The sequence below is a fragment of the Mauremys reevesii genome, linkage group 14 (assembly GCF_016161935.1).
Source record: "Mauremys reevesii isolate NIE-2019 linkage group 14, ASM1616193v1, whole genome shotgun sequence".
Lineage (NCBI taxonomy): Eukaryota > Metazoa > Chordata > Testudines > Geoemydidae > Mauremys > Mauremys reevesii.
Genome location: NC_052636.1, coordinates 24,608,432 through 24,676,333, shown reverse-complemented (window position 1 = coordinate 24,676,333; position 67,902 = coordinate 24,608,432). Strand labels below are relative to the sequence as shown.

Below are 67,902 nucleotides of genomic sequence, written 5' to 3'. Positions count from 1 at the left end.
CTAGCAGGGGTCGTATCCTCAGGGTAAATATAGTTCATGGATTCCTATAGATCCTAGCAGACACCAGGCAGTGGCTTCCTCCCTTCCCCCTGCGTATTTGGATGGGATGTGAAGGCTGAATTCATCCCCCCTCCTCTCTCCTACTTGGGAGAAGAGTTTGGGGGAGTTCAGCTCCTGATTTTTATTTGACCTGTCTTCAGCACTTGTTTTTGTTTGGTCTTCCCCTTTCCATCCCTGTTTGAGGTTTCTGTCTCTGTCACAGCAGGTGATGCAATGGCATGTGAGAAAGAGGAGCAGAATTTTCAGCCTGAAAATGTTGAGCCAGTGGGTAAAAACAGAACATTATCTCAAAGATCGAAAAGGAATGTGTCCAGGAGTCATGAGCAGGGAAAATCTTGGGAGATTCAGCACAGACCACAAACAGATCAAGGAAACCAGCCAGGGAAGAAAGTGGATAAATTTATTTCCTGTTGGGGAACTCGGAAGGTCCTCATGGAAACCACAACACAGCAGGATATTCTCAGGCGAAAAAGAAAAAATACATGCACTGAGTGTGGGAAAACCTTCTCTCACAACTCAGCCCTTTCTGTACATCAGAGAATCCACACAGGGGACAGGCCCTATGAATGCAGTGAGTGTGGGAAAACCTTCAATCGCAGTTCGCACCTTATTAGGCATCAAACAATCCACAGAGGAGAGAGGCCCTATGAATGCCGTGAGTGTGGGAAATGCTTCACTAGCAGCTCACAACTTTCTAAACATCAGAGAATCCACACAGGGGACAGGCCCTATGAATGCCGTGAGTGTAGGAAAACCTTCTCTCACAGCTCATCCCTTTCTGTACATCAGAGAATCCACACAGGGGACAGGCCCTATGAATGCAGTGAGTGTGGGAAAAGCTTCACTAGCAGCTCACACCTTTCTAAACAGAGAATCCACACAGGGGAAAGGCCCTATGAATGCCGTGAGTGTAGGAAAACCTTCTCTCACAGCTCAGCCCTTTCTTTACATCAGAGAATCCACACAGGGGACAGGCCCTATGAATGCACTAAGTGTGGGAAAACCTTCAATCGCAGTTCGCACCTTATTAGGCATCAAACAATCCACAGAGGAGAGAGGCTCTATGAATGCCGTGAGTGTGGGAAATGCTTCACTAGCAGCTCACAAGTTTCTCAACATCAGAGAATCCACACAGGGGACAGGCCCTATAAATGCTGTGAGTGTGGGAAAACCTTCAATCGCAGCTCAACCCATGTTAGCCATCAGAGAATCTGCAAAGGAGATAAACATTGTAAAAATCTCTAGGGCTATCAAGACTTTCTTTTCTTTAATACTTTTCCTGATTCCCACATAGTAACTTTTAAAACTCTTTGAACTGTGTGCAGAACCATTATCCCTCAGCTTGTCCAGATGACTGGCCCATTTTTGCCTTTTGCAGTTCACCCTCTTTTGAGATGGATCTATTTGTCCTTTCTATTGTCCCACAAGGAATTGGAGTGTGTCCTCCCTATGAGGAACCAGGGAGCATCACGTTTATACCATTCCTCCTATTGCAAAGTTATTGTTAGAGTCACCAGTGATCCAGATTGTATCCTTGCCAGTTGTTCTCACGTTGCTCTGGGTTGTGCTGAAGAGCAGATATATTGGGAATTTTTCAAATTATATGTAAATGAAGAGGAGCAGGGGCAGGAAAAAAGTATAATTACAGCTTCTGTGACACTGGAAGGAGATGGGGTGAGTCAGAGATTCCTTCCTTCCCCATCACTGCAGAACTGTTACCTTTTGCCTGAGCCAGGCAGAGTTTATCTTCATCACATTCTATCCATCCACTTCTCAAAGTGTCATGTGATGAAGCATTCTCCATTGTCTGTGCTTGCAGATGATGTTTTGACTTCTTTAATCCTATATCAGAGTCGCTATGACTGGAGATGAAAGTGTCAAAGACCTGGGAGGGGAATTCAAATGGATCCCAAATACAGTGTGATCATTTAGAGTTTAAATTCCAGGTTCCATCTATTGTAAAGCCACTTTGGCGAGGTGGCTGTTTTTCCCTCATTATGGGGATGCTAGGATACTAAAAATGTTGTAAATAACATAACTGACTATTGAGACAGGGATGAGGGAAGCAGTTTTGAATGGATCAGAGGAGAATGTGATGGGAGAATCTCTTGTCCCGATACTGAATAATCAGATGTAACCTGCTCTTGAATTTCACTTGACACTTTCTTTGTCATGTATTCTCTATCTGTGATGTGGGTTTCTATCTTTCCTGAAGGCTGTTTGGTCACCCAATTGGATATTAGTTCAGTTTGATAGGATGTAGCTCAGATTTATTGAAGAATTTAAGACAATGACCCTTTGCTAAAGTCCTCATTTATGATTTCTGCTTTGCTTTTTCCCCATCCCTCCATGATGACATGGAGAAAGTTGAAGTGCAGTTCTATCAACAGGAGAGACCTCTCTAATTTACTGGACAGGCTAACAAAGAAATAGCAGTGATTTAAAATCTCCACTCAGAAATGGTGAACAACAGCAGAACCCCAACTAACTGAAGGAAGTGCATCTGATCACAGTGTATTTCAGTTGTTTAAGGCAATATTGTCTCCGATGATCTGGGAAGAGAATTCCACGGTAAGTGGTTTTGAACTAGGCAAAATGCCCATGTGTTTGGTTCTCAAAGCATTTGTAACCCAGGCCCTACAGAAGATCTCTCCTAGCTAATCCTATGCTATGGGAAATGCAGCCCCTCATGACACAGATGTTGAGGAAATAGAAGTGGAGTTTTTGGTGGAATTTATCCTTTGTAGGTGCTAAAGATGTGTATAAAATGAAACCAGTGTTGAAAATGTAATATCGTCAGAAAAATAGCCATTTTTTAATAGAATCTCCAGCTCTGGTAACTAACCAAGATTCTGATCCAGGCCTGTATCCAGTCCCTTCCCTGGACCTGTGCCACCGAATTAAAGAAAAGCTGGGCATGTTTCAGGAAGCCATTCCTCATTCACACTGCTGAGATTTTAAGTGGTTTTGTAAAGTATTCTACTTCAGAGAACTGTAACTTTACCCTATCCAAGACCAAGGATTTGGAAAGAGCTGAGGTTGAAAGAGTCCACACCCAGTTCTTGGTTTCTACCCCAGTAAAGGAAGCTATGGTGACCCAAGGAAAATCGTTTGTACAGCTCCACTTCCAAGTTCAGTGTCACTGATTACACTTCCAAAGTATGCCAGGGTTAGATTGAGAACAGTCATCCTTCAGTGTTTGGATGCAAAGAGAGAGTGCTTCATAGGACAGTCCTTCCCTGTGGATCCCAAACTGGCTGCCTGGATGGGTAACAAGGACTTTCAGGCTGTAGAAATTATGGTAACCAATAAGGCAAAGAATGTGTCAGCCTACAATTTCAGATTTTCAGATACACGCATGTTGAGTCCTGAGACTATGGTTTTGTGTCTGACGCTGTGGCTACACAATTAAGCTGATGTTGGCACAGCTCCACCAATGTAGCTGTGCTGCTGTAGCACTGCAATAACAGATGCTGTAAGCCAATGGGAGAGATTTCTCCCATCAGACTTGATTAGTCCAGCCCCTGCAAGCGGCGGTGGCTATGTTGAGAGGAGAAGCTCTCCTGCTCATGTAGCACTATCTACACAGGGGGTTAGGGCTGTGTAACTACATTGTTCAGCTGTGTGGATTTTTCACTCCCCTAAATAATATAGTTATCCCAATAAATGTCTTTAGTGTAGACCAGAGAGGTTTCTCTTGTGTTTTATGCATTTACCTTACTTCTCTACCTCCTCCTACTTTGAAAGATTAAAAAGTGTGAAAAGAGAGGTATTTTTCTCCATGATGCAAACATTCCGACATAGAAGACCCCTTCTACCAACACACATGGCAGAAGATCCTGAGATACGTGAACTCACAGAAGTAGTTGGGACCTATGTTGGGACAAACCACAACAAGAACCAGGGTTCAGTTGTTGGCAATGGGGATTAAAAGAAAATTAACATATGACAAGAATGTGTGATCTTTGAATATGTTATTGTTACCAATTAAGAGGAAATTATACGTGAATTTATTGGTTAAAGAGTAAGAGACTGTGTGATAATCTGAATTATTTTGGAAAACTTAAAGTTGTCTTGTTTTTGTGTTCTGTTAGTTGTACAGGAAATGATGGCTAATCTTGAAAAGTTAATTAGATTTAACTTACCCTGGTTCCTCAACTGTTGCTACAGCTCTAGTACCCATCAATCCAAAGACTGAGAGAAATGGAGAGTTCCAATCATTGTCCTTTTAGTATCTTATTGTTCTTCTCTCTGTTTTTTGTGCTGGCCTTTCTATACTATCACTTTCTGCATTTGTTTAGTGGTAACAGTTGGTTTCCATCACTCATGTACATTTGTTTAAATCTCTATCCATGGTTAAATAAATGTTTTGCTTTTTCGATAACTGTACTCACGTGCTGTGTGAGATACAGTAGCAATGGTCCACAGTAAAACTAGTAACCTTGGGATACTTGGGGAAGAGAGGATCTGGGATTTCACTGAGTATCTGGTGATCCAAGCTGGACCCCAGAGGGGGACACATTGAAGGAACTCAGGGTTAGGGTGGCTGCTGTAGCTCAGAGGAGGGTGCTTGAGTTCCAGCAGGCTGGTGAGTTTGGTCACTAACATCCAAATGGAAAACTCCCTCTTCCTTGTGGCAGGTGGCAACAAGGAGACTCATAGCCCTCAGCACCCTGAGAAGGGTCATAATGTGTCTCTATGTTGATCCACCTGTCAAATTCACACAGGGAAAGCTCTCTATAGCATAAAACTCTGCCCTAGGAAATCATGGAACATGTGCTTTTCGCTCTGTGGGTACGTCTAGACTACCCGCCGTATCGGCGGGTAACGATCGATTTCTCGGGGATCGATATATCGCATCTCATCTAGATGTGATATATCGATCCCCGAAAGTGCTCCCGTTGACACCGGAACTCCACCACTGCGATCAGCAGTAGCGGAGTTGACAGAGGGAGCCACAGATGTCAATCCCACGCCGTGAGAGCGAGAGGTAAATCGATCTAAGATACTTCGACTTCAGCTACGCTATTCACATAGCTGAAGTTGTGTATCTTAGATTGACCCCCCCAGTGTAGACCAGCCTTGTGAAAGCATGTAAAGAATCCCAAGCGCTGGAGGACAGGCTTTGGGTCCAGAGCGACCTAGACAAATTGGAGGATTGGGCCCAAAGAAATCTGAGGAGGTTCAACAAGGAGAAGTGCAGAGTCCTGCACTTAGGATGGAAGAATCCCATGCACTGCAACAGACTGGTGACTGACTGAGTGAGGGGGGTTTGATAGCAGCCTTCAACTACCTGAAAGAGCAGCAGTGTGGGCTTTCTCCTGGCCACTTTTGCTGGGCTGGGCAGGCATCCTGGAGGCCTTTCTAGAAGAGCATTGGGAACTGAGTTAGAAAAACCAATGTGAAAACCAGAACCTCAGGTTTAGACTCATTTATTTATAATATTAAATCTTCAATTCTAGTGTAACAATCAATACAATTGCTTCAGCCTGATAAGTCTTCCCTTTGGGAAACTTAACTTCTCTCCAAGGGGAGTGGAGAGAAAACACTTTTCACAGTCCAAGAGAGACAAGGCGGGTGAGGGTAAGAGCTTGCAGAGGACCAACCTCTGTTGGTGAAAGAGACAAGCTGTGGAGATAACCCCACACACTTCTTCAGTTCTGGGTAGCCTCCATAACCAGCAGTTAGAACATAAGAACAGCCACACTGAGTCAGACCAGTTCATCTAGCCCACTCTCCCGAAAGTGGCCAATGCCCGGTGCCCCAGAGGACCCCTGGGACCATCATGGATACACCACCACCACAAACAAGGTTAAAAGTCAATGCACAGGGGAGAAGAATCTTGTGTTTCATTCCTTATGTTCTAGTCCCACCGTGTGGCCATTTCCTTTTCTTCCTTTCTGTTAAAAGCTTTGGTGTTTTGCACAGAAACATTATTTCCCCAGGAGAGACCCAGGAGTGGGGGCTGCATTCCTGTGCCAAACAGTCACTGGAAGGGGGCAGACAAAGGCCTTTAGGATGAGGCATCCGTCACTGTCAAAAGATCATCTCCCTCCTGCAGGTCACTGGCAGCCTGAATTTGTTCCTTATCCTCCCAGAGTCTGGGGGCTGGAATCAGCACTACCCAGCCCCTCCGTATGTAGCAGGAACAAACACAAACCTGGTCTTTAAAACAAGCTGTCCCCTTCCTTCTCAGGGAAGATTTTTCTGTGATTGAAGTTGAGCTTCAGTTCCCCTCTCCTAGGGGTGGGGCCAGCTCCCAGTGAGATCTGTTTTCACCTTTGCTCCCTTTCAGTCACTCTGGGATGGTAACTCTGCTCCCAGCTGTCAGGCAGCTTCCAGCCCATCCACCCTGCTCACTAACTCTGTGGTCATGTGTCACCCCCTTTGCCAGCACACAGAGCCTGCAGGAAAGCGACTCCTGCCAGATGCATTGGTGGTATAGTGGTGTGTGTAGGTTCCTTCCACGCAGTTGATCTGGGTTTTATTCCCAGTCAATGCAATAATGGCTTTTCTCTTCTGTTGTTTCCTCATCTGGAAGTGGTTTAATTTCAGTCCCATTGTGTTACAATCACATTATCTATAGAATGAGACAATAAATGTGTCGAAGTCCAGCAGGTCATATAGGATGGAGGCACACAAGGGGCGGGAATGTGTCATCTGAGAAAGACAGAACCCTTGGAAACCTGCATCTCCCATCCCCTGGCCTTGCATGTTATGATTCCAGCTGTGTGAGCTGTTTGTAGGATGTTCCAGCACGATGGGGAAATGAAGTTTTGAGTCAGTTTTTCCTCCTGCAGATTCCTTTGCTGTTATAATTATAATGACATGAACAACAGGGAGGCAAAATAAACATAAACCCCAAATTGCAATACAGGTGGGGAAAGAGACGATCACGGTTAAGCCAAACACATCAAAATAAAAATTAATACTAAAAAAGGGGAGAGGGAAGAGATCAGGTATGTGGAGATCCCCTTGATATTTCAATGCACATTGTTAGAATCAAAGTTCATACTTGACACTGGAAAACCCACAACTACCTGTCTCTCTGAACACCTATGATGAGCAAGATGGAGTTGGGACACCTGTTCTGCTTCAATCATTTACTGTCTCTCTGTTCTCTCCTTCTTCTCCCCCCAATTCCTCATCTCCAATGTCTCTGCCTTTCTCCTCTTGCTCCCTCTCCCCTGCCCTTTCCCAGGAACTCACACTCTACAGCATTTAGGACAAGCCAGAGCTCCCATGTTCTGCACATGAGCCTGTGTCAGAGGACGTGTGACCCCGGTCAGAACCAGTCACCAGATCAATATGACCCTTTATGGGCGACTTCTCTGCCTGCTCTGCAATTTACATCTCCCCTCTCCCCCCCCCCCCCGCACACAGGGTGGGGTACAGCTCTGACAGAGGCCTAACAGGAGAAATTTCAGCCAAAAGACAAAATTGTGTGAAATGTTGAGAAATGAAGAGCCTCCCAAATCCCCAGAACTCTAGTGTCACCCCCATGGCACCAGCACAGGGAACCCAGTGAGATGGGGTTACAGAATACAAGGGGGGAGGCAGCAGGGAGAGAGTTGACAGGGAATCTCTCTTTTTCCTTCTCTCTTCACTTTCTGTTCTTCTCTTTCCTTCCAGGAATTGTAGTCACAGCAGGGAGGGGTTTGTCTCCGTGTCTGTCACGGAGGTGGTGGAAGTGATGGATTCTGTGACTTCCTGCAACCTCCGTGACTTCTGCAGTGGGCACAGTGGCTGACTCCAGGGCCACTCAATCAACTGGCTCCAGGGGCCGCCCAAGCAGCGGCCAATGCGGCTGGCCTGGGGACCACTTGTCCAGTGGTCCCGAGGGCAGCAGGAGCAGCCACAGCCTGGTGGCCTCTGGCAGCACTTCTGGGGTGGCCAGAGCAGCAGCTGGCCCCCTGGGGCTCCCCCCTGCCCTAGCAGCAGCTGGAGTGGCAGCGACTCTTAGGGCTTCTCCCCTGGTAGCTGGTGCTCATTATCCATCAAATAAATCAAAACACTTCCCCCTGCAAGTGGATTTAGCCCGGGACCCTCAGAGTCAGCAGCTGTTACGCCCCCACTGAGCTCTCTGGTCAGGTGTCCTAGTGCCGGGAGCCTCCGATGTAGATCTTAAAATAGCGTTTTTGCACCAGGGGCGGATGAAATTTTGGACCAGACATTGTAGCTCCACTGTTATTTTACTGAATTGCTTCAAAACAGCAAGTGTAGAAAGTCTCCTAAGTGCCAGGCTCTCTGCCATGGAAACAGCTGCCCCTGCTCTCCAGGAGTCTGTGCATTGCACCCAGCAACGTACAAACCTGCTCCGCACTGAAGGGGGGTCAGACAGTGAGGGTAACGCAAATCTTCAGACTATTAACCCAGGTCCCTTTCTTTAACCCAGGATGTGCCAGTCACCTGTTAGCCATGGCGTTATCTTCATCTTCAAATACCTCTCAGGACATTTAACAGAGGGAGTGAACCCCCCCAAATGGCTCCCTGTTGAGGCGTTGTACCGTACCTGCCCCTGGAGACTGTCTGGTTTTATACTTTTAGAGCTTTTTCTCTTCAAACCGCTTATTCCAATCTCTGGGCCAACCTCTGCATTTCAGAGTTTAGAATTTATTCTCATCACCGTCCTATGGCACTTTCCATGTGACTGAGACAAAGCAAGTGGGGGAAGCTCCGTGGCTAATGAAAACCAACGCTCTGGGTGAGGCCTGAACTCACACCCACAGCTGTATTTCCCCCTGCATGAGCCACTATAGGTGCTTCTTAGACAGACTTGGGCTGTAGGTGGTTATATGTGTCTGTGGTTCACCACTTTGGCTGCTCTGTGAAAAGCTGATGGTTCAAACAGAAGCTGGTGGGTTTTTGTTTTGTTTTAAGCAATTAGAGTCTAGTACATTTTAACAGGCAGAAAATGTCCTATTCTGGTCTAGCCCCATTTGACTCCTTCTGTCCATCTTCTTCCTTCGCCCTCAGTGTCTTTCCTTCCCCATTGGGGACATACAGAGATGAACCCCAGTCAGTCTGTGTCACAGAGAGTCTGTATCTCCTAAGGAATGTGGGTGAAGGATTCCAGCTGAATTAACGCCGCTCACCTGGGTTAGAAACATGTGTTTCTTTCGAGCAGATAGTGGGAAATGGGACATTAATTCAGACCCAGGAGGCAAGGCAGAGGCTTCATGACCTTGATCTCCATGAAGGGAGAGAGGATCCCCAGGAAGGAACAGAGCTTCCTTTAGATTCAAGCTGGGTCTCCTGGAAGTTGGAAAAGACCCTTGGTCACTGAGGATCTCATGGGATCGTGCTGCTCCAGAGGCTCGAGAGTCCTGGGTGCAGGGAGGGTGTCACTGCACAGTCTGAAATGGAAGGGAGGACCCTGGAAGGGACAGGGAGGAACAGAAAATGGAGAGGAATGAAACAGAATAAACGCCTCTTCTCTCTCCCATCCCCAACCCAGCAAGAACTGTTATCAGTGGGGAAACTCCCCACCATGAATGGCAGAGACCACAGAGACATTTGCCTCATGCTGAGAAGTAAGGTGACCAGACACCAAGTGTGAAAAATCAGAGACTTTCACCAGATGCCTTGGTGGTATAGTGGTGAGCATAGCTGCCTTCCAAGCAGTTGACCTGGGTTCGATTCCCAGCTGATGTGATGATTCCTCTACTGGGAATTGGTTTAATTTCAGTCATGTTGTATCAGTTTATCAATGGAATGAGAGAATTAGTGTCCCAAGTCCCAACAGGTCATTAAACACCCAGTGGAGGAAGAAAGGGGTGGGACTATATAATGAGCAGTTGGAGTCATCCTGGTATTACAATGCTTGGTTTATTTATTTTTTTTTAAATTTCCTTTACTTCCCTCTCCCTTTTAGACTCAGAGCCTTTAAGGTCAGAAGGGACCAGTGTGATCATCTAGTCCGACCTGCTGCACCTTGCAGGCCAAAAGACCCCACCCACCCACTCCTGTAATAGACCCTGGAGGGGAGGCAGCTCTGTGCACTGCCCCTACCCCAGGCAGCACATGGAGGCCCTCTGCTCCCCTCCCCAATGCATGTGCAGAGATGTGCCAGCAGCACTAAGGTGGCTCCCTGCCCACATTGCCTCCATCCCTCCGTGCCGCTCCCAGAAGTGGCTGGCATGTCCCAGCATCCCCTGGGGTGGGGGGAGTGTCTCCACGTGCTGCCCCTGCCCCGAACACCAACTCTGCAGCTCCCATTGGCCAGGAACTGTAGCCAATGGGAGCTCTGGGGGCAGCACCTGCAGAGAGCAGCACATGGAGATCCCCTGGCCCCACTCATCTAGGAGCTGCTGCCAGAGGGTTGTGTGTACCAGTCACATTGGGAGCTGCACCACCCCTCCTGCACCCCACCCCCACCCCCAGCGCAGACCCCACACCCAAATTTCCTCCCAGTGCTTTGCTTGTCTTCCTTTCACCAGAACCATCCTTCTTCTCCTGGGCTGCAAATAGCCACCCCTGGGAAGCCAAGAGGCAGGCACAGGATTCTGCAAGGTAAGTGTCCCACAGCGCCGTGATGGACGGTGCGATGAAGGTAAGTCTTCCCGAGGTACGATGGAATGTAATGCAGCGAACCACTGGCCAGGCGGTCGGGACGAAGGGCATTCACTGGAGGTACAAGCTTGTGAGTGACTCCTGTGCACAGGGCCCCTTCCCCTTTTAAGGACCTGCTCCTCATGGCCTGCGACTGGAGATGACTTGGCTGCATCTGGTGGGTCACACTCCACCTTGGGCAGTGTCCATGCTCTGGGTGTGTGATCACTGCCTAATGAGAGTCCCAGACACCTTGTCTATCTAGCAGCTCTTCTGATCTTCCAGCTGTTCAACCAGCCCCTTCATCCCACAAGCATTCCAGGAGGGAGCGGGACGGGGAGGGGGAAAGCCACTTCACAGGCATTCAGAGAGGAAGAGGAGACAAAAATGGGAATGGGGAAAGTATAACAGACCTATTGAGCATAGAAATCACTGCTGCTCCTACAACAGCAGGGACAGGCCACTAGGAGCTGGGAAAAATTAAGCCCTCATGTTTCTGCCTGGTTTTGAACCAGGGACCTTTTGCATATTAGGCAAACATGATAACCACTACACTACAGAAACTCTATTGCAGGGCTCTGCCCCTCTCTTCATAAGAACAGAACAATGGCCAGACTGGGTCAGACCAAAGGTCCATCCAACCTCATATCCTATCTGCCAACAGTGGCCAATGCCAGGTGCCCCAGAGGGAGTGAACCTAACAGGTAATGATCAAGTGATCTCTCTCCTGCCATCCATCTCCACCCTCTGACAAACAGAGGCTAGGGACACCATTCCTTACCCAGGCTGCCTAATAGCCATTAATGGACTTAACCTCCATTAATTTATCTGCAAAAATAGTGAGGAGTACTTGTGGCACCTTAGAGACTAACAAACTTATTTGAGCATAAGCTTTCGTGGGCTAAAATCCACTTCATCAGATGCATACAGTGGAAAATACAGCAGGAAGATATATATATATACAGAGAACATGAAAAAATGGGTGTTGCCATCCACACTATAATGAGAGTGAGCAGTTAAGGTGAGCTATTATCAGCAGGAGAAAAAAACTTGTAGTGATAATCAGGATGGCCCATTTCCAACAGTTGACAAGAAGGTGTGAGTAACAGTAGGGGGACAAATAAACATGGGGAAATAGTTTTACTTTGTGTAATGACCCACTCACTCCCAGTCTTTATTCAAGCCTAATTTAATGGTGTCCAGTTTGCAAATTAATTCCAATTCAGCATCTCTCGTGGGAGTCTGTTGTTGAAGGTTTTTTGTTGTAATATTGCGACGTTTAGGTCTGTAATCGAGTGACCAGGGAGATTGAAGTGTTCTCTGGCTGTGTTTGAATGTTATAATTCTTGATGTCTGATTTGTGTCCATTTATTCTTTTATGTACAGACTCTGGTTTGGCCAATGTACATGGCAGAGAGGCATTGCTGGCACATGATGGCACATATCACATTGGTAGATGTGCAGGTGAATGAGCCCCTGATGGCATGGCTGATGTGATTAGATCCTATGATGGTGTCCCCTGAATAGATATGTGGACAGAGTTGGCAATGGGCTTTGTTGCAAGGATAGGTTCCTGGGTTAGTGTTTTTGTTGTGTGGTTGCTGGTAAATATTTGCTTCAGGTTGGGTGGCTGTCAGTAAGCAAGGACTGACCTGGCTCCCAAGATCAGTGAGAGTGAGGGATTGTCCTTCAGCATGGGTTGTAGATCCTTGATGATGCACTGGAGAGGTTTTAGTTGGGGGCTGAAGGTGATGGCTAGTGGGGTTCTGTTACTTCCTTTGTTGGGCCTGTCCTGTAGTAGGTGACTTCTGGGTACTCTTCTGGCTCTGTCAATCTGCTTCTTCACTTCAGCAGGTGGGTACTGTAGTTGTAAGAACGCTTGATAGAGATCTTGTAGGTGTTTGTCTCTGTCTGAGGGGTTAGAGCAAATGCGGTTGTATCTTAGAGCTTGGCTGTAGACAATGGATTGTGTGATGTGGTCTGGGTGAAAGCTGGAGACATGTAGGTAAGTATAGCGTTCAGTATTTTTCCGGTATAGGGTGGTGTTTATGTGACCATCGCTTATTAGCACAGTAGTGTCCAGGAAGTGGATCCCTTGTGTGGACTCGTCCAGGCAGAGGTTGTAGGTGGGATGGAAATTGTTGAAATCATGGTGGAATTCCTCAAGGGTTTTCTTTTCCATGGGACCAGATGATGAAGATGTCATCAGTGTAGCACAAGTAGAGTAGGGGCATTAGGGGACGAGAGCTGAGGAAGCGTTGTTCTAAGTCAGCCATAAAAACGTTGGCACACCGTGGGGCCATGTGAGTACCCATAGCAGTGCCGCTGACTTGAAGGTAAACATTGTCCCCAAATGTGAAATAGTTATGGGTGAGGACAAAGTCACAAAGTTCAGCCTCCAGGTTTGCTGTGACATTATCGGGGATACTGTTCCTGACGGCTTGTAGTCCATCTTTGTGTGGAATGATGATGGAGCATCTACATAGCCAGACAATCCTGCTGTCAGGGTGCCAATGTATGAGATGATGGGGCGTCCAGGATTTCCAGGTTTATGGATCTTGGGTAGCAGATACAATAACCCTGGTTGGGGTTCTAGACTGTCTTGTTGCCAAGGGACAGAGAAACTCAGCCAGCCGCAGGGGGTGCAGAACACCGTCCTAGTGTGGGGGTGACAGCGCCTCCAAGATCCTGACACCCCTATTGGTTCCACTGCTGGTTGTTTTCCTTTTCCGGTGGGACTTTGGGCAAGTTGCTCCCCCCTCTAGGGCTCCGTCCCCAGCAGGCAAATGGGGATACCGTACCTTCCCACTATTGGAAAGTGCTGGGAGAATCCCCCAGCCAAAGCTGCTCTGACAGAGCTAAGCAGCATCTGACCATTCAAGGTCGGAGTGCGCTGCCCAGGAGGAGGAGTGTGTGGCTCTGGGGTTTCACTTCAGCCCAGTCTAGAAAGAGGGGCCCAGCCATGGGGTTTGGCTCAAGAAGACCAAGTCTCCAATTTGTTACGGGTGTTTTGAATTCCAATCCTGAGCTCCAAAGTGCTTGGTGTCATTTGCACATTTTAGAAGCATGCTCTCCACTTCATTTTCCAAATCATTCATGAAACTATTGAATAGTACCGGACCCCGGACTGATCCCTGCCGGACCCACTAGCTGCCCCCTCTCCGTTGGGCAGCCAAACCTGGAGAGGGGCCCTTGGAGTCTGGGCTTTCAACCAGCTCTGCACCCACATGACAGTGATTGCATCTAGACCGCATTTCCCTCGTTTGCTTGTGAGAATGTCCTGCGGGACTGTGTCAAAAGTCTTAGTAACCCCAAGATAGATCCCATTTACTGTTTACCCACCACCACTAGGCCCGGAACCCTGCCAAAGAAGGAAAGAGGATGGGTTTGGGATGATTTGTTCTTGACAAATCCATGCTCACTTGTCCTAAGAATCAAATTATCCTGTAGGTGCTGCTGACAAACTGAGTGTTTAAGAATGTATTCCAGTATCTCTCCAGCTATGGAAGTCAGGCTAGGTAGTCTGCAAATCCAAGGGGTCTCTTTGTTCCCCTTTGAAAGATAGGTCCTGTCTTGTTCATGGATGGGAAGATGTTCTTTTTCAGGGATCTCAGACGAGAACTGGGGCACAACACCTGGTTTGTTAAGGCCACAAAAATGGAGGCAGGAACTTCTTCTCTCCTGCTGGCAAAGAACCCCAGGTACCGAAAAGACAGAGACTCACATCCCTGAATGGGCTTTAGAAAAAGCAGTGGTTAAAAAGTTTGGCCCCGACCATTTCTTATTTCCGCAGACTAGACATTTTAGCAAACTTTAGAATTCCTTGGGGCTAAACACCGTGAAACTCCCCTTTCTCCTTCATAGAGGGCTTTAACACCCCTTATCTCACTCAGGCTCACGACTGCCCAGAGCTCGAGAACTGTTCCTGTTCCCACTGGACAGATGGGGAGGAGCCTGAGGTCCAGAGAAGGGAAATGACCTACCCAAGGGCCTACACCGCAAGGCAGTGGCAGAGCCAGAAAGAGAAGCCACCAGTTCCGACTCCTGACAGACAAAAAAACTCCAGAGGCAGGTATAGATCCCAGGAATCGAGATGGTGGGGAAATTTCATTCAAACCGTTTCTGTCAGAAAATCCCATTCAGACTAAACCAGTTTGTTTCTCGAAATCATAACAAGTGGGATGAAAGTTCTTTGCAAAAAGATTTTGTTGCAAAACAAAAGCATCTCCTGTTTGTCACAGTGTGTTAGATTGTCTCGTCACACACAAAGAGGAGACACTTAGATCTCAAAAATTAGATAAAATGCTTCAATCTGAGCTAAGTCGTTGCTGCTCTTAACAATTTAAAAATAAAAAAATACAAATAAAATAGACTGTTTCAGCTATTCTATTATGTCATAATCTGCTCTGAGTAAACGTGATAGGACACCTCATATTATGCACTACTCCTAGTGACACTCTCCAATGGATCCCCATCCTCCACCTACCGTGAGGTAGGTAGAAGAGGATCATTATTATCCCTCCTTGAAAGAGGGAGAAGCTAAGGCTGAGAAAGGAGAATTGACTTGTTTGAGGTCACACAGCCAGTCAGTGGCAGAGTTGGGAACAGGACCCAAGAGCCCTGATTTTCAAACTAACCATCGGATCTTGAATTTCAGACATTGAATGACCTGAATAAAGTGCTCTGATGAGCTCCAGAGCAACAGCAGTGCACAGGAATTATCCAGCAAGTATTTGAGGAGAACTGCAATGTTAGAAGACTAACAAATTTATTTTAGCATGAGCTTTCGTGAGCTGCAGCTCACTTCTTCGGATGCATCTCACGAAAGCTCATGCTAAAATAAATTTGTTAGTCTTTAAGGTGCCACAAGTACTCCTGTTCTTTTTGCGGATACAGACTAACACGGCTGCTACTCTGAAACCTGCAATGTTAGAGAGAATCATGAACTGCTCAGAGACCATTAATGTAGAGAAGCAGCAAAATTCGTCAAACATAGAACTGGTTCTGACTTATTTCCTTGGTCTTGAAAGAGAACAACAAGGACCTGAGTCTCCTCCCTGTCAATAACCCCTGCTCAGCCAATCAGGGTAGAGACTGAGGACGGGAGGCTGAGGGTTCTCACCAGAGAGCCCAAAGGATGGCCCAGGTCACTGGTGGGGATCAAATAAAATTCAGAATAAAATTCGGCCTCCTTAAGCTCGTGTTTTCCATGCCTAGAATTCAACTCTCACCAGATGGATCAGACTGAACAGGTTTCAAACCTCCAGGAGGCTCTTACCTTCTAAACAGGGACGTCTGTTTTCTAGTAAAATCACTACAAGGGAAGGAGAAAACTCAAAAGAGGTTCCTCCTAGCGCTCACGTCTGTGAACCCGAATACTCTCTCAGTCCTCAGAGAGAGACCTGGAGAAGGAGACTTGCTGAAGCAAAGCCACAGGGGTCTCTGAGGTTTCCCTGGCCCCTCGCCCCTGTCCTGCCTGGCTGATGTCAGCATCTCTCTGTGAGGTCACCACCTCCCCACCACCTTTGACCAATAGGCTGAGGTCCTGCAAAAGGCCTTTGTGATGTCACTGCCGCACCCCTCCCTTGCTGTGCCAATGTCCTGCCCCTGCCCAGGCCCTTTGGAGGTTTGAGCTACTCCAGGTGGATCACCCCACTAAAGGAGCGTTCGTTCTAGGCAGAACTGACACCAACTTGTCTGGCTGGGGTGTTCCCTGGAGGCAGAGCACAAGTTTGAAATACGGGCAGCATAGAGCCTATAATCATAACGTCAACTACAAAAATGATACACATCTAGAGATAGCATCATTATAATCAGCCAATCAGAACCTCTCCATAGACCCCTTACACGACAACCTTTCTACAATATTGGCTGCAAATATAGAACCGTGGTCGCAGCAGTGATCTATACAGTTACAGATTATGTCAATAACATTACAAGAGGTGACACGGCATCAGTGAGACTGATACTGGAATACTGCCTCCAGTTTTGGTGTCCTCATGTGAAAAAGATGTTATGAAATTGGAGCTGGGGCAGCAAAGAGCCACCAAATGTTCTGAGGGCCGGAGAAAAATGCCTTATAGTGAGCTATTGAACGAGCTCAACCTGTTTAGCTGATCAAAAGAAGATTGAAAGGTGACTTCACTGAAGTGTTGAAGTGCCTTAATGGAGAGAAAAGATTGGGTATTAAAGGGCTCTTTAATTGAGCAGAAAAAGGCCTAACAAGACCCAATGGCTGGAAGATGAAAAGAGACAAATTCATATTACAACTAAGGCACAAATATTCAACAACGAGGATGATTCACCACAGGAACAAGCTACCAAGGAAAGTGGTGGATTCGCCATCTCCTGATGTCATTTCCTGAAGACTAGATGCCTTTCTGGAATGTGTTTGCCCCAAAAGTAGCTCTTGTGTCCTACAGGAGGCCTGTGATACGCAGGGGGTCAGATTAGATGCTCTAATGGTCTCTTCTGGCCATAAAGTCGACTAATTTCTGAAAAACCGAATGTAGCATTGGGAGCAGCGTCTGATGTTTTCCTGTCTAACCGGTTTGCTGCCTAGACCGAACGCTCCTTGAGTGGGGTGATCCCCAGGGAGTAGCTCAAACCTCCAAAGTGCCTGGCCAGGGGCAGGACATTGTACAGCAAGGGAGGGGTGTGGCAGTGACATCACAAAGGCCTTTTGCAGGACCTCAGCCTATTGGTCAAAGGTGGTGGGGAGGTGGTGACCTCACAGAGAGATGCTGACATCAGCCAGGCAGGACAGGGGCAAGGGGCCAGGGAAACCTCAGAGACCCCTGTGGCTTTGCTGCAGCAAGTCTCCTTCTCCAGGTCTCTCTCTGAGGACTGAGAGAGTATTCGGGATCACGGACTTGACGCCAGGAGGAACCTTTTTCGAGTTTTCTCCTTCCCTTCTAGTGATTTTACTAGAAAACAGCCGTCCCTGTTTAGAAGGTAAGAGCCTCCTGGAGGTTGGAAACCTGTTCAGTCTGATCCATCTGGTGAGAGTTGAATTCTAGGCATGGAAAACACGAGCTTAAGGAGGCAAAATGTTATTCTGCACCTGGGATTTTGTCCCTTAGAATCACTGGGGTCATTGGGGTTTGTCCTTTTTGTTTCCCCTTTTCCTCCCTCCCTTCTCTTCGTCTCTTGCTTCTTTTGTCCTTTTTCCTGTTCACCTCCCAACACCAGGAGGAGTGTGTGTGTGTGTGTGTGTGTGTGTGTGTGTTGCGGGGGAGTGCTCTGCAGCTCCCACTGTGGGAGGTCCACACAAAAATGTGGGGCTGAAATAGTGCTCGGGCAGTGATCCCATCAGTGACCTGGGCCATCCTTTGGGCTCTCTGGTGAGAACCCTCAGCCTCCCTTCCTCAGTCTCTACCCTGATTGGCTGAGCAGGGGGTTATTGACAGGGAGGAGACTCAGGTCCTTGTTGGTCTCTTTTAAGACCAAGGAAATAAGTCAGAACCAGTTCTGTGTTTGATTAATTTTGCTGCTTCTCTGCATTAATTATCTCTGAGCAGCTCATGATTCTCTCTAACATTGCAGTTCTCCTCAAATACTTGCTGAATAATTCCTGTGCACTGTTGGTCTGGAGTTCATCTGAGAGCACTTTATTCAGGTCATTCAATGTCTGAAATTCAAGATCCGATGGATAGTTTGAAAATCAGGGCTCTTGGGTCCTATTCCCAACTCTGCCACTGACTGGCTGTGTGACCTCAGACAAGTCAATTCTCCTTTCTCAGCCTTAGCTTCTCCCTCTTCAAGTAGGGATAATAATGATCCGCTCCTACCTACCTCATGGTGGGTGGTGGCAGGGCTGGCTCTAGTTTTTGCCACCCAAAGGAAAAAAAATTAGTGCTCCCACCCACACCCTCCTGCTGCCCAACCCTGGGCTCCCCATTGGAACCCTCTGCTGTCCCGCTCTGGGCCTCCCCACCCACAGCCCCTGCTGCCCCAGTCCTGGGCTCTCCCCACACACACCCCTGCCACCCTAGTCCTGGGCTCTGCCCCCCTGTTCTGCACCCTCCTGCCATGGGCTCTCCCCACACACCCCACGTTGCCCCAGCTCTGTGCTCCCCCTCCCCACCAGTGCTCGCCCACCCACACACCCTCTGCTGCCCCAGCCTGGGCTCCCCCTCCCCCTCCCCCACCTGTACCCTATGGGGGGCGTAATTTTATATTTTTGCCTTGGGTGTAAAAATAGCTAGTTACGTCTCTGGGACCCCATATTGCGCTAGGTGCTGTACAATCCCTGGCCAACACTGGGACACTCAGGGGGTTCCCCTCAATTTCCCTGAGCCTCTGCTGCCCAACTGCTTCTGACTCCATCTGGATCACCCCCCGCAAAAAAACCACCTTTCCAAACAGTCCTTCTTTCCCTGCCCCCTGATTCTGCTTTCACACCCTGGGCCCATCTCCTCTCTTCGTCCCTCCCCCACCCCCAGGTGAGCAGAGATGGAGGCAACTTCAGCCACTGGAGCCAGCCCCAGCGAGCGCTGCAGCCCGTCCGGGGGGTGTTTGCAGACACAGGAAGGGAGCAGCTGGGAGCCGGGGGTGCTGGGAAGTAGGAGGCAGGAGAACAAAGCCCAGAGACCCAACATGGGGCAGCTCCTGGGGGCGTGGCACAGGCGCAGGCCGGGGGTGGGGCAGTTCCTGGGGGCGGGGCTCTGGCACAGCCCGGGGGGGGGGCAGCTCCTGGGGGGGGGGCTCTGGCACCGCCGGGGGGGGGGGCAGCTCCTGGGGGCGGGGCTCTGGCACAGCCCGGGGGCGGGGCAGCTCCTGGGGGCGGGGCTCTGGCACAGCCCGGGGGCGGGGCAGCTCCTGGGGGCGGAGCTCTGGCACAGCCCGGGGCGGGGCAGCTCCTGGGGCGGGGCTCTGGCACAGCCCGGGGCAGGGCAGCTCCTGGGGCGGGGCTCTGGCACAGCCCGGGGCGGGGCAGCTCCTGGGGCGGGGCTCTGGCACAGCCCGGGGGCGGGGCAGGTCCTGGGGCGGGGCTCTGGCACAGCCCGGGGCAGGGCAGCTCCTGGGGCGGGGCTCTGGCACAGCCCGGGGCAGGGCAGCTCCTGGGGCGGGGCTCTGGCACAGCCCAGGGCGGGGCAGCTCCTGGGGCGGGGCTCTGGCACAGCCCGGGGGCGGGGCTCTGGCACATTGTGACGCAGGAGCCCGGGCTCAGCAGCTGCTCCCTGGTGGCCACGTGCTGCCAGCAGCGCTGGAGCCGCCCAGGCGGAGCGGAGCCGCTGTTCTCAGCTGCAGCAGGAGCTGCCCCGGCCCCGCTGGGCTCCAGGTGGGGACAGAGCCTGGGCCCGGGGCCCCCTGGGTGCGGCTGGCGGAGGGAGGGGAGAGGCCGGAGCTGCAGGCGGGGAAGGGCGGGGGCAGGCGGGGTTGATCGGTCTCTGGGCACCAGGGGAGCCCCGGGGCAGAGTGTGTGTGAGTGTCCCGGGCCCAGGCGTGCAGGGGGAGCCCTGGCATCCCAATGCCCTGAGCCCGGCTGGGAGGCTGCTCCCCCCCTCCCGTGGGGGCCCGGGGGGGGGGAGGCTGCGGCGGCTGCAGGCGGGTGCTCGGCCCCCCGGGAATGACCCGCTGTCGGCAGCTTGTGGCGTCTCCTCCGCGGAGCTTTTCCCCGGGGGCGGCCTGGGCGCAGCTGCGATCAGCTGTTTGCTGGGCAGGCTCCGCTCCGCTGCTCCCCGCCCCTGGGGCTGGTGAGCCCCCAACCAGCCCCAGGGGTCGGTGGGGGGGGCGGGGCCAGCAGCAGCAGAGCCCCCCCCCCGCTCCCCTGGGGCTGCCCCACCCCGCTCGGGCTGGGGGCTCTGCCAGGGCCCCCGCGTGAATCGCTGCTCCCTGCCCGCCAGGCTCGGCTCTGGCCACAGCAGCGGCCGGAGCCCAGCTGGGCTGGGGCTGGGGGAGGTTGGGGGGAGGAGAAACTCCAGGTACGGGCGGGGAGGGGAGAGGAGCCGAGCTGGGGCGGGGTGGAGGAGAAGCCCCGGGCCTGCAGGAGCTGCAGTGGGGAGGGGAGAGGAGCCACCCTGGGGCAGGCAGGCGAACCCCGGGCCCTGGCAGAAGATGTGGGGCTGAAGCCCTGACCCCCCTCTGTGTGGCGCTGGCCTGAGCCCCTCTCGCTCCCATCCCCCCTGTGGAGCTGGCTCCCACTCTCCGGCTGTGGAGAAATTCAGCCCAAATCTCCCCATGTTGGTATCTCCATTCTCCCCCCCCCCCATCACCCAGCTATGGATGGATTTAGCCCAGGAGGCAGGGTCAGTGTTGGCCCCATTGGGCAGGTGGGATCTAGGGCACAACGAGGTGAAGTGACTTTCCCAAGGCTAAGCAGGAGTCTGTGGCAGAGCAGAGACTCAAACCCAGAACACCTGAGCCTGAGTCCTGTGCCTTAACCACTAGGCAACCTTCCCCGAAGGAGAGGGAACCTCCTCCGCCACTTTGAGTGTGTGGGTGGGAGCAGCCACTAGACAGAGCTGCCAGGAGGTGGGAGGGGTTGGATAGTTGGGGGCCTCTGGAGGCGGTTAGGACAAGGAGCGGGGGGGTTGGATGGGTTGAGGGTTCGGGGGGTGCCTGTTTGGGGGTGCCTGTTTGGGGGTGGAGCGGGGTCAGGGCAGGCAGGGAGCAGAGGGAGCTGGATGGGTCGGGAGTTCTGGGGGTCCTGTCAGGGGCGGTGTTACCAGATTTGCCCATTACTTGGGGTACGCTCATTTATTCGGGTTACTTTTCTGGGGAGGGGATTCTGTAATTCTGTCAATGTGCTGCTTGTGTCACGTGTGTGTTCATATGGAGCTGTACTCCTCCCTTCTGCACGTCCCCTCTCAATGGCGCTGTCCTGCAGGATCTGGGTTCCCTAGGGCTGGGTTTCTCCCGCCCCAAAACCGGATGAGCACCCACCCACCCACCCACCCCTACAGTAACAGAGCAAGTCTGAGCGGACCGGGTCAATCAGCACTGCCACGCTGACCCGTATCTGCCCCTGGACTCACTGGGCTGGATGAAGCAGCACTGTCAAGCTGTTACCCATATGTGTCCCAGATTCAGCACGGCCCTGTCCCCACCTTCACATCACAATTGTACTGGCAGGAACCTCCTTGATGAGCAAACCCCACAGGATTCTGGGCGCTGCAGGGATCTGTAGCTTAGGTAAGAGGCAGCGTTGCTGCAGAGTGACTGGGGAAGCTAAAACACAAAAGAGTGAGGTTCAGCAAGAGAGAGAGAAGCAACCAGCTGAACCATGCAGGTTATGTATTGAATACTGGTGATCACTGCACAAGGAGCCTAAACCAACCTAACATCCACTATTAAAGGTTAATACCTATAGTAGAAAGGAAAACAGAGAGAAAGTGGGGGTGTCTCTCCCACTCCATGAGGCTTGAACTGGTCAGGGTTCCCAGGTGATGCTGGTAGCTGAGGGTCCTGAGGGCTGGAGACAGGCAGAGCCCCCAGCACGATCAGTCAGGAGAAGATGGAGTCCAGTGGAACTGATGCCTAGTTTGGCTCTAAGCATCAGCACCCTGACTGGAGGGTGAGTGGGGATTTTTGTAGAGAAAATACAATGGTTCAAGGGAGAACAATGCATTTGTTTATAGGTAAGGCTGATGACTCAAGGGTTTTCTGTAGACTAGACAATAGGAGCTGATCACTCTTGGCTATGGGTGGTGGTTTCTTCCAGGGAGCTCACAATGCAACTAGGCAGCTTCACTATTTGGACATCAATTAAGGATCCATTGCTACAATTGGTCTGATAATTGCTGAGCTGGGTGTGGGCAGGTGTAGGTTCATTAGCATCTGGAGCAGAGATTCCCACAATGCAGTGCTTCCCTGCTTTTTCTGGTCCCAGAATTCAGTGTGGTTCTCTGCTCTCCATTCTGTATGTAAATTAAGATGGCTTCCTGTCCCATCTTTCATGCAGATGAGGCATGGGGAGTTGTCTCCGCTCTCTCCATTCTGTATGCTAATGGAGATGTCTTAATCTTGTCACCCTTGTCAGGAGGGGTCTAGGTGTGTCTCCCAATGCCCTTCACTGCTCTCTGCAAGTGTTTTTCTCTGATGGGTTTTGGTTTAAGCAGAGGGTGGGGGGTGTCTTTCATGAGTCAGGCTGGATACTGCACCCTGCTTCCCCAAGAACACAGATGTGTCTGGGATCAGCGGGGAGCGGTTGGATGGGGCGTGGGAGTCCCTGGGGTCTGTCTGGGGCGGGGTGGATAAGGGTCAGGGGACAGGTAGGGGTTGGGTCCTAGGGAGGCAGTTGCAGTGGGGGTCCCAGGAGGGGGCAGTCAGGGGACAAGGAGCAGGGGTTGGGTGTTCTGAGGGCAGCCGGGGGCAGGAAGTGGGAGGCAGTGGATGGGGTGGGGCTAGGGCGGGGCTCCTGGGTGCGCACCCTAATGAAATGTGCTGCACACGCCTATGGTCACGGGGTGAGCTACTTGCATCCTTTTCCTGTTTGTGCCATTTCTTTCTGTCTCAAAACCTGAGAACAATTTTCTCTAGTTCTTCCCTTCTCTCCCCTCCCCACATGTGGCTAGAAATCCAAGGAGATTCCCTCGTTTTCCCTAAAATTACTGACTCTCTAGTCGCTTATTTTCCCTATTTTCTCTGTAATTCTTAAATTCTCCTCAGCTTTGGGATGTGAACCCAGCCCGTTTATCGGCAGCAATTTGTCCTTGGGTAGGTGGACTTTGCTGTCCTGTGTCACTCCCCCAGCGTGGGTGGTGGTTAGTAGGTGCTCGGTGGGGGAGCCAGCAGACGTGGCTGCCTCTGGGGGGGAGATGGGGGGGGGGGGGCGATAACTGCCCGCGACAGGACATGGCTGCACAGGAGGGGAAGGGAGGAGCCCGTGTCCCTATGGAGCCTGTCCAGCCCCTTTGGTTCTGCTCCTTTCCAGCATTTTCTTCAGAGACTTTATTACTGGGGAGGCTGAAAAATCTCCCTGTGGGCTTAGCCCGGCAGGAGGGACCAGGTCTCCCCTGCAATAAAGAGAGGGAGCATGTTCCCAGCGTGGCAGAACCTAGGCTGTGTCTCTGCAGGGAAAGATCCTGGGGGAATCGTGATGTGACATGAACTAAAGCCTGTTCTGAAACCTCCATAGTTGCCCTTCTCGCCCTGCCAGGCTGCAGGATGTCGTCCATGTTTCGCTCCAGCTCATCCCATCCTCCCATGGGACAGGGAAGGGAAATGGCTGCAGTGGAGCCAGCTCAGGTAGGGATTATTGGGGCGGGGGGGGGGGGGTTCTGGTGGGTTCCTGCTGAAGGGACAGCAAATACACAGGAGGTGGGAGGCTTGGGCAGTCTGGCTTGGAGGTTGGAGTAGCCAAAACATTCACGGGTGGAGAATGGGAGGAGGCCAGGGTGTAGCAAACCTGTTGGGACTTGTTTAATATGCGGCTTCCATTCTAGGAACAGACCCAAGTAGCTCTTGTGTCATACAGGGGGCCTGTGATATGCAGGGGGTCAGATTAGATGCTCTAATGGTCTCTTCTGGCCATAAAGTTGACTAATTTCTGGCAAACTGAGTGTAGCATTGGGAGCAGCGTGTGATGTTTCCCTGTCTAGCCGGCTTGCTGCCTAGAACGAACGCTCCTGGGTGGGGTGATCCTCAGGAGTAGCTCAAACCTCCAAAGTGCCTGGCCAGGGGCAGGACATTGGCACAGCAAGGGAGGGGTGTGGCAGTGACATCACAAAGGCCTTTTGCAGGACCTCAGCCTATTGGTCAAAGGCGGTGGGGAGGTGGTGACCTCACAGAGAGATGCTGACATCAGCCAGGCAGGACAGGGGCGAGGGGCCAGGGAAACCTCAGAGACCCCTGTGGCTTTGCTTCAGCATGTCTCCTTCTCCAGGTCTCTCTTTGAGGACTGAGGGAGTATTCGGGTTCACGGACGTGAACGCCAGGAGGAACCTCGTTCGAGTTTGCTCCTTCCCTTGTAGTGATTTTACTAGAAAACAGCCGTCCCTGTTTAGAAAGTAAGAGCCTCCTGGAGGTTTGAAACCTGTTCAGTCTGATCCATCTGGTGTCAGTTGAATTCTAGGCATGGAAAACACGAGCTTAAGGAGGCAGAATTTTTTTACGCACCTGGGATTTTGTCCCTTAGAATCACTGGGGACATTAGGGTTTGTCCTTTTTGTTTCACCTTTTCCTCCATCCATCCCTTCCTCCTTCTTGTTCGTCTCTTGTTTCTTTTGTTCTTTCTCCTGTTCCCCTCCCAACTGCCATCTCTGTGTGTATGTGTGTGCGTGTTGCGGGGGAGTGCTCTGCAGCTCCCACTGTGGGAGGTCCACCCAAAAATGTGGGGCTGAAATAGTGCCCGGGCAGTGATCCCCACCAGTGACCTGGGCCATCCTTTGGGCTCTCTGGTGAGAACCCTCAGCCTCCCGTCCTCAGTCTCTACCCTGATTGGCTGAGCAGGGGGGTATTGACAGGGAGGAGACTCAGGTCCTTGTTGTTCTCTTTTAAGACCAAGGAAATAAGTCAGAACCAGTTCTGTGTTTGATGAATTTTGCTGCTTCTCTACATTAATTGTCTCTGAGCAGCTCATGATTCTCTCAAATGTTGCAGTTCTCCTCAAATACTTGCTGAATAATTCCTGTGCACTGTTGTTGGTCTGGAGCTCATCTGTGAGCAGTTTATTCAGGTCATTCAGTGTATGAAATTCAAGATCCGATGGTTAGTTTGAAAATCAGGACTCTTGGCTCCTATTCCCAACTCTGCCACTGACAGGCTGTGTGACCTAAGACAAGTCAATTCTCCTTTCTCAGTCTTAGCTTCTCCCTCTTTCAAGTAGAGATAATAATGATCCGCTCCTGCCTACCTCACAGTGAGTGGAGGCAGGGCCAACTCTAGGTTTTTGCCACCCCAAGGAAAAAAATTTGGCTGCCCCCACCCCAGTCCTGGCCTCCCCACAACCCTTGCTGCCCGAGCCTGGGCTCTGCCCCCACACACCCCTGCTGCCCCAGCTCTGGGCCTCCCCACCCGCACCCCTGCCGCCCCAGCTCTGGGCCTCCCCACCCGCACCCCTGCTGCCCCAGCTCTGGGCTCTCCTCCACACACACCCCCTGCCGCCCCAGCTCTGGGCTCCCCCTTCCCCACCAGTGCTCCCCCACCCACACACCCTCTGCTGCCCCAGCCCTGGGCTCCCTCCCTCACCTGCACCCTCCTTCTGCCCCAGCCCTGGGTCACTGGTAACTTGCTCCCAAGGCGGGTCATTCAGCAGGAATTTTGGATGTGCACAGAACACAGACAGGACTGGTTCCCGCATGGTTACAGAACTGCAGTAAAGTGGAACAATTTTCAGCTTGTGTGATTGGAGGAGATCTGGATCCATATTATAAGACTGTCCTCCATAAATGAGGAAAAGTTGAGGTGCCTTTATTATTCTTTGTTTCTATGGGGAATTTGCCAGTGCAATATCACTGTCTTCCTTTTAAACAAAACTAGGGAAAAAAATGGCAATGGCTGTTGAAAATAGCAATTCCAGTCCTCAAAACCCCTGGGAAGCATTTCTTGCTCAATTTTATCTAGTAGGATGCCCCTGAAACAATGGGATAGAGAAACCTGCATCACTGAAAGTGCAACCATGGAGACACCACACACCAGCCTTCCCTAGCAGGGGCAGGGGGGCGAGAAGGGACGTCATCCGAGCTCCCTGCATCCAGGTCACTTTCCTCAGCCGGGCTGCGTCAGGGGAGGGCAGAGAGCAGCAGCCTCTGATGCTCCCCTCACAGCCCGGCCCAGGTGGGGAAAGTGACCAGGGCGCAGGGAGCACATAGTGTTGCTCCTCGCTCCCCACCCTCTGTGGGGCCACGGAGGAGCACTGGGGCAGGGAGGCAGTGAGCACCTTTGCACGGCCACACGGTGCCCTTTGACCCCTGGAGCCCTGGGCGGCGGCCGGGGGCCCCACCCCTCAGGCCGGCCGGGCTCCCCAGCACGAACAGCAGAGACACAGGGAGACTGGCCACCCACTGAGCAGAGGTAGCCTGGGCGGCACGTAATGGAGGCTGGGGGGGGGCTCAGCCTCCCCAAACCTTGCGTCGCCAAGGGGACAGTGGGGCCCATGACTAGGGGCCCTGGCCAAATTGGGCCCCTGGGAAAGTCTCACATGTCAGCCCCAGGGCTGGAAGAGCTCCCACTCCCTGCTACGGCCCGGGGCTGCAGCAGGGGCACAGAGCTTCTCTGGTCTCAGGCCGCAGCGGGGCCGGGGTAAAGGAGTGACAGGGTGGGGCTAGTGGGGAGGGTGGAACAGAGGTGACAGTGGGTGGGGCTGTGGGTGGAAGGGGTGGAAGGGGCGGAGCCACACTCAGAAGTGGGGGTGGATGGTTCGGTGCTGGGGCCCCACACTTGTTCTCCCTTTCCTGGGCTTTGGCATCACTAGCCCCTGCTTAGCGAGTAGGGGTCAGTGGTCCCCAAAATGTGGGCGTGACTCCTAGGGGACACAGAGGAAGATTGATGGGGGCACCTCAGGGCCTGAGCCAGCCCCCATGGAGGGCGGGGAGGGAGCCCCACTCAGCCCCACCTCTTCCCCAACCCCACCCTCAGCCTGGGCTCCTGGCTCCCAGCCCGGCCTCAACCCCCTTACCCTGTCCGCACCCCTCTCCCCAGCAAGCAACGGCCCCACTCCCAGCCCGGTTCTCGACCGCGGCTTCCGAGAGCCACAGCCATGGATACGAGGCGCAGTGTGAAATGTTTGGGGACCACTGGGTTAGGGTGACGTCCTCAACCACTTCTCTGCCGTCAATGAAAGCGATTCCTCCCCACCCACCCCTCCGTCAGGGACGGCCTAGGTACGTTCTGCTGCCCTTCACTCGTACAGGAAGGAGAATAACATTTCATTGCACTCAATCCTAAAGTGATTTGCAACCCACCACCATCCCAAACTGGTCATTTTGGGGAAGCGGCCCCATCATGCTGCATAGCTAGGCAGAGTAGGGGTGTCTGTGCAAACACGGCCTGTTCCTGAAGTCTTCCCCCAGCTCCTCACTCGATGTGAGGGGAGCTCATTTAGCCCCTGCTTCCGCTTAGTATTTAAAAACTCCTTAGTGGCCCTATCTCTGCCGGCCTTAGATTTCTCCTCCTGTCCCTATCTTAGCAGCTCAGATGAGGTGGCTGCATGGTTAAGGTGATGGACTGCTAATCCATTGTGCTCTGCATGCATGGGTTCAAATCCCATCCTCATCAGCTGCATTTAGTTTTCACTCTCCTTTATAGACAACCATCTCCCCCCTTGGTACAATGACAGATCAAACAATGTTGCTTCTTGCAAACAAAAACCTTCTCAGAATCTCAGCTGCCTCCCCCATTGCTTCAAATAAAATGTCTAAATCCCAGATTTCTAAAAATTCTCTAGTCCTGCATTTCTTAGTTTTTATCTCAAAGGGGAACAGCCTCATAATCTCCCCCAAACACCCTGGGACCTCCCCAAATAATTAAACTACCCCCAACCTGAGCAAGGCCACAACAGTGAACCAGAGCTAGAGCCTAGGCCAAGCTGTTCTGAAGGAGGCAACTCAACCATTTTCTCTCTGGTTCCCTTGGCAAAGTCTGACTGAGAAAACAGAATTCCCCAAACTGAAAATTTTCTGCTGAAAAACCACTACTACTCTGTTTGGGGGCTTTGGTTTGAATGTACTATTATTATTCTCTTCTGATTTCTGAATCAGTTTTGTCATCCAGGTGTGTTTCCAGCTGTTGAGTTGTGGGGGAGAGAGGCCAATTCATGATGTCTCTACCCCACCTGTCATAGTTTCCTCCAACTGGCTAGGAAGTACCTTTGCTAGGATGCGAGTCAAGCAGTGTCCATTGTCGCTGTGCTATCTCGGAGAAGTCTGCATTGTACACGGTTCCTGGGATAGTCCTTGGGAGTGTGGATCCCTTTAATGGGCCACCAGCGAGTCTGGCTCCTCCATTGTCACACCTGAAAGGCTGGTGGGGGGCATTTCCCAACCTCATCTCAGTTACACACACAGAGCAAATCTTCCCAGCCAATGCTACACACACAATCCAACACAATAGTAATGTTCAACAGACCAAGACTTTTGAAATGATACCTCACCAGGCAGACTTTGTACAAACCGTATCATCATCATATGAGAGTGGTGAATATGGGGCTTCCAGGGTGCTGCTTTGAGCACAGCGAGCCACCCCTGGGCTGACATTGCAGTGGAGACGGACCCTTAGAGTCCATCTCTCCTGGGATAAAGATGGCAGCAGGGCTGGCCTGGGTCATCCGACTTGGGCTCATGGTGCTAAAGCTGAGAGGCTAAAAACTGTGGTGCAGATATTCGTGTTCACGCTGAAGCCTGGGTTCGGAGACCCTCACCCCTCGTGGGGTCTCAGAGGTTGGGCTCAAGCCCATCTGTCTGCACTGTAATTTTATAGTCTTGCAGCCCAAGCCCCATAACCCTGAGTCAGCTGACCCGGGCTTTGCGACAGGTGCCCTGGGTGTGTTAATCACAGTGTAGACATAACATTAGGCTACGTCTCCAGTGCAATGAAACACCCACGACTGGCCCGTGTCACATTAATCAGGGTCATGCGGCTTGGGCTGTAAAGTTGCAGTGTCCGTGTCTCGGCTCAGGCTCAGTCCCCTGCTCCAGGAGCCCAGAAGGTTGGGAGGGGGTTTAGCAAGTGGAAATGGTAAAACCGCAGGGGAGTATTACCCTGGACTCATGGCATTTCTCCTTCGGTCTGTCTGCTTTGGGGCAGGGACAGAAACACGTCCTGCTGCTTTTGTTATTTCAAAGGGTGGTTTAGGATTTTCATTCTCAGACTCGGTGCACAAAACAGGACTCCACCCTCGGCATAAACTAAACGAGCTGCCCACAGATTCTGGCAGCCACAATAAGCATTTGGTGTGAGAGCTCAGACCTGCCCCTGTCCCAGAGGGAGGGTCATCCATGAGGACTGGACCACTGACCTATCAGCTCCTGACTCCCAAACTTTCAGTAACTCTATCCTCAGTGCCTGTGAGTGTAATTTAAAACATAAGAAAAACCACACTGGGCTAGACCGACGGTCCATCTAGCTCTGAATCTTGTCTTCTGACAGTAGCCAATACCAGGTGCCCCAAAAGCAGCTCAGTAAGGTACCACTGGAACTTGAACCCAGGATCTCCTGTATACAAAACAGTGGTTTTAGCCAGCTAAGCCATGGTGCCTACAGCTGCTGAAGGGATCATGTCTGCGCACACCTGACTCTCTGCCAACCTCCATCTGGGCCTGACAAGCTTTGCTGGTGTTTGGATTCAGTAAAGCAGAGGAGCAGGTGAAGTTTTACTCCCAAGGTTCTTTGGACAGATCTACACTACAAAATTAGATCGGTGTAACTACATTACTCAGGGGTGTAAAAATTTACCTCCTAAGCAATGCAGTTATATCAGCCTAACCCGGTGCAGATAGCGCTGTGCCAACAGGAGGGCTTCTTCCATCAACATAGCTTGGGGAGGGGCTTGGTTAGTGAAGATGAAGAGAATAGGTGGCCCATGGCTCTTGCATTTGGGGAGGCTGGGTGTGAGCGCTGGAAGCTCCCTGGAAGTGGGGGGCCCATTGGTGCCCAGACCATGGCACTGCCCCCCCTTCTCCTCTCTCTGAGGCCCCACCTGTGCTCCCCCCTTGCTCCTGTTTGGCCACTTCCCACCCCCGCTCTTCCTCTTTGGCTGAGGACGGCTGAGCCACCTTTCACTCGCTCCTCTCCTCCCGCAAGGCCTTCCTGCCTGCTGCTCGTGCCTCTCCACCCCCTACCACAAGGTCTGCCCACCAGCCGCTACCGCTCTGACCCATCCCTGCAACCCACCCTGCCCACCACTCACCTCTCTGCCCCCCCCTGAGACCCACCCTGCCCACTGCCCCCACCTCCGAGACCTGCTCTGCCCACCGCTCGAACCTCTCTGCCCCTCCCCGGAGACCCACCCTGTCCACGTCTTTATTCGGTCGTCTGTGGTTATTCGATGAAGCATCACGAATGGAATAAAAAGCTGATTTTACTCCCGGGGGTGGAAACAAAGAAGCCACCAACCCCCCAGCATTGCTGCTTTAGTTAAAGTATTTAGTTAAAACAGCTATTGAATGTCCTTCCTATGCCCCTTGTGTCACCAGAGCACATCCATGCTAGCAGTTCTTGGATGGCAAGAGAGAGCAGTGCACTGTGGGCAACTATCCCACTGTGCAACTGGCTGCAGGGTGTTTTGGGAAGGGTTTGCAATGCCTCCCAGGCTGGTACAGCATCACATGATGCAGGTTTCTCTATCCCACCGTTCCACGGGCATCTTACTAGATTACCAGCTGCTTTTCAACTGCAGTGTGCATGGCGGGGTAGAGACTGTGTGTGTGTGTGTTGGGGGAGTGTGTGTGTTGGGGAAGAGTGAGTGTGTTGAGCTAGGTAGGAGCAGATCATTATTATCCCTACTTGAAAGAGGGAGAAGCTACGTCTGAGAAAGGAGAATTGACTTGTCTTAGGTCACACGGCCAGTCAGTGGCAGAGTTGGGAATAGGACCCAAGAGCCCTGATTTTCAAACTAACCATCGGATCTTGAATTTCAGACATTGAATGACCTGAATAAAATGTCCTCAGATGAGCTCCAGACCAACAACAGTGCACAGGAATTTTTATGCAAGTATTTGAGGAGAACGGCAATGTTAGAGAGGAGAATCATGAACTGCTCAGAGACCATTAACGCAGAGAAGCAGCAAAATTCATCAAACACAGAACTGGTTCTGACTTATTTCCTTGGTCTTAAAGAAAACAAGGACCTGAGTCTCCTCCTGTCAATAACCCCTGCTCAGCCAATCAGGGTAGAGACTGAGGACGGGAGGCTGAGGTTCTCACCAGAGAGCCCAAAGGATGGCCCAGGTCACTGGTGGGGATCACTGCCCGAGCACTATTTCAGCCCCCAGTTTTGGGTGGCCCTCCCACAGTGGGAGCTGCAGAGCACTGCCCCGCAACACACACACGCACACACACACACACACACCCCTCCCTCCTGGGAGGTGAACAGGAGAAAGAACAAAAGAAGCAAGAGGCGAAGAGAAAGGAAGGAGGGAGGGAGGGAGGCGAAGGTGAAACACAAAGGACAAACCCTAATGTCCCCAGTGATTCCAAGGGACAAAATCCCAGGTGTGCAATAAAATTCTGCCTCCTTAGATGCTCTAATGGTCTCTTCTGCATAGGCGCCGACTTATATGGGGCTCTGGGGCTTTAGCCCCAGGAATAAATCCCAAGCAGGGGCTCTGCCCCACCAATGTTTTCTCCCCTGCTTGGAGCGCACCCCCCGCCGCCCCGCCACCGTCGCCACGGCTGGAGCTTCCCCCCTCCCTGCCCGGCAGGGGCGGCTCTAGGCACTAGCAAAACAAGCTGGTGCCTAGAGCTGGGGCCCCAGCTCATCCTGCCGCTGCGAGCGGAGGAGCGGCCCATCCCCTGCAGCCGGGGCAGGGCCGCGCTACCGGCTCCGCTTGGGAGAGAGGGATGGCCCCTTACCGGTAGCGCGGCCCCGCCTGGCTGCAGAGGACGGGCCGCTCCTCCTCCGCTTGTTCGCGCCCGGGTCCTACACAGCGCAGCAGCAGCAGCTTGGCTGGGGGGGGCGGGGCTAAGATCCGCCCCACTCAGAGCCGCGTGGTCAGGGGGCGGGGCTGGGAGCTCCGGGCCGAGCGGCTCCTCCCCTGACCACGCGGCTCTGAGCGGGGAAGAGCTCAGCCCCCTCCGGGAGCCATGCGGCTGCAGCGCTGGGCAGGGCCGCTTCTCGAGGCGCGCAGTGAGCGGGGGGTAAGCAGCCGGGGCCGGGGGGTTGGCTAAGGGGCAGGGAGTCCCGGGGACACTCAGGGGGCACAGGTTCTGTGTGGGGGGAGGGCGGTCAGGGGCCAGGAAGGGGGTTGGATTGGGGTCTCAGGAGGTGGTTGTCAGGCATCCCCGACCCCATTACCCCCAGGCCCAGCCCTGACCCCAGCTCAAGCCCAGCCCCACTGAGATGGGCACCCCAAACCCATCCTCCCCACCCAGCCCTGTCCCCAGCTCCAAGCCCAGCCACTCTGAGGTGGGCACCCCCAAACCCATCCTCCCCACCCAGCCCTGACCCCAGCTCCAAGCCCAGCCCCTCGGACTTGGGCACACCCCGGCTCCATCCCCTCACAGCCCTGACCCCAGCTCTGAGCCCAGCCCATCTGATCCGGACATCCCCTGTACCCATTCCCCACAGCCCTGACCCCAGCTCCGAGCCCAGCCCCTCTGATCCGGACACCCCTGTACCCATTCCCCCCACAGCCCTGATCCCCAGCTCCGAGCCGAGCCCCTCTGATCCTGACACCCTCCTGACCCCATTCCCCCCACAGCCCTGACCCCCAGCTCTGAGCCCAGCCCATCTGATACGGACACCCCTGTACCCATTCCTCCCACAGCCCTGACCCCAGCTCAGAGCCCAGCCCCTCTGATCCGGACATCCCCCTGTACGCATTCCCCCCACAGCCCTGACCCCAGCTCCGAGCCCAGCCCCTCTGATCCAGACACCCCTGTACCCATTCCCCCCACAGCCCTGACCCCAGCTCCGAGCCCAGCCCCACAGATCCCGACACCCCTGTACCCATTCCTCCCACAGCCCTGACCCCCAGCTCCGAGCCCAGCCCCTCTGATCCAGACACCCCCCTGACCCCATTCCCCCCACAGCCCTGACCCCCAGCTCCGAGCCCAGCCCCTCTGATCCGGACACCCCCCTGTACCCATTCCCCCCACAGCCCTGACCCCAGCTCCAAGCCCAGCCCCTCTGATCCAGACACCCCTGTACCCATTCCTCCCACAGCCCTGACCCCCAGCTCCGAGCCCAGCCCCTCTGATCCGGACATCCCCCTGTACCCATTCCTCCCACAGCCCAGACCCCCACCGCGGAGCCCAGCCCCTCGGATCCGGACACCCCCCACCCCATACCCCACAGCCCTGACCCCAGCTCCGAGCCCAGCCCCTCTGATCCGGACACCCCTGTACCCATTCCCCCACAGCCTGACCCCAGCTCCGAGGCGAGCCCCTCTGAGCCAGACAACCTCCGACCCCATCTCCCCACAGTCCTGAGCCCAGCCCCTGTGAGCCAGGCACCCCCCAGAGCCCAGCTCCCCACCCAGCCCTGGGCAACAGCAGCACCACCTCCAGGCAGTGACAGCCCATTGGCACCAACCATCACCCAGCAACAGCCCATTATGTAATTGCAAATGTAGACAGACCAGTAAAGCATTTAATGTTTTTAAATAATGTATTTGGTGTATTTTCAAATTATTACAAATTAATTTTCACTAGTTATTTTTTACATTTCCAAATACATGTTACTATAGTATTGCAACTTTTTTTATGGAAGGGCCCCCCAAATTGCTTTGCCCCAGGCCCCTGAATCCTCTGGGTGGCCCTACCCAGTGTGTGTGAGGAGCTGGGGAGGGACGGAGCAGGGTCCCCTGGAGCCGAGCCGGGCTGCGATGGCGGTGAGGGGCTCCTGGAGTGTGTGAGGAGGTGAGCAGCCGGCTGGGTTCGTCGGTGCTGAGCAGGTAGCCCCGCAGCCGGAGATCCTTGCCTTCCCTCCTGCCGGGGCTAGGCCAGGGCACCGTGAGGCTGAAGAGCAGCAGGTCAGGGGCTCTCAGGTCCTCGGCTGCCAGCAGCCAGACAGTAAAACAGAAGGTTTATTAGACGACAGGATCACAGTCTAAAACAGAGCTTGTAGGTACAGAAAACAGGACCCCTCAGTCAGGTCCATCTTGGGGGGTGGGCCTCTCCCGATTTCCCCAGCCAGCTCCAAACTGACACTCCCTCATCTGGCCTTTGTGTCTCTTCCGGACAAGGAGGCCACCTGATCTCTTTGTCCCCAACACTGTCAGTTGGCACTTTGCAGAAACTGAGGCACCCACACAGAATTCAGAGAAAACATTAAGAACATTCCCACTTTGTCACAACAGGTGCAACAAAATTTAATACTGTATATTAAAGCAGGCAAGTGCTGCTTCTGACTTTCCACTTTTAATTGACCCTTGTAATCTTGTAGTGCTGACGCATTGTAGCTTCATTTTATATCAGCTTACAGGGTGAGAGCGGCGGGGGGGGACACACCACCATTTTGGGCCCCACCAAAAATTATACGAACCTGCCGCCTATGAAAGGAGGTGAGTGGTGGGGGGGGGACCGACTCCCCGGCGAGGCAGCAGGCCAGTGGGGGGCTAGGGGGTGAAGAGGGGTGTGATGGTGTGAGCTGGTCACCCTATGGGGGCCGTTTCTTCTCCGTCCCCCCCAAACTTGCCTTTTCGGCCCACAGCTGTTTCGGGGGGGCGGCGCTGGGGACGGAGGGTTTGTTTCTGCGGGGCGGCAGCGCTGGGGGGGTGTTTCAAGGGGCTGGGTGGCACAGCCCAGGGCAGGGCAGCTCCTGAGGCAGGGCTCTGGCACAGGCCAGGGGCAGGGCAGCTCCTGGGGCGGGGCTCTGGCACAACCCGGGGGCAGGGCAGCTTCTGGGGCTGGGGCTCTGGCACAGCCCGGGGCGGGGCAGCTCCTGGGGCGGGGCTCTGGCACAGCCCGGGGCAGGGCAGCTCCTGGGGCAGGGCTCTGGCACAGCCCGGGGCAGGGCAGCTCCTGGGGCAGGGCTCTGGCACAGCCCGGGGTGGGGCAGCTCCTGGGGCAGGGCTCTGGCACAGCCAGGGGCAGGGCAGCTCCTGGGGCAGGGCTCTGGCACAGCCCGGGGCAGGGCAGCTCCTGGGGCAGGGCTCTGGCACATTGTGACGCAGGAGCCCGGGCCCAGCAGCTGCTCCTGGTGGCCACGTGCTGCCAGCAGCGCTGGAGCCGCCCGGGCCGGAGCGGAGCCGCTGTTCTCAGCTGCAGCAGGAGCTGCCCCGCCCGCTGGGCTCCAGGTGGGGACAGAGCCTGGGGCTCCCCTGGGTGCGGCTGGCGGGGCGGGAGGAGAGGCCGGAGCTGCAGGCGGGAAGAGGCGGGGGCAGGCGGGGTTGATCGGTCTCTGGGCACCAGGGAGCCCCGGGGCAGAGTGTGTGTGAGTGTCCCGGGCCCAGGCGTGCGCATGGGGAGCCCGGCACCCCAATGCCCTGAGCCCCGGCTGGGAGGCTGCTCCCCTCCCGTGGGGGCTCCGGGAGGCTGCGGCGGCTGCAGGCGGGTGCTCGGCCCCGGGAATGACCCGCTGCCGGCAGCTTGTGGCGCCTCCTCCGCGGAGCTTTTCCCGGGGCGGCCTGGCGCAGCTGCGATCAGCTGTTTGCTGGGCAGGCTCCGCTCCTCTGCTCCCCCGCTCCTGGGGCTGGTGAGCCCCCAAACAGCCCCAGGGGTCGGGGCGGGGCCAGCAGCAGCAGAGCCCCCGCCCCTGGGGCTCCCCCTCCGCGTGAATCGCTGCTCCTGACCTCCAGGCTCGGCTCCGGCCACAGCAGCGGCGGGTGCCCCGGGGAGCCCAGCTGGGCTGGGGCTGGGGCTGGGGCAGGTTGGGGGGAGGAGAAGCTCCAGATACCGGTAGGAGGTGGGGGGAGGAGAAGCCCCGGACTGGGCTGGAGCCACGCTGGGTGGGTTGGGGGAAGGAGAAGCCCGGGCCCCTGCAGGACCTGCACTGGGGATGGAGGGCGAGGAGCCCCGTGGGGCAGGAGGAGAACCCCGGACCCTGGCAGAAGATGTGGGGCTGAAGTCCCGGCTCGGGAGCCCCAGCCACCTTAGGGCAGAAGTTGCAGGGCTGAAGCCCTGACCCCCCTCTGTGTGGAGCTGGCCTGAGCCCCTCTCGCTCCCATCCCCCCTGTGGAGCTGGCTCCCACTCTCCGGCTGTGGAGAAATTCAGCCCAAATCTCCCCATGTTGGTATCTTCATTCCCCCCCACCCCATCACCCAGCCATGGATGGATTTAGTCCAGGAGGCAGGGTCAGTGTTGGCCCCATTGGGCAGGTGGGATCTAGGGCACAAGGAGGTGAAGTGACTTTCCCAAGGCTAAGCAGGGAGTCTGTGGCAGAGCAGAGACTCAAACCCAGAACACCTGAGCCTGAGTCCTGTGCCTTAACCACTAGGCAACCTTCCCCCCGAAGGAGAGGGAACCTCCTCTGCCACTTTAGGGCTTGGCTACACTTAAAAATTTGCAGCGCTGCAGCAGGGTGTGAAAACACACCCGATGCAGCGCTGCAAATTGCTGCGCTACAAAGCGCCAGTGTAATCAAAGCCCCAGCGCTGTCCTTTCTTCCCCACAGGGAGCTGGAGTACGGACAGCGCAGGGAGAGCTTTCTCCCAGCGCTGGTGCTTTGACTACAGTTAGCGCTTCAAAGCGCTGCCGCGGCAGCACTTTGAAGTGCTAAGTGTAACCAAAGCCTTTGAGTGTGTGGGTGGGAGCAGCCACTAGACAGAGCTGCCAGGAGGTGGGGAGGGGTTGGATAGTTGGGGTGATTAGAGGGTGGGGGGGCCTCTGGAGGGGGCGGTCAGGGGACAAGGAGCAGGGGGGTTGGATGGGTTGAGGGTTTGGGGGTGCCTGGGGGGGGTGGAGTGGGGTCAGGGCAGGCAGGGAGCAGAGGGAGTTGGATGGGTCGGGAGTTGTCGGGGTCCTGTCGGGGCGGGGAGCGGTTGGATGGGGCGTGGGAGTCCCAGGGTTTTGTCTGGGGTGGAGGTGTAGATAAGGGTCAGGGGACAGGTAGGGTCCTAGGAGTCAGTTATAGTGGGGGTCTCAGGAGGGAAGTCAGGGGACAAGGACCAGGAAGGCTTAGATAGGGGGTTGGGTCCTGGAGGGCAGTTAGGGGCAGGGTCCCAGGAGGGGGCAGTCAGGGGACAAGGAGCGGGGGGGTTGGGGGTTCTGAGGGGGGCAGGAAGGGGGAGGCAGTGGATGGGGTGGGGCTAGGGCGGGGCTCCCTGGGTGCACACCCTAATGAAATGTGCTACGCACGCCTATGGTCACGGGGGTGAGCCACTTGCATCCTTTTCCTGTTTGTGCCGTTTCTTTCTATCTCAAAACCTGAGAACAATTCTCTCTAGTTCTTCCCCTTCTCTCTCCCCTCCCCACATGTGGCTAGAAAATCCAAGGAGATTCCCTCGTTTTCCCTAAAATTATTGACTCTCTAGTCTCTTATTTTTCCCTATTTTGTCCATAATTCTTCAATTCTCCTCAGCTTTGGGATGTTAACCCAACCCGTTTTATCTGCAGCAATTTGTCCTTGGGTAGGTGGGAATTTGCTGTCCTGTGTCATTCCCTGTGATGTTGATATAAACTGGGACTATATAGAATATGGTTTGCAACCAAGGTCCTGTAGTGGCACCAAATCTTATGTAAAAAGGGGTCATATAAGGTGTCTAAGACCAGGTTATGGGTTGCTGGTTATGATTATGCTGTCTGTATGCATGTATCCTTTTGTAGTTGAAGTTATGAATATTGAATCTATACTGTCTGTATTTCAAATTTGTGCTGTGTTTTTGGAAACATTCTAGACAAGTTGGTGTTAGCTTTGCCTAGCCTGTGTGATGTCCCATTAAGGACCATCAGCTACACAATTGACCCATGGAGAGAAGGCAGACACGCCTTGTAACTCAGCAAAGTGCAGGGACTGGCCCATGTGACCCCAGACTCCATTTTGCTGTAATTTTCCACAGTAAGGAACAAAGAGGTTCTTACACCTGGAAAAGCCTGTATAAGGCTAATGCCTCATCTCCATCTTGTCTTCAATCCTGCTTCTTACCTCTGGAGGGACTTTGCTACAAGCTGAAGCTCTACACAAGGGACTGATGACCAATCCCAGCTGGGGATGTTCCAGAGACTTGATTTGAACCTGCAGTTTATGCCATCACTGCTACAAGCCTGAACTAAGAACTTTGCCATTACTGTATGTAATTGATTCCATTTAACCAATTCTAGCTCTCATCTCTATCTTTTCCCCTTTATGAATTAACCTTTATATTTTAGATTCTAAAGGATTGGCAACAGCATGATTTGTGGGTAAGATCTGATTTGTATATTGACCTGGGTCTGGGGCTTGATTCCTTGGGATCGAGAGAACCGTTTTCTTTTATTGGGGTTTTGGTTTTCATAACCATTCATCCGCAGGACAAGTGGCCCTAGTGGTGATACTGGTAGACTGGAGTGTCTAAGTTTCAGAGTAGGTGTATTCTATTTGCTACCCAAGATCCATAAACCTGGAAATCCTGGACACCCCATCATCTCAAACATTGGCACCTTAACAGCAGGATTGTCTGGCTATGTGGACTCTCTCCTCAGGCCCTATGCTACCAGCACTCCCAACTATCTTCGAGACACCACTGACTTCCTGAAGAAACTATAATCCCTTGGTGATCTTCCAGAAAGCACCATTCTGGCCACTATGGATGTGGAAGCCCTCTACACGAACATTCCCCACAAAGATGGACTACAGGCCGTCAGGAACAGTATCCCCGATAATATCACGGCAAACCTGGTGGCTGAACTTTGTGACTTTGTCTTCACCCACAACTATTTCACATTTGGGGACAATGTTTACCTTCAAGTCTTGCATCCGAAGAAGTGGGTATTCACCCACGAAAGCTTATGCTGCAAAACGTCTGTTAGTCTATAAGGTGCCACAGGATTCTTTGTTGCTTTTACAGATCCAGACTAACACGGCTACCCCTCTGATACTTCAAGTCAGTGGCACTGCTATGGGTACCCGCATGGCCCCTCAATATGCCAACATCTTTATGGCTGACTTAGAACAACGCTTCCTTAGCTCTCGTTCCCTAACGCCCCTACTCTACTTGCGCTACTTTGATGACATCTTCATCATCTGGACTCATGGAAAAGAAGCCCTCGTGGAATTCCACCGTGATCTTAACAATTTCCATCCCACCATCAACCTCAGCCTAGACCAATCCACACAAGCGGTCCATTTCCTAGACACTACTGTGCTAATAAGCGATGGTCACATAAACACCACCCTATACCGGAAACCCGCTGACCGCTATACTTACCTACATGCCTCCAGCTTCGATCCCGGACACACCACACGATCCATTGTCTACAGCCAAGCACTAAGATACAACCGTATTTGCTCCATTCCCTCAGACAGAGATAAACACCTACAAGATCTCTATCAAGCATTCTTAAAACTACAATACCCATCTGCTGAAGTGAAAAAACAGATTGACAGAGCCAGAAGAGTACCCAGAAGCCACCTACTACAGGACAGGCCTAACGAAGAAAATAACAGAACGCCACTAGCCATCACCTACAGCCCCCAACTAAAACCTCTCCAGCGCATCATCAAAGATCTACAACCTATCCTTAAGGATGATCTCTCACTCTCACAGATCTTGGGAGACAGGCCAGTCCTCGCTTACAGACAGCCTCCCAACCTGAAGCAAATACTCACCAGCAACCGCACACCATACAACATAAACACTAACCCAGGAACCTGTCCTTGCAACAAAGCCTGATGCCAGCTCTGTCCACATCTATTCAAGTGACACCATCATAGGACCTAATCACATCAGACATGCCATCAGGGGCTCGTTCACCTGCACATCTACCAATGTGATATATGCCATCATGTGCCAGCAATGCCTCTCTGCCATGTACATTGGCCAAACTGGACAGTCTCTACGCAAAAGAATAAATGGACACACATCTGACATGAGGAATCATAACATTCAAAAACCAGTGGGAGAACACTTCAACCTCTCTAACCACTCAGTGACAGACTTGAAGGTGGCAATTTTGCAACAAAAAAACTTCAAAAACAGACTCCAAAGAGAAACTGCTGAACTGGAATTAATATGCAAATTAGATACAATTATCTCTGGCCTAAACAGAGACTGGGAATGGTTGGGTCATTACACTAATTGAATCTAGTTCCCTATGTTAAGTTCTCCTCACACCTCCTATGGATCATCTTAATTACCACTTCAAAAAGTTTTTTCCTCCTGCTGATGATAGCTCATCTCAATTGATTAGACTTTTCCGGTTGGTATGCATACTTCCACCTTTTCATGTTCTCTGTATGTATAAATATCTCCTGTCTGTGTGTTCCATTCTATGCATCCAAAGAAATGAGCTGTAGCTCACGCTAAAATAAATTTGTTAGTCTCTAAGGTGCCACAAGTACTCCTGTTCTTTTTGTGGAGTATCTAAGGAAATTGCTTGTGTGACTTGTGGTTAGCCAGTGGTGTGAAACCAAACTCCTCTTTGGCTGGCTGGTTTGGTTTGCCTTACAGGTGGAAAAACCCCAGCCTAGGGCTGTAACTGCCCTGTTTAAGCAATTGGTCCTGAACTGGCACTCTCAGTTGGGTTCCGCCAGGACCGTATCGTCACACCCAACAAGCTACACTGAGGCAAAAACTACCCGAGCCTTCCATCCACTAGGGCTGTACATGGCGTTGGCTGCTCAAGTTAGTGATCTTGGGGTAAAAAGGAAATTTTAGTTGTAGAGCAGATGCAGCCCAGGTGCAGGGGTTGGCATTAGCTTCCCTCTTGACCTGACCTAAACTCCATCACTTTCCCTAGTCTAAACAAACCCTGAGCATCACGGTTATACTGTTCCCCCATTTCACAGCAATTGTTAGTCATCGAGTTCTCCCTTTGGAAACCAATTGTTTCATTCCCAGTTGCTCTGATGTTGGTTCAGGTTGTGCTGGGGAGCAGATATTTTTGCTACCATTTTCCTCACTTAAAATATATTGAACTATAACAAAGTGCGGGAACAGCGCAGGGATAGGGGAAAATGTCATTTCTCCTCTATAACAGCAGAAGAACATAGGGAATCCCTCTGATTTACCCTGATTCCTCATCACCATCCCAATCTCCCTTTTGTTCAGCTTCTTAGGCCTATATTTTTTCTAAAGGGCTGGGAAGAGGATTCCCTCGTAAATTACTTGTAATTAAACAAAGTACCCATGCATTTGGCTACCAAAGCCGCTCTGGCCCAGGCCTTGCAGGAGGTTGCTCCTGAAGATATTGCCTTCCTATTCAGCTGCATGTTGCCTATTATTTGGGAAATACAATCCCTATCTAGGTAGAGATGGGAAAAATGGAAGTGACATTTCTGTTTAGCTCACACCTGGGAGATTCTACAAATGTGTAGAAAATGAAATCCATGTTGAATGTGCTATAGCTGCAGAAAGATACCTCTTTTTAATAGAGACCTGACATTTGTTGTCTTACAGGGATTCTAAATTGCACCTGAATTTAGTCCCTAATTTTAATCTGTGCCACCAGATTAAAGAAATAAAAGGGCACAGAAGGGGGAGTTGTACCTCACTATCGCTACTGATCTGTTGTGTGGTTGGTGAAGTATTCTACGCCAGAGAAGTGTAAAATTACTCCAAGTAAGGTCAAAGATTTGACAAGAACTTGGGTAGAAATTGTAGGTACTAGTGGTTCATTTTCACCCCAGAGATGGAAGCTATGGTGACCTGTGGCCCAGGTAAACTATTTTTAGAACCCTGCTCCCTAGTTAAGTGGCATTGATCACACTCCTAAAGGACGCCATGATTAAATTGGGAGCAACTGTCTTTTACCATTTGGATCCAAAGCGCAGAGAGAAACAGCTGATTCCTTCAGAGCCATTCCATGCCTACGGGTCCCAATCTGGCTGCCTTGTTGGACAAGAACCACTTCCATGCTGGGCAAACAATGGTAGCCAATGAGGGAATGTATCGGATTCAAAGTTCAGACTGCAGGATACATGAATGCTGAGTCCAGAGTCTGTGGTTTAGTCTAGGCCTGCACAACTCGTAAAGCGGCGAGGGCAATATTACTCCAAAGAAAACAGCTGAGGGCTGAAAACCTTCCAGCCTCACCGAAAACCCCCCACCCCCAGTGCTGCTGAAACACCCCCCCAGCACCGCCCAGCCCCCCGAAACACAGCCCCCCCAGCACCGCCCACCCTTTGAAAAGAACCCCATTAGCGTTGCCCAGCCCCTCCGAAACAATTCCCCCCCCCCCCGAAGCGCCGCCCGCCTCGTGGAAACAAACCCTCCTTCCCCAGCACCACCCTGCCAAAACAGCGGTAATGAACCTTGCTAATATGTTATCGGGGGCCCCTAAGGTAATATAATTAAGGTAAAAGAAATGTATTTTTTGCTAGAAGTAGAATAAGATCTTCCCCCCACTTGGTAATCAGTCGCCCTGTGGAGTGAATGAGGTGGGACTGAGGAAGGCGTGGAAGGCAGCACCTCCAGACAGCTGCAACCCTTGGAGAGGGGCTGGGAGCCCGACCAGATCAGCAGAACAGGTCAGCCACTGACTCACCATTCCCCTCCTCAGCCCCCCACCCCCTGCTCACCTCCTCAACCCCCCACCCCAGCTGCCGGCTCACCCGCCCCCCCGCCACTGCCCGCCCACTCGCCTCCTCAGCCCCCGCCCCCTATGGCTCACCTGTCTGCTCGCCTCCTCAGCTCTCTTCCCCCATCGCCAGCTCACCTAACCCCCCCCGCCATTACCTGCTGCGGTGCGGGAAGCCCCCCAACCCCAGCTCACCTCGTCTCCGTCTCCACCTTGCTGGGCCTGAGTGCGAAGCCGCCACACGGCTTCTCTTCCCTCCAAGGCTTCCTGCACGAACAGCTGATTAGCAGGGGGAGGGGGGAAAGCGAGGTGGGGCATTCAGGGGAGGAGGCGGAGCGGAGGTGAGCTGGGGCCAGCTGCCGGCCCACCTGCCCCCCCGCCGCTGCCTGCCCGCTCGCTTCCTCAGCCCCCACCCTCACCTGCTATTGTGCCATACAGGAGGCCTGTGATATGCAGGGGGTCAGATTAGATACTCTAATGGTCTCTTCTGGCCATAAAGTCGACTAATTTCTGGCAAACTGAGTGTAGCATTGGGAGCAGCGTCTGAGGTTTTCCTGTCTAGCCGGCTTGCTGCCTAGAACGAATGCTCCTTGAGTGGGGTGATCCTCAGGGAGTAGCTCAAACCTGCAAAGTGCCTGGCCAGGGGCAGGACATTGGCACAGCAAGGGAGGGGTGTGGCAGTGACATCACAAAGGCCTTTTGCAGGACCTCAGCCTATTGGTCCAAGGTGGTGGGGAGGTGGTGACCTCACAGAGAGATGCTGACATCAACCAGGCAGGACAGGGGCGAGGGGCCAGGGAAACCTCAGAGACCCCTGTGGCTTTGCTTCAGCAAGTCTCCTTCTCCAGGTCTCTCTTTGAGGACTGAGGGAGTATTCGGGTTCACGGACGTGAACGCCAGGAGGAACCTCTTTCGAGTTTTCTCCTTCCCTTGTAGTGATTTTACTAGAAAACAGCCGTCCCTGTTTAGAAAGTAAGAGCCTCCTGGAGGTTTGAAACCTGTTCAGTCTGATCCATGTGGTGAAAGTTGAATTCTAGGCATGGAAAACATGAGCTTAAGGAGGCAGAAGTTTATTGCGCACCTGGGATTTTGTCCCTTAGAATCACTGGGGACATTAGGGTTTGTTATTTTTGTTTCACCTTTTCCTCCATCCCTCCCTCTCTCCTTTCTCTTCATCTCTTGCTTATTTTGTCCTTTTTCCTGGGGGTGGGGGTGTGTGTGCGTGTGTGTGTTGCGCGCGCGCGCTCTGCAGCTCCCACTGTGGGAGGTCCACTCAAAAATGTGGGGCTGAAATAGTGCTCGGGCAGTGATCCCCACCAGTGACCTGGGCCATCCTTTGGGCTCTCTGGTGAGAACCCTCAGCCTCCCGTCCTCAGTCTCTACCCTGATTGGCTGAGCAGGGGGTTATTGACAGGGAGGAGACTCAGGTCCTTGTTGGTCTCTTTTAAGACCAAGGAAATAACTCAGATAAATGTAAAGTAATGCACGTTGGAAAAAATAACCCCAACTATACATACAACATGATGGGGGCTAATTTAGCTACAACGAATCAGGAAAAAGATCTTGGCATCATTGTGGATAGTTCTTTGAAGATGCCCACGCAGTGTGCGGAGGCGGTCAAAAAAGCAAACAGGATGTTAGGAATCATTAAAAAGGGGATAGAGAATAAGACTGAGAATATATTATTGCCCTTATATAAATCCATGGTATGCCCACATCTCGAATACTGTGTACAGATGTGGTCTCCTCACCTCAAAAAAGATATTCTAGTACTAGAAAAGGTTCAGAAAAGGGCAACTAAAATGATTAGGGGTTTGGAGAGGGTCCCATACGAGGAAAGATTAAAGAGGCTAGGACTCTTCAGCTTGGAAAAGAGGAGACTAAGGGGGATATGATAGAGGTCTATAAAATCATGAGTGATGTTGAGAAAGTGGATAAGGAAAAGTTATTTACTTATTCCCATAATACAAGAACTAGGAGTCACCAAATGAAATTAATAGGCAGCAGGTTTAAAACAAATAAAAGGAAGTTCTTCTTCACGCAGCGCACGGTCAACTTGTGGAACTCCTTACATGAGGTTGTGAAGGCTAGGACTATAACAGCGTTTAAAAGAGAACTGGATAAATTCATGGTGGTTAAGTCCATAAATGGCTATTAGCCAGGATGGGTAAGGAATGGTGTCCCTAGCCTCTGTTTGTCAGAGCATGGAGATGGATGGCAGGAGAGAGATCACTTGATCATTGCCTGTTAGGTTCACTCCCTCTGGGGCACCTGGCATTGGCCACTGTCGGTAGACAGACACTGAGCTAGATGGACCTTTGGTCTGACCTGGTACGGCCTTTCTTATGTTCTTAACCAGTTCTATGTTTGATGAATTTTGCTGCTTCTCTGCATTAATGGTCTCTGAGCAGTTCATGATTCTCTCTGACATTGCAGTTCTCCTCAAATACTTGCTGAATAATTCCTGTGCACTGTTGTTGGGCTGGAGCTCATCTGAGAGCACTTTACTCAGGTCATTCAATGTCTGAAATTCAAGATCCGATGGTCAGTTTGAAAATCAGGGTTCTTGGGTCCTATTCCCAACTCTGCCATTGACTGGCTGTGTGACCTAAGACAAGTCAATTTTTCTTTCTCAGACGTAGCTTCTCCCTCTTTCAAGTAGGGATAATAATGATCTGCTCCTACCTAGCTCAACACACTCACTCTTCCCCAACACAGTGTCTCTCCCCACACACACACAGTCTCTACCCCGCCACGCACACCGCAGTTGAAAAGCAGCTGGCAATCTAGTAAGATGCCCGTGGAACGGTGGGATAGAGAAACCTGCATCATGTGATGCTGTACCAGCCCGTGAGGCATTGCAAACCCTTCCCAAAACACCCTGCAGCCAGTTGCACAGTGGGATAGTTGCCCACAGTGCACTGCTCTCTCTTGCCATCCAAGAACTGCTAGCATGGATGTGCTCTGGTGACACAAGGGGCATAGGAAGGACATTCAATAGCTGTTTTAACTAAATACTTTAACTAAAGCAGCAATGCTGGGGGGTTGGTGGCTTCTTTGTTTCCTCACCCTGGAGTAAACTCAGCTTTTTATTCCATTCTTGATGCTTCATGGAATAACAACAGACGACCGAAGAAAGACGTGGACAGGGTGGGTCTCAGGGGAGGGGCAGAGAGGTTCGAGCGGTGGGCAGAGCAGGTCTCGGAGGTGGGGGCAGTGGGCAGGGTGGGTCTCAGGGGAGGGGCAGAGAGGTGTGGGTGGTGGGCAGGGTGGGTTGCAGGGATGGGTCAGAGCGGTAGCGGCTGGTGGGCAGACCTTGTGGTAGGGGGTGGAGAGGCACGAGCAGCAGGCAGGAAGGCCTTGCGGGAGGAGAGGAGCGAGTGAAAGGTGGCTCAGCCGTCCTCAGCCAAAGAGGAAGAGCGGGGGTGGGAAGTGGCCAAACAGGAGCAAGGGGGGAGCACAGGTGGGGCCTCAGAGAGAGGAGAAGGGTGGGGGGGCAGTGCCATGGTCTGGGCACCAATGGGCCCCCCACTTCTAGGGAGCTTCCAGCGCTCACACCCAGCCTCCCCAAATGCAAGAGCCATGGGCCACCTATTCTCTTCATCTTCACTAACCAAGCCCCTCCCCAAGCTATGTTGATGGGAGAAGCCCTCCTGTTGGCACAGCGCTATCTGCACCGGGGTTAGGCTGATATAACTGCATTGCTTAGGGAGGTAAATTTTTTACACCCCTGAGTAATGTAGTTACACCGATCTAATTTTGTAGTGTAGACCTGTCCAAAGAACCTTGGGAGTAAAACTTCCCCTGCTCCTCTGCTTTACTGAATCCAAACACCAGCAAAGCTTGTCAGGCCCAGATGGAGGTTGGCAGAGAGTCAGGTGTGTGCAGACATGATCCCTTCAGCAACTCTAGGCACCATGGCTTAGCTGGCTAAAACCACTGTTTTGTATACAGGAGATCCTGGGTTCAAGTTCCAGTGGTACCTTACTGAGTTGCTTTTGGGGCACCTGGTATTGGCTACTGTCAGAAGACAAGATTCAGAGCTGGATGGACCTTCGGTCTAGCCTAGTGTGGTTTTTCTTATGGTTTAAATTACACTCACAGGCACTGATGATAGAGTTACTGAAAGTTTGGGAGTTAGGAGCTGATAGGTCAGTGGTCCAGTCCCCTCATGGATGACCCCCTCCCTCTGGGACAGGGGCAGGTCTGAGCTCTCACACCAAATGCTCATTGTGGCTGCCAGAATCTGTGGGCAGCTCCTTTCGTTTATGCCGAGGGTTGAGTCCTGTTTTGTGCACCGAGTATGAGAATGAAAATCCTAACCTGCCCTTTGAAATAACAAAAGCAGCAGGACGTGTTTCTGTCCCTGCCTCAGAGCAGACAGACCAATAGAGAAATGCCATGAGTCCAGGGTAATACTCCCCTGCGGTTTTACCATTTCCACTTGCTAAACCCCCTCCCAACCTTCTGGGCTCCTGGAGCAGGGGACTGAGCCTGAGCCGAGACACGGACACTGCAACTTTACAGCCCAAGCCGCATGACCCTGATTAACGTGACACGGGCCAGTCATGGGTGTTTCATTGCACTGGAGACGTAGCCTAATGTTATGTCTGCACTGTGATTAACACACCCAGGGCACCTGTCGCAAAGCCCAGGTCAGCTGACTCAGGGTTATGGGGCTTGGGCTGCAAGACTATAAAATTACAGTGCAGACAGATGGGCTTGAGCCCACCCTCTGAGATCCCACGAGGGTGAGGGTTTCCGAACCCAGGCTTCAGTGTGAACACAAATATCTGCACCACAGTTTTTAGCCTCTCAGCTTTAGCTTCATGAGGTCAGATGGTCCAGGCCAGCCACGCTGCCATCTTTATCCCAGGAGAGATGGACTCTAAGGGTACGTCTCCATTGCCATGTCAGCCCAGGGTGGCTCGCTGTGCTCAAAGCAGCACCCTGGAAGCCCCATATTCACCACTCTCATATGATGATGATACGGTTTGTACAAAGTCTGCCTGGTGAGGTATCATTTCAAAAGTCTTGGTCTGTTGAACATTACTATTGTGTTGGATTGTGTGTGTAGCATTGGCTGGGACGTTTTGCTCTGTGTGTGTGACTGAGATGAGGTTGGGAAATGCCCCCCACCAGCCTTTCAGGTGTGACAATGGAGGAGCCAGACTCGCTGCTGGCCCATTAAAGGGATCCACACTGCCAAGGACTATCCCAGGAACCGTGTACAATGCAGACTTCTCCGAGATAGCACAGCGACAATGGACACTGCTTGACTCACATCCTAGCAAAGGTACTTCCTAGCCAGTTGGAAGAAACTATGAAAGGGGGGGTAGAGACATTATGAGTTAGCCTCTCTCCCCCACAACTCAACAGCTGGACACACACCTGGATGACAAAACTGATTCAGAAATCAGAAGAGAATAACAATAGTACATTCAAACCAAAGTCCCCAAACAGACTAGTAGTGGTTTTTCAGCAGAAAATTTTCAGTTTGGGGAATTTTGTTTTCCCAGTCAGACCTTGCCAAGGGAAGCAGAGAGAAAATGGTTGAGTTGCCTCCTTCAGAACAGCTTGGCCTAGCCACTAGGTCTGGTTCACTGTTGTGGCCTTGCTCAGGTTGGGGGTATTTTAATTATTTGGGGAGGTCCCAGGGTGTTTGGGGGAGATTATGAGGCTGTTCCCTTTTGAGATAAAAACTAAGAAATGCAGAACTAGAGAATTTTTTTAGAAATCTGGGATTTAGATATTTTATTTGAAGAAAGGGGGGGGGGCTGAGATTCTGAGAAGGTTTTAGTTTGCAAGAAGCAACATTGTTTGATCTGTCATTGTACCAAGGGTGGAGATAGTTGTCTATCAAGGAGAATGAAGATTAAATGCATCCGATGAGGATGGGATTTGAACCCATGCATGCAGAGCACAATGGATTAGCAGGCCAGCACCTTAACCACTCGGCCACCTCATCTGAGCTGCTAAGACAGGGACAGGAGGAGAAATCTAAGGCCAGCAGAGATAGGGCCACTAAGGAGTTTCCCAATACTAAGCATAAGCAGGGGCTGAATGAGCTCCCCCCTCACATCTAGCGAGGAGCTGGGGGAAGACTTCAGGAACAGGCCGTGTTTGCATAGACACCCCTACTCTGCCTAGCTATGCAGCATGATGGGGCCGCTTCCCCAAAATGACCAGTTTGGGATGGTGGTAGGTTGCAAATCACTTTAGGACTGAGTGGAATGAAATGTTATTCTCCTTCCTTGTACGAGTGAAGGGCAGCAGAACGTACCTAGGCCGTCCTGACGGAGGGGTGGATGGGGGAGGAATCGCTCTCATTGGACTGCAGAGAAGTGATTGAGGACGTCACCCTAACCCAGTGGGCCCCAAACATTTCACACTGCGCCCTCGTACCCATGGCTGTGGCCCCTCGGAAGCCGCGGTCAAGAACCGGGGCTGGGAGTGGGGCCGTTGCTTGCTGGGGAGAGGGGTGCGGACAGGGGTAAGGGGGTCGAGGCCGGGCTGGGAACCAGGGGCCCAGGCTGAGGGTGGGGTTGGGGAAGAGCTGGGACAGAGTGGGGCTGAGTGGGGCTCCCTCCCTGCCCTCCATGGGGGCTGGCTCAGGCCCTGAGGTGCCCCCATCAATCCTCCTCTGTGTCCCCCTAGGAGTCACACCCCACATTTTGGGGACCACTGACCCCTACTCGTTAAGCAGGGGCTAGTGATGCCAAAGCCCAGGGAAAGGGAGAACAAGTGCGGGGGCCCCAGCACCGGAACCCTGCCCCCCCCCACTTCTGTGTGTGGCTCCGCCCCCTTCCACACCTTCCACCCACGGCCCCACCCACTGTCACCTCTGTTCCACCCCTCCCCCCACTGGCCCCACCCTGTCCCTCCTTTGCGGCCCGCTGCGGCCCGAGACCAGAGAAGCTCTGTGCCCCTGCTGCAGCCCCAGGCCGTAGCAGGAGTGGGAGCTCCTCCAGCCCTGGGGCCACAGTGGGAGACTTTCCCAGGGGCCCAATTTGGCCAGGGCCCCAGTCATGGGCCCCACTGTCCCCTTGGCGACGCAAGGTTTGGGAGGCTGAGCCCCAGCCTCCATTACGAGCCGCCCAGGCTACCTCTGCTCAGTGGGTGGCCAGTCTCCTGTGTCTCTGCTGTTCGTGCTGGGAGCCTGGCCGGCCTTAGGGGGGGCCCACGGCAGCCGCCCAGGGCTCCAGGGGTCAAAGGGCACCGTGGGGCCGTGCAAAGGTGCTCACTGCTCTCCCCTGCCCCAATGCTCCTCCGTGGCCCCACAGAGGCTGGGGGGAGCGAGGAGCAGCATGATGTGCTCCTGCATCCTGGTCACTTTCCCCACCTGGGCTGGGCTGTGAGGAGCATCAGAAGCTGCTGCTCTCTGCCCTCCCCTGACGCAGCCCGGCTGAGGAAAGTGACCTGGATGCAGGGAGCTCGGATGACGTCCCTTCTCGCCCCCCTGCCCCTGCTAGGGAAGGCTGCTGTGTGGTGTCTCCATGGCTGCACTTTCAGGCATGCAGGTTTCTCGATCCCGTTGTTCCAGGGCATCCTACTAGATTGCCAGCTGCTTTTCAACTGCAGTGTGGAGACTGTGTGTGTGTGGGAGAGACAGTGTGTGTGTCTTGAGGAAGAGTGAGTGTGTTGAGGTAGGTAGGAGCGGATCATTATTATCCCTACTTGAAAGAGGAGAAGCTGAGGCTGAGAAAGGAGAATTGACTTGTCTGAGGTCACACAGCCAGTCAGGGGCAGAGTTGGGAATAGGACCCAAGAGCCCTGATTTTCAAACTAACCATCAGATCTTGAATTTCAGACATTGAATGACCTGAATAAAGTGCGCTCACATGAGCTTAGAATCAGACTGAACAGGTTTCAAACCTCCAGGAGGCTCTTACCTTCTAAACAGGGACGGCTGTTTTCTAGTAAAATCACTGAAAGGGAAGGAGAAAACTCGAAAGAGGTTCCTCCTGGTGCTCACGTCCGTGAACCCGAATACTCTCTCAGTCCTCAGAGAGAGACCTGGAGAAGGAGACTTGCTGCAGCAAAGCCACAGGGTCTCTGATGTTTCCCTGGCCCCTCGCCCCTGTCCTGCCTGGCTGATGTCAGCATCTCTCTGTGAGGTCACCACCTCCCCACCGCCTTTGACCAATAGTCTGAGGTCCTGCAAAAGGCCTTTGTGATGTCACTGCCACACCCCTCCCTTGCTGTGCCAATGTCCTGCCCCTGGCCAGGCACTTTGGAGGTTTCAGTTACTCCCTGTGGATCACCCCACTCAAGGAGCGTTCGTTCTGGGCAGCAAGCCGGCTAGACAGGGAAACATCAGACGCTGCTCTCAATGCTACACTCAGTTTTTCAGAAATTACTCGACTTTATGGCCAGAAGAGACCATTAGAGCATCTAATCTGACCCCCTGCGTATCACAGGTCTCCTGTATGACACAAGAGCTACTTTGGGGGCAAACACATTCCAGAAAGGCATCTAGTCTTCATGAAATGACATCAGGAGATGGAGAATCCACCACTTTCCTTGGTAGCTTCTTCCTATGGTGAATCATCCTCACTGTTGAATATTTGTGCCTTAGTTGTAATATGAATTTGTCTCTTTTCACCTTCCAGCCATTGGGTCTTGTTATGCCTTTCTCTGCTCCATTCAAGAGCCCTTTAATACCCAATCCTTTATCTCCATGAAGGCACTTCAGCACTTCAATGAACTCACCTTTCAATCTACTTTTGATAAGCTAAACAGGTTGAGCTCTTTCAATAGCTCCCTAGAAGGCAGTTTTCTACAGCCCTCAGAACATTTTGGTGGCTTTTTACTGCTCTAGCTCCAATTTCACAATATCTTTTTCAAATGAGGACACCAAAACTGAAGGCTATTCCAATATCAGTCTCACTGATACCGTGTCAGCTCCTGTGATGTTATTGACATAATCTGTAACTGATCACCATTGCAACCACTGTTCTACATTTGCAGCCAATATTGTAGAAAGATTGTCGTGTAAGGGATCTATGGAGAGGTTCTGATTGGCTGATTATAATGATGCTATCTCTAGATGTTTCAGAGTAGCAGCCGTGTTAGTCTGTATCCACAAAAAGAACAGGAGTACTTGTGGCACCTTAGAGACTACAGCTCACTTCTTTGGATGCATAGAATGGAACACACAGACAGGAGATATTTATACATACAGAGAACATGAAAAGGTGGAAGTATGCATACCAACAGGAAGAGTCTAATCAATTGAGATGAGATGAGCTATCATCAGCAGGAGGAAAAATTTTTTTTTGAAGTGATAATTAAGATGGCCCATAGAAGGTGTGAGGAGAACTTAACATAGGAAATAGATTCAATTAGTGTAATGACCCAACAATTCCCAGTCTCTGTTTAGGCCAGAGTTAATTGTATCTAATTTGCATATTAATTCGAGTTCAGCAGTTTCTCTTTGGAGTCTGTTTTTGAAGTTTTTTTTGTTGCAAAATTGCCACCTTCAAGTCTGTCACTGAGTGGTTAGAGAGGTTGAAGTGTTCTCCCACTGGTTTTTGAATGTTATGATTCCTGATGTCAGATTTGTGTCCATTTATTCTTTTGCATAGAGACTGTCCAGTTTGGCCAATGTACATGGCAGAGGGCATTGCTGGCACATGATGGCATCTCTAGATATGTATCATTTTTGTTGTTGACGTTATGAATATTGGCTGTATGCTATCTGTATTTCAAACTTGTGATATGCTTCTGGGGAACACCCCGGACAAGTTGGTGTCAGTTCTGCCTAGCCTGCTTGATGGCCCATTAAGGACCATCAGCTATACAATCGACCCATTGAGAGAAGGCAGATATGTCTTGTGACTCAGCAAGGTCTGCAGGGACCTGCCTATGGACAGAACTCTAAGGTTTTTCTGTGCCACGCGCTGGATAGAGTGTCCTTGGGACAAAGAAAGCAAAGACCATATGGCAAGAGACTAGAAAAGGCTGATACCTCATCTCCATTTTGTCTTCAATCCTGCTTCATACCTGGAGAGACTTTGCTACAAACTGAAGCTCTGTACAAAGGACTAATGACCCATCCCAGCTGGGGATGTACTCCAGAGACTTGATTTGAACCTGCAGTTTATTCCATCACTGCTACAAGCCTGAACCAAGAACTTTGCCATTACTGTATGTGAAGGGTTCAAATCCATGTGCATTTTATATAACAACCTGGTCTATGGATTGTGCCAGCTCTTTTCCAGACCCAAAGTCCAGAGTATGGTCAAGGACCAGAGGCCTAGCAAATAGTGACCAGCTAAGAGAAAGCTGGGGTAACCAGAAAGCCTTGCTTGCTAAGGTAGGCCTGGTCAGCAAATTGCCAGGTGTTGGAGCTAAGAACTAAAGAATTGTGTCTTATTCAGAGTTGCAGACTGAACAAAGAATCCCTCTTCCTATTGTGTTAGTCTCTTCTGTAGGAGACATTTTTCCCACAGAGCCAACCTTGAGTTTATGAAAACTTGGCACGTCCGTATAAGATATGGCATCCTTCCACCTCCCTTCCCAGGGACCAATGCCTGCCTTAAGACACACAGAAAACAATCTTTATTGCCATATACTTTCACTCTTTCTTTGCTTTAACCCCTAGGAATGTACCTGTTGGACAATCAAAGGAGTTGCTCCATTCCTATGGACCTCAAATCAGAATTCAACATATATTTTATACTAATAACATTATCAAAGTATTAATGAAATGTTAACTTGTTAACTTGAGACCATGGGTGGAGGCATTATATAACCTGTTAACCATTGGCTACTGTGCTATCTTGTCTTGCTGCAAAACCTATCTCAGGGTTTGGAACTGCCTATGCCGTCACTTTCCCCCACCCATGGAAAAGCTATATATTCTATTGTAATTAATTAATTAACAGTGTCTCTGAGCCTAATATGCAAGGTGACACTCTGCCAGCGCTGTGTGTAATAAAGTCCTATTCTTGACCTCTACACGGTGTAGATTTGTGTCCTTCACAGACACCTGCTGAATAAAGAGGAGATTCAGCATCCAGCTTGGCTGAATGTGTCTCCTCTCCCCACAGCTTGGTGATTTTTGAGGAAATGGAGAAGACTGCCTTTGCCTAGCTGTACATCGCTTGCAAAAGAAACAGGTCTTTTTGGTGACAAGTGTTGAAAGGAGCCATTAGACAAATGTGGAGACAGGAAAAATGTCCCCCAATTGAACTGGCATCTGTGGATGCTGAAGCCACAACACAAAGTGCTAAACAGTATATGAGAACGGCTGGTGTCAGAAGAGTCTCTACCAAAGCCTTTCCCACCAGCAGGGGCCTCTTTGTGCACAGAACTCCTGGTAGCATGATGGCTGCAGGCAGTGGAGAACTCCATTTTGGCATCTCTTTGTCGGTGAACATCTGCAGTGGCTGTTTAAAGGTCTCTGGATAGTGATCTTTGGGAAGAGCTGGCTGAAGTGTCTTCCTAGTAACCAGGAGATCCTGGCTTGGCCTGCCAGTTCTTCCTTGCAAGTATTGAGGGAAATGGGGAACGTCTGTAGTTTGGAATTTGCAGGTGTTGTCCTGGTCCATCAAATGGAACAGTTGCAAATATTTTATTGAGGCAGGCACCATGGCTTAGCTGGCTAAAGTACCTTTATAGTAAACAGTAGATCCTGGGTTCAAATCCCAGTGGTGCCTTGTTCTATGACTTTTGTCTCCTCTGCTCACATTTTCCTGTGTCTTTCCGGGAAACAGAAGAGACCTCCCTTGGTATCCAAGTAATTGCTTGCTAAGGAAAAGGTTTCTTTGGAGAGAAACATTGGAAAGAATCAGATCACAAGCCTGGAGCTGATGAAAAGGCTGCTGTGACTGGCATTAGCATGGTGGTTGCTTCAACTGCAATTGCTGCGACACAAAAGCCTGCGCCACACGTCCTTGTGATTCGCTGGGGATGTCTGCACACAGATGTCATGTCATCTTCCTTTTGATTGTCACTGATGAAAAATGGAGCAGCTGGGAGAAAAGTCCCAGAGGCACCTGCCAGGTAAAGTGGAGGTTCATAGAATCATAGAACTTAAGATCAGAAGGGACCATTATGATCATCTAGTCTGACCTCCCGCAAGATGCAGGCCACAAAAGCTGACCCACCCACTCCTGAAATAATTCTCTCCCTTGACTCAGCTGTTGAAGTCCCCAAATCCTGATTTAAAGACTTCAAGTAGCAGATAATCCTCCAGCAAGCGACCCCTGCCCCATGCTGCGGAGGAGGGCGAAAAAACCTCCAGGGCCACTGCCAATCTACCCTGGAGGAAAATTCCTTCCCGACCCCAAATATGGCGATCAGCTGAACCCCGAGCATGCGGGCAAGACTCTCCAGCCAGACACTCAGGAAAAAGACTTTCAATATCCCAACATTGACCCTCGGTACTAAATACCAGTGGTGGCACGTTATTGACCTATTGACTAAATCACGTTCTCCTATCAAACCATTCCCTCCATAAACTTATCAAGCTTAATCTTAAAGCCAGAGAGGTCCTTCGCCCCCACTGTTTCCCTTGGTAGGCTGTTCCAGAATTTCACTCCCCTGATGGTTAGAAACCTTCGTCTAATTTCAAGCCTAAACTTCCGACTGCCAATTTATATCCAATTGTTCTCGTGTCCACATTAGTACTGAGCTGACATAATTCCTCTCCCTCCCTGGTATTTATCCCTCTGATATATTTAAAGAGAGCAATCATATCTCCTCTCAACCTTCTTTTGGTTAAGGAAAACAAACCAAGCTCCTCAAGGTTAGAGATGTAGCACCCAGTAGTGCCTTGCGAAATGTGTCCACTCCTCCCACCTTTTGGTCAATTTTTGAGGAAACAGAGAGGACTGCCTCTGCCTTGCAATGCTTCCAAAAGAAATCAGTAGTTTTTTCTGACAAGTGTTGGAAGGAGGCACCTAGAAACGTGGAGACAAGGAAAAGGTCGCCATAACTCAACTTGCATCCATGGCTCTTGAGGCCACAACGCAGAGCACTAAGCACTGTACGACCACAGCTGGGGAGAGAAGGGTCTTTTCCAAAGGCATTTTCCACTTGCAGGGTCCTCTCTGTGCGCAGAATTCCTGATAGTTTGATGTCTGCAGGCACTGGAGATCACTATTTTGCCATCTCTCTCACTGTTTCAGTGAACATCTGCTGTGGTTGTTGAAAGTCTGTGATGGGATCTATGGGATGCAACCTGAACAGTGGGACCCCTGAGCCCTGTGTCCCACTGCCTGGGCTCCCTCTCACACTATGATGTTGTGAGGAGCTGTGAATCTCTGGCAGATATTGCACTTACACAGACATCTACAGGTAGGGACACATCCAACTGTTACATGAATGCTTCTCCCAGCCACTCATAACACTAATGATAGAGAGCCTCCCGCCAATTCCCCCCAGCTCTGCAGCCTTGCACCCCTGGACCATACCATCTTGCCTTAATCAGAAGCCTGATCAGTGTGAGTTTATTACGCAGGGTCCACCTCTCCCTCACTGTGAATAGTACATGAACCAGCATTGTAATTGAGCTGCGATTTCCCAAGAACTTGAAGCAAAATACACCAGTTTCAGTACAGCGTAAAACAGATTTATTAACTACAGAAAGATGGAGTTTTAAGGATTATAAGTGGTAGGCATAAAAGAGCAAAGTAAGTTACCATGGAAATTAAAGATAAATTCACAATCTTAACTTTACACCTTATTACACTAGGCCGTAGTTCGGTTATGCCACAGGAAGGCTTAATGCTCGAGCTGCAGTGCATGCTGGGCAGGCTCTAGGCCGGGCTCCCACGACAGGAGAGAAGAAGAAGACTGGGCCCCTGGAGGGCAGGCTGGGGCTTCCTGGATCCCATTTGCTCACAGCTAGCGCCCTGCCCCCACTCCCAAGCCCCCAGGTCAGCCAGAATGGAGCAGCGGTTTTCACTCCACCAAGTCCACTTATGGCTTACAGGCAACTCCCAGACCCACCACAGCCCACCATGTCAGCCAGAAAGGAGCCCACTCAGCCTCGCCATTGCTGCTTTTCCTTCCCCCTAGAACCCCTCTTCTCCTGGGCTGCAAGGAGCCACCCCTGGGAAGCCAAGAGGCAGGCACATGATTCTGCCTCCCAGCAGCCAACCGCACCTCCCCCGGCTTTGCAGAACGAATGATGACGCTCTACTAACCCCACTTAGCCGCACTGAGGTGCTTCGCTTCTGCCCTGCCTTCCTCAGCTCGACTTTCCTCTTTTCCCCCATTCCTGCCTCACTTCCTCCTTTGGCAAGTCACGCAGAGGAGGCCAGCAGGAAGAGCCGGCCTCCACCGGCCAACCTCCAACAGCAGAGGAGGCCAAGCCACAAGCCTCCAAAAGGTGACACGCCGCACTCCTCTAGGTTCTCCAGCCTGACACCAAGGTGCTTTCTCCACTGCTATCAGCACCCTCTGTCATGCGGGGGTTGGAGTTATCCCAGGGACAGGCCAATAGGAGAAGGAGGAGGCCTTCCTGAACAGCAAGGGGATCTGGGAAAAGGAAGCCAGCATGTTTCTGCACCAGGGACCTTTTGCGTGTTAGGCAAATGTGATAACCACTACACTACAGAAACTCCATCTGCTTGGCTGTTGCTCACCCTAGCACAGACCGATGGACAAACCGGTGACAGCCCTTCAATAGGTCAGCAGGCAGAGCAGAGGACTGGAGCCGGGGCTCAGGAAGTCGTCCTTATGTCACCCTTGTGACTCCAGCTTGAGGGAGAGCTTCTTTTTCTTCCCCTTGCTGACAAAGAGCAAGAGAAGAATGAAAGGGCAGGTGGGCCAACTCAGTGCAGAAGCCCATGCTGCCTTTTCCTGCTGCATAGCCTGAAATGAGGGACTCGTGGCAGTTAAAGGAACTGCTGCATTTTCAGAAAACATCCCACCTGTGCACAAAGGGGGATAGAAGAGCCTGTTAGTCTGGCACGCTCCCAACTGAACTACTTCAGCAGCTGCTCGGTTTCTTTTTGGCCTCCTGCTTTTCTGTCTGGGATGTTGTTGTCAGCTGTGGCACAGAAAAAGGACGTCATTGCGAGCGGCCCATGAAGACAAGATTCACTTTTGCCTTCCTTGCTCGGCTTTACTTGCTTCCTCGCCCTATTCCTGCCGTAGTTCCTGGGTTACCTGAAGGCGACGGGGGGCCAGCAGTACAAGGAGGAAGTTGGGCAGCTAGACCCTGGTGGCAAAAGTCCTGCCGCCACTTGCCACCCTCTCTTCTCCCAGCATCACATATTGGCCACCAGGGACTTGGGGCCCAGCAGCGCAACGGAAGGCAGTGGACAGAGCCACCCTCGCCTTGAAGCTCCGGCTCATTAAACCACATCTTCAGTTGCTGATGGCCAATGAGAGACCGACATCGCTTGCTATTTTAGCACTTGGAAATGCCATTGGTCAGTCACTGGATCTCTGTAATGCTGTTACAGAACAAAGGAAAATAGAATCTCAGTGTGACATTCTATACCTTTGGGGGAGCAGCTGTAACCCCCTTAATCCTCATTTTCATATCATCGTGATCTTACATATAGAGCATGACTTGTAAGGTATCAGGAAAGGATATGATCTGCTGAAAGTCACTTCTCTACCCATAGATGTAGACCATTCATGCATATGAAGTTATGAGAATTGTGCAGTGTGGTTGTCACTGTGCTGCAAGGTGGGGGAGTCAGCCAAATATTAGCTCCCCAGTGGCACCAGCAAGGAAAGTAACCAACACCCAGACAGGGTGTCAAACAACCCATCGACAGCCATTGCCCAGCAAGGGAGCTACAATGCAATGACTCACCTGCATGAGGACACCCCAGGGGAATTGCTCAGACTTGCTTGGAGAGACGCAGTGATGCTCACCTGACTCTGAAGGGGGGGGGGCAAAGCCATGAGGGAAGAAAGGACATGATAAAAGGAGAGACATTTGCCAGGCTTTATCTCTCTCTGTCACCTACATCTACAGCCACCCCCACACCAAGCAACTGAAGCGCTGATGAAAGGGGAGAGCCTGGCTGAAAAGCCACCAGCCAGCCTGTGGTGAGAAGCATCTGAGTTTGTAAGGGTACTGAAAGGGTTAAGATCATCTTAGAATTAAAAGCAATGAGGAGTCCGGTGGCACCTTAAGGACTAACAGATTTATTTGGGCATAAGCGTTCGTGGGTAAAAAGCCCACTTCTTCAGATGCATGGAGTGAAAATTGCAGATAGAGGCATAAATATAGATTGGAACATGAAGTGACGGGAGTTACCGTACAAGGGGAGAACCAGTGTTGAAGGCTAATTCAGTCAGGGTGGATGTGGTCCTCTCCCCATAATTGATGGGAGGTGTCAATACCAAGAGAGGAAAATTGCTTTTGTCGTGAGCCAGCTACTCCCAGTCCTTATTCAAGCTCAAATTAATGGTGTTAAGTTTGCAAATCAATTGTAACTCTGCAATTTCTCTTTGAAGTCTGTTTTTGAAGGTTTTTTGAATGGCTACTTTGAATTATTGGGTGTGAATGTGTAAACATGCTATTGACTATACAAGTCCCATATGGTCTCGTGATTTGGATTCCTGGTTTTCACCCAGGTGGCCTGGGTTCAATTCCCAGTGTGGGAACAATGCAGAGCTTTTGCTCAGAGGGGAGGCAGGAAATGAAAGGAATGGGAAGGGATCCTGCCAGCAGGGAGTTGGACAGTGTTGGGAGGGGACCCCAGAAGTGGGGTGGGGCAGTGGTCTGGGGAGATGAGGAAGGATCCCAGCTCTGTGGGAAGTTGACATTCTGGAGAGCACAGGCCTGGCATGGGGGGTGGGAAGAGTGAGTGTGTCCCTCTAAACTCACCACCAGCAGACTAGGCAGGCTTGGAAGAATTACGTATTTGTTGGTAAATGTCAATTTCTGTGTAAACACACAATCCAATGGCAAAATCTTTCCATCGATAATCATCACAACTAACAGAAGGGCAAAGTAAGAAACATGTTGCTTGAGAACTTATCCTGTTCTAATCCTCTAGGGTTCCCTTTTGCCTTAGGCACCACCACATGGGCATTTCATATCCCTCCTCATTTTCACACAGACACACAATTTCCTTTGCACAGATCCATGAACAGCAAAACCTCCCTGTGTCTATTGTCTGAGCCAGGGCATTCGATTCCACTGAAACCTTCTCTCCTGCAATGGCAATGGTCAGACAGAGGGAATGCATCCACCTTCCCCCTGGCAGTGAGATATTCACTCTCCTCTTCATGCTGCTGTTGTTATTCCATGAGTCATCAAGGATGGAATAAAAAGCTGAGTTTCTCCAGGGTGAGGAAAGAAAGGAGCCACCAACGCCCGCAAAAATCTCAATGCCCAGAGAAAACCTGCCTCTGTTATTGGACTCCCAGAGGTGCTGGCAATACAATGGGAAAAGGGACTGTCTGAATTGCCAAGGCAGGGAATGAACAATCTACAGCAACATCATTAACCACAAACACACTCTAATCATGCTCCAGCCAGTAGGGAAATGGGCAGGAACTCTGGCTGTTCAGCCATGGCCACACGTACAGAGCTGCACAGCAGTGAGTGTGCTGGGGCAGCTGGTCTGAGCAAACAATTTGTAATGACCCTTCAGTGAGAACAGAACCAGAGTGTAGAAAGGCCCCTGTGTTAAGTGGTTGTGGCTGAGGCCTTAGGTAGCTGGGCTAGAAAACCATGGGTGTCTTTCTATGAAGGTTTGATCCTTGCCAGCTAGACAAGGCTGGTGTGTGGTGTCTCCATGGCTGTACTGTCAGTGTCTGATCACCCACGGTGCCATAGGGAGCCAAGCCTAGACATATTCAGAGACTAAGGTCAAGTCAATGTTTTAAACAGTGAGTCTAGGCTGCTGCAGCTCAGTAATGGAGATGCTCTGTGCCAGGGTTTCTCAAATGTCCTTTCACTGCAACCTCCTGCCAAAATAACTTAATACGTAGCCCTGTAAAGAAGGACCAAGCCCCCCCACTTGGGGGGGGGGGGAGTGCCAAAGACTGAGCCCCGGGGGGGGAGGGCAAAGCCTGAGGGATTCAGCCCTGGGTGGGGGGGCTCAGACTTTTGGCATCAGCCCCAGGACCCAACAAGTCTAATGCCAGCCCTGGTGACCCCATTAAAACAGGGTCACGACCCACTTTGCGGTCCTGACCCACAGCTTGAGAACCACTGCTCCATGCTGAGGGGGGAGAGTTTTCCTGTTGGTGTAGTCAATCCACTTCCCCAGGAGGTGGCAGCTCTGTCATGGGGAGAAGCTATATCAGTGGGTGTGCAAGCTGTGGTGTTTACCACATTTAAGAAGTTTAATCAAACCCCATTTTTAAAACCACCTGTGGTCTGGGAATGGCACAGGAGCTCGATGAAGCAGGGTCTGTCCTTCAAAGTCCTGGAGATCACAATTCCATACTCCTGTTGTAATGGGGGTATAGCTCAGTGGTAGAGTGTTTAATTGCAGATCAAATGGTCCTTGGTTCAAACCCAAGTGCCCTCTTAAAGAAAAGAAATTTTTTTTTATTTCCATTCTCCATTATGTTCAGGAGCTCCACCATACGAGGATGCTTGAAATGAATGTGAACACTCCACATTTCGCTGTCCAAATGCATAAAAACCTAGCAAACCTGTCCATCAGCTGAAATCAGTTCCAAGCCTCTAAGTGTCTAGTTTATGTTTTCATCAATTAAACAAAGGTATCATTCCCTGAAGCAGAGCAGAAGCTTGAAATATAGGCAGCATAGGGCCAATATTCATAATGTCAACTACAAAAAATGATTCACATCTAGAGATAGCATCATTATAATCAGCCAATCAGAACCTCTCCATAGACCCCTTACACAACCACTTCTCTGTAATATTGGCTGCAAATATAGAACAGTGGTCGCAACGGTGATCTATACAGTTGCAGATTATGTCAATAACGTCACAGGAGGTGACACGGCATCAGTGAGACTGATACTGGAATACTGCCTCCAGTTTTGGTGTCCTCATTTGAAAAAGATGTGAAATTGGAGCTGGGGCAGCAAAGAGCCACCTAATCTTCTGTGGGCTGGAAAAAATACCTTCTAGTGAGCTATTGAAAGAGCTCAACCTGATTAGCTTATGAAAAGAAGATTGAAAGGTGACTTCATTGAAGTGCCTTAATGGAGAGAAAAGATTGGGTATTTAAGAGCTCTTTAATCTAGCAGAGAAAGGCATAAGAAGACCCAATGGCTGGAAGCTGCAAAGAGACAAATTCATATTACAATTAAGGCACAAAAATTCAACAGCGAGGATGATTCACCACAGGAACAAGCTACCAAGGAAATTGGTGGATTCTCCATCTCCTATGTCATTTAATGAAGACAAGATGCCTTTCTGGAATGTGTTTGCCCCAAAAGTAGCTCTTGTGTCCTACAGGAGGCCTGTGATATGCAGGGGGTCAGATTAGATGCTCTAATGGTCTCTTCTGGCCATAAAGTCGACTAATTTCTGAAAAACTGAGTGTAGCATTGGGAGCAGCGTCTGATGTTTCCCTGTCTAGCCGGCTAGCTGCCTAGAACGAACGCTCCTTGAGCGGGGTGATCCCCAGGGAGTAGCTCAAACCTCCAAAGTGCCTGGCCAGGAGCAGGACATTAGCACAGCAAGGGAGGGGTGTGGCAGTGACATCACAAAGGCCTTTTGCAGGACCTGAGACTATTGGTCCAAGGTGGTGGGGAGGTGGTGACCTCACAGAGAGATGCTGACATCAGCCAGGCAGGACAGGGGTGAGGGGCCAGGGAAACTTCAGAGACCCCTGTGGCTTTGCTTCAGCAAGTCTCCTTCTCCAGGTCTCTCTCTGAGGACTGAGAGAGTATTCGGGTTCACGGACGTGAGCGCCAGTGGAACCTCTTTCGAGTTTTCTCTTTCCCTTTTAGTGATTTTACTAGAAAACAGCCGTCCCTGTTTAGAAGGTAAGAGCCTCCTGGAGGTTTGAAACCTGTTCAGTCTGATCCATCTGTTGCAGGGGAGTGCTCTGCAGTTCCCACTGTGGGAGGTCCACCCAAAAATGTGGGGTAAAATAGTGCTCGGGCAGTGATCCCCACCAGTGACCTGGGCCATCCTTTGGGCTCTCTGGTGAGAACCCTCAGCCTCCCGTCCTCAGTCTCTACTCTGATTGGCTGAGCTGGGGAGGCGACTCAGGTCCTTGTTGGTCTCTTTTAAGACCAAGGAAATAAGTCAGAACCAGTTCTATGTTTGATGAATTTTGCTGCTTCTCTGCATTAATGGTCTCTGAGCAGCTCATGATTCTCCTAACATTGCAGTTCTCCTCAAATACTTGCTGAATAATTACTGTCACTGTTGTTGGTCTGGAGCTCATCACAGAGCTCTTTATTCAGGTCATTCAATGTCTGAAATTCAAGATCTGATGGTTAGTTTGCAAAAGCAGCAAAGAGTCCTGTGGCACTTTATAGATGTTTTGGAGCATGAGCTTTCGTGGGTGAATCCCCACTTCGTCGGATGCATGTATTGGAAATTTCCAGGAGCAGGTATATTGAAAATCAGGGCTCTTGGGTCCTATTCCCAACTCTACCCCTGACTGGCTGTGTGACCTAAGACAAGTCAATTCTCCTTTCTCAGCCTGAGCTTCTCCCTCTTTCGAGCAGGGATAATAATGATCTGCTCCTGCCTACCTCACGGTGGGTGGAGGCAGGGCCGGCTCTAGGTTTTTTGCCGCCCCAAGGAAAAAAATGTTTGGCTGCCCCCACCCCAGCCCTGGGCTCCCCCCCATAACCTTTGCTGCCCAAGCCCTGGGCTCTACCGCCCCCACCTGCACCCCCTGCCGCCCCAGCTCTGGGCCTTCCCCCCACCCGCACCCCCCTGCTGCCCCAGCTCTGGGCTCCCCCTTCCCCACCAGTGCTCCCTCAACCACACACCCTCTGCTGCCCCAGCCCTGGGCTCCCCTCCCCACACCTGCACACTCCTTCTGCCCCTGCCCTGGGTCACTGGTAACTTGCTCCCAGGACGGATCATTCAGCAGGAATTTTGGATGTGCACAGAACACAGACAGGACTGGTTCCCGCATGGTTACAGAACTGCAGTAAAGTGGAACAATTTTCAGCTTGTGTGATTGGAGGATCTCTGGATGCATATTATCAGACTGTCCTCCATAAATGAGGAAAAGTTGAGGTGCCTTTATTATTCTTTTTTTCTATGGGGAATTTGCCAATGCAATATCACTGTCTTCCTTTTAAAAAACAAAACTAGAAAAAAAATGGCAATCACTGTTGAAAATAGCAATTCCAGTCCTAAAAACCACTGGGAAGCATTTCTTGCTCAATTTTATCTAGTAGGATGCCCCTGGAACAATGGGATAGAGAAACCTGCATCACTGAAAGTGCAGCCATGGAAACACCACACAGCAGCCTTCCCTAGTAGGGGCAGGGGGGTGAGAAGGGACATCATCCGAGCTCCCTGCATCCAGGTCACTTTCCTCAGCCGGGCTGCATCAGGGGAGGGCAGAGAGCAGCAGCTTCTGATGCTCCCCTCACAGCCCAGCCCAGGTGGGGAAAGTGACCAGGACGCAGGGAGCACATAGTGTTGCTCCTCGCTCCCCCCACCCTCTGTGGGGCCACGGAGGAGCATTGGGGCAGGGGAGAGCAGTGAGCACCTTTGCACGGCCACACGGTGCCCTTTGACCCCTGGAGCCCAGGGCGGCTGCCGGGGGCCCCACCCCTAAGGCCGGCCAGGCTCCCCAGCACGAACAGCAGAGACACAGGGAGACTGGCCACCCACTGAGCAGAGGTAGCCTGGGCGGCTCGTAATGGAGGCTCGGGGGGGCTCAGCCTCCCCAAACCTTGCGTTGCCAAGGGGACAGTGGGGCCCATGACTAGGGGCCCTGGCCAAATGGGCCCCCCTGGGAAAGTCTCCCCCATGTCAGCCCCAGGGCTGGAGGAGCTCCCACTCCCTGCTACGGCCCGGGGGCTGCAGCAGGGCACAGAGCTTCTCTGGTCTCGGGGCCGCAGCGGGGCCGGGGTAAAGGAGTGACAGGGTGGGGCCAGTGGGGGAAGGGGTGGAGCAGAGGTGACAGTGGATGGGGCCGTGGGTGGAAGGGGCGGAGCCACACACAGACGTGGGGGTCATGGTTCGGTGCTGGGGCCCCGCACTTGTTCTCCCTTTCCTGGGCTTTGGCATCACTAGCCCCTGCTTAGCGAGTAGGGGTCAGTGGTCCCCAAAATGTGGGGCGTGACTCCTAGGGGGACACAGAGGAAGATTGATGGGGGCACCTCAGGGCCTGAGCCAGCCCCCATGAAGGGCAGGGAGGGAGCCCCACTCAGCCCCACTCTGTCCCAGCTCTTCCCCAACCCCACCCTCAGCCTGGGACCCTGGCTCCCAGCCCGGCCTCGACCCCCTTACCCCTGTCCGCACCCCTCTCCCCAGCAAGCAACGGCCCCACTCCCAGCCCCGGTTCTCGACCGCGGCTTCCGAGGGGCCACAGCCATGGATACGAGGGTGCAGTGTGAAATGTTTGGGGACCACTGGGTTAGGGTGACGTCCTCAATCACTTCTCTGCAGTCCAATGAAAGCGATTCCTTCCCCCCCACCCCCGTCAGGACGTCCTAGGTACGTTCCACTGCCCTTCACTCATACAGGGAGGAGAATAACATTTCATTCCACTCAATTCTAAAGTGATTTGCAACCCACCATCCTCCCAAACTGGTCATTTTGAGGAAGCGGCCCCATCATGCTGCATAGCTAGGCAGAGTAGGGGTGTCTGTGCAAACACGGCCTGTTCCTGAAGTCTTCCCCCAGCTCCTCACTAGATGTGAGGGGGGAGCTCATTCAGCCCCTGATTATGCTTAGTATTTAAAAACTCCTTAGTGTCCCTATCTCTGCCAGCCTTAGATTTCTCCTCCTGTCCCTGTCTTAGCAGCTGAGATGAGGTGACCGAGTGGTTAAGGTACTGGACTGCTAATCCATTGTGCTCTGCACGCATGGGTTCAAATCCCATCCTCATGGGCTGCATTTAGTCTTCGTTCTCCTTTACAGACAACCATCTCCCCCCTTGGTACAATGACAGATCAAACAATGTTGCTTCTTGCAAACAAAAACCTCAGAATCTCAGCTGCCCCTCCCCCCTTGCTTCAAATAAAATATCTAAATCCCAGAATTTTAAAAAAATTCTCTAGTCCGGCATTTCTTAGTTTTTATCTCAAAGGAACAGCCTCATAATCTCCCCCAAACACCCTGGGACCTCCCCAGATCATTAAAATACCCCCAACCTGAGCAAGGCCACAACAGTGAACCAGAGCTAGTGCCTAGGCCAAGCTGTTCTGAAGGAGGCAACTCAACCATTTTCTCTCTGCTTCCCTTGGCAAAGTCTGACTGAGAAAACAAAATTCCCCAAACTGAAAATTTTCTGCTGAAAAACCACTACTAGTCTGTTTGGGGACTTTGGTTTGAATGTACTATTATTATTCTCCTCTGATTACTGAATCAGTTTTGTCATCCAGGTGTATTTCCAGCTGTTGAGTTGTGGGGGAGAGAGGCCAACTCATGATGTCTCTACCCCCCTTTCATAGTTTCTTCCAACTGGCTAGGAAGTACCTTTGCTAGGATGTGAGCCAAGCAGTGTCCACTGTCGCTGTGCTATCTCGGAGAAGTCTGCATTGTACACGGTTCCTGGGATAGTCCTTGGCAGTGTGGAGCCCAGCAGCGGGTCTGGCTCCTCCCTTGTCACACCTGTGGAAGCAGGGAAAGCTTCAATAAGGATTTGAAGGGGATTTTAATGCGTGTCAGTCAGTTAGCAAGAGTCAGGCCATACTGTAACCCTAATGACGTGAGACTTGTAGGAGCAAAGATAGTGCGAGGCGAGAGGACAGGAACTGTGTACAAAGTTATTACGACCTTGCAATCACTAACCAAAATGCAGGCTTGTTTTTCTTAGGAGTGAGACAATAAGATAAGCCTTTCTGCTATGTATAAACAAAATGTATTTGTTGCTTTTTACTGTCTCCATGATTGCGAGAAATTGTCTGTAACAAAGGTATAAAGGCTTGATGTAATTGTTTACCAGTTGAGAGACCTGTCTGGGACTGAGGCGACCCTGTGTCCTATGGCACTCTCTCCCTCCATTGTAATTACTGGAGAAATAATAAAGTATTTGATTTTGCTGCACCCAAACAAAAAGCGAGAACTGAGTTTTTCTCCGACAATTTGGGGGCTCGTCCGGGATGGCAACGCCCACGGACCCACAGACGGCTACTACGGATCATTCCCCTTCGAACCCCATGGCGCCACATGAGAGGTATGAGACGTACCCTGAGAGTCCATCTCTCCTGGGATAAAGAGGGCAGCAGGGCTGGCCTGGACCAGCTGACCTCATGAAACTAAAGCTGAGAGGCTAAAAACTGTGGTGCAGATATTTGTGTTCACACTGAAGCCTGGGTTCGGAAACCCTCACCCCTCGTGGGGTCTCAGAGGTTGGGCTCAAGACCATCTGTCTGCACTGTAATTTTATACTCTTGCAGCCCAAGCCCCATAACCCTGAGTCAGCTGACCCGGGCTTTGCGACAGGTGCCCTGGGTGTGTTAATCGCAGTGCAGACATAACATTAGGCTACGTCTCCAGTGCAATGAAACACCCACGACTGGCCTGTGTCACATTAATCTGGTCATGCGGCTTGGGCTGTAAAGTTGCAGTGTCCGTGTCTCGGCTCAGGCTCAGTCCCCTGCTCCAGGAGCCCAGAAGGTTGGGAGGGAGTTTAGCAAGTGGAAATGGTAAAACCGCAGGGGAGTATTACCCTGGACTCATGGCATTTCTCCATTGGTCTGTCTGCTCTGGGGCAGGGACAGAAACACGTCCTGCTGCTTTTGTTATTTCAAAGGGCGGTTTAGGATTTTCATTCTCAGACACGGTGCACAAAACAGGACTCCACCCTCGGCATAAACTAAACGAGCTGCCCACAGATTCTGACAGCCACAATGAGCATTTGGTGTGATTGCTCAGACCTGCCCCTGTCCCAGAGGGACGGGGTTGTCTGAGAGGGGACTGGACCACTGACCTATCAGCTCCTAACTCCCAAACTTTCAGTAACTCTATCCTCAGTGTCTGTGAGTGTAATTTAAACCATAAGAAAAACCACACTAGGCTAGACCGACGGTCCATCTAG

At 51.8% G+C, this 67,902-nt stretch overlaps 6 non-coding genes across 6 annotated transcripts; 4 read left to right on the top strand and 2 right to left on the bottom strand.

Moving 5' to 3' along the window:
* Positions 1-9,642: 9,642 nt before the first annotated feature.
* Positions 9,643-9,714, top strand: TRNAG-UCC. Its single transcript has one exon. It is a non-coding gene; the product is annotated as a tRNA-Gly (tRNA).
* A 1,388-nt stretch (positions 9,715-11,102) lies between these two features.
* Positions 11,103-11,175, bottom strand: TRNAI-AAU. Its single transcript has one exon. It is a non-coding gene; the product is annotated as a tRNA-Ile (tRNA).
* A 16,514-nt stretch (positions 11,176-27,689) lies between these two features.
* TRNAS-GCU lies at positions 27,690-27,771 on the top strand. The gene has a single exon. It is a non-coding gene; the product is annotated as a tRNA-Ser (tRNA).
* A 20,923-nt stretch (positions 27,772-48,694) lies between these two features.
* TRNAS-GCU lies at positions 48,695-48,776 on the bottom strand. The gene has a single exon. It is a non-coding gene; the product is annotated as a tRNA-Ser (tRNA).
* A 12,421-nt stretch (positions 48,777-61,197) lies between these two features.
* On the top strand, positions 61,198-61,269 carry TRNAC-GCA. Its single transcript has one exon. It is a non-coding gene; the product is annotated as a tRNA-Cys (tRNA).
* A 4,399-nt stretch (positions 61,270-65,668) lies between these two features.
* Positions 65,669-65,756, top strand: TRNAS-GCU. Its single transcript has one exon. It is a non-coding gene; the product is annotated as a tRNA-Ser (tRNA).
* Positions 65,757-67,902: the final 2,146 nt, after the last annotated feature.